This window comes from Convolutriloba macropyga, chromosome 11, assembly GCF_964194025.1.
Source record: "Convolutriloba macropyga chromosome 11, txConMacr16.3, whole genome shotgun sequence".
In the NCBI taxonomy this organism is placed as follows: Eukaryota; Metazoa; Xenacoelomorpha; order Acoela; family Convolutidae; genus Convolutriloba; species Convolutriloba macropyga.
In genome coordinates this window covers 40,570,602-40,631,549 of record NC_134478.1, presented here as the reverse complement: position 1 = coordinate 40,631,549, position 60,948 = coordinate 40,570,602, and the positions used below count along the sequence as shown (strand labels likewise).

Sequence of the window (60,948 nt, the reverse complement as noted above, 5' to 3'; positions counted from 1 at the left end):
GCTACTAGCTCGGAGTTTCCCAGCCAAACTGCAAAGGATCCAAAATTGTGGAAAACAGCGAAATTACGAATACCGTTTGTAAAATTGACTCTGAAGAGTTTCATAATAAAAGAGGTGACTTTATGCGCAAAAAAGTAGCAGGAATATTGTCTCTTTCAGAAAAATTGTGTCGTTAAATCAACGCTTAGCTTAACTTACATAATTTAAACGATTTCGCCATTGTTGCATAATTTCGATCTTTTTTGTGGGCGTGAAATTTACATGCCCCTTAAGCGGGTGATGGGGCAAAATAGATAGCATATTTTTGAAGTAAATGGCGGTAATTCCTCAGCCCGGAATAAATTATCCACGGTATACACCGTATCTAGAGGGCTCATTATCCCATCGTAAGCCTTGCCAGCAGGGCACTTTGGGCATACACGTGGGCACGTGTTCCTTCCCTTTTAAATACTCTTTAACACTGAGAGAACTTCTGAGGGCGCAATAATTTGAGTTTTTGAACAGTTTCGTCTTCTCTTTGTTGCCTCCAGGGCCATAGTTGCATGCCACCACCACTGCCTGTCCGCCTGAACAAGTTGCAAAGTCACAGCCCAAATCAGTTGTGTCATCCCACATCATCTGCAACAAAATTGCACCGTCACAAATGCTAAACATTGTCAAAAATTAACAGATATAAAAATAATAGATAAATATAAAGTAATAAATTTTAATTTGATTTTATAAAAAATAATAGTATTGTTCTTTTTTAAGAAAAACCTTCAAAAAATATCAAACCCGGGTCGAGGTTTGGCGGTGAATTTTCGTAAGAAATGCGGTGAAATGCGGTGAAAAAAAATACTTTTCGCCGCGTATTTCTTACATCTTTTTGCGGTGAATCGCGATGAATTATTTATTTTCACCGCGTTCTCAGTGTTCTTACAAAAAAGAATCGTCCCCACACAGGTTCCAACCTCTGACCTCTTGCATGCCGTCCACTGCTTAGTCCACTGCTCCAACTGTCACTGTTATCTTTGAAATTTCTTGTGAATTTAAATCAGATTGAGTAAACTTTGGAAATCATATGCGGTGAATTTTTGTAAGAAATGCGGTGAATTTCGCGGTGAATTTTTGTAAGAAATGCGGTGAAATGTGGTGAATTATTTTTTTTCACCACATTCACCGCTTTCACCGCATTTCTTACATTATTTTGCCGCAAGATTTGATGCGATGAATTTTTGTAAGAAATGCGGTGAATTTTACGGTGAATTTTTGTAAGAAATGCGGTGAAATGTGGTGAAATATTTATTTTCACCGCATTCACCGCAATCATCGCATTTGTTACAAAAATTCACAGCATTCACCGCATTTCTTATAACAATTTACCCAAAAACCTCGACCCGGGAAGCATTCTTTGCTATTTTTGCTCTCTTTAGAAGAACTTATTTTGATAAATGTAATACCACTGCAGTCTTTAAATATTCCATTACTTCTTTACTAAGAAAACTAGCCTATTTTCCTAATGAAACTTTAGAAGTCAAATTCTAACTATTTATAGGAACCATCCATCTAGCGCTCTTTAAAAAGCATTGTAGACATCAAATAAAACAACATTTTGATTTCAAATTTTTTCTCTAACATCACGTCATAATTCTGTTAGCCTTTGCAACGTCTACCAGACGATTTGCATAGTTTTTATACAAGTTTCTAACGACATCTGCGTCAATTTTGTTCCAAATTTTTGACACATTTTCTACGTTTTCCCAAAACACATTTTTTCATAGTCGCTGCTTCAAAATTGCCCAGAAAATTTCAATTGGATTTACATCTGGAGTAAATGCTGGCCATTTCAGTACCTTCCACTCCTTTTCTAGGGAAAAAATTCCAATAATTTTCTGATTTATGCACAGAAGCATTATCTTGCACAGAATAAAGTCCAGAAAAATGCATGTTTCCTTTGTAATTATTCAAAGTTTCCATATAAGTGACAGCGTTTAGCTTGTTTGAACAACTAAAAAACATTTTCCGCTCATCTGATCCTATTGCGCCCCAAAGCACGAAGAATGCTTCAAACGCAGAAATTATGCTGAACCTATCTTTTTGGTGCCATAGTGTATAGTCTGAAAATATCAAAAAAACATAGATTGCTTCTGAGCTTTTTGGTGCCATAGTGTATAGTCTGAAAATATCAAAAAAACATAGATTTTCTGAGCTGGACTAATACCTGGCATCCTCGACAAAGTAGACGCTACTGAACCTACCATCCCAGTTGCAATTGAAACAACATAAGAAAATTGAAAAAAATCATTGTATACCCAAAATGTCTACAACGTGCGGTACTTTGATTGCTATTTATAGGCCTACTTCTGGACAGTATCAATATAATTATTACATATAAGTCTTATAAATCAGATAAAATACAACAAAGCTCAAGGTGCGATCTATAGCTGTGCTTTATAGGTTTGTCTTGTTTCTATATTGATTTCGGTATTTGATATAGACTCCGTTCATTTTAGAAATTTTTTGCTGGGCAACTAATGTTTTAAACCAATTAAATTAGATTGATGAAAAAACGTTAGTGAAAATACTCTGATTCAACAAAACAAATAACACGCAAAAGTTGAAAGGGCGGCAAGGTTAGCTAAAGCGAAATAAATTTTTTTAGAAATACCAAAAGAAAACATTAGCCAAAAAACATCGCATCCGTGGCAAAGTAAGCATTATTTTAAAACGCTGCCAGCTGTTAAATCAAAAGCTTTGTCAAATATCATTATACGAGACACGTGGAATAGAAAAAACACAGAATTAGTGGAAAGGCAAAATTTGGAACCTGAGATCTTCTTGAAAGTTTTTCACAAGAAGTTACAACCCAAAAAATTGATCTCAAAATAACATACGCTTATAACTTGCTTCTGGGCTTATAACTTGCTTCCCGCATAAAGGATAAGAAATAAAAACAAAAGACATATAGAAAAAATTAAGAACATAATTGATCATAAAATTTCTTGTCTTGTCCTAGCAAATAAAAAAAGTAAAATACAATAAAAAATAATCATAAATTTTGTTGATCTGTTCTCCCGCGTCTCTCAAAACCTTCAATGAATAGAAGCGACTCTGTGTTTCTTCTTTTTTTCTCTTTGGATATGAATATGTTTAGCAGGTTGACCTCAATGCCATTAAATTTTGAATCCTTTTGTTTTTCACTTGATCAATGAAGAAGGTACCGCGAAAAAATTCAAGAAACTATTTGAAATCAAACGCTAACCAAAAAACCCATGACGTTTTTCACATTATATCAAGCTGCGCCAGCACTTGAACAATACAACGTTAAAATTTATAACAAAGGGTGTACCTTTATATCCGAAAATAGTCGAAACGGCTTTAAAGTTCAAAAGCTTATAATACAGTCTGTGGAAACCACTCAAGTTGAATGAAGATCAGTTGAAAAGCAAAAACCTGCTTGGATTTGGCCACAAGGGAACAAAAGTTTCTTAAGAGTCAATCGTTTTACACCAAGGTTTTTTCATAATCTTTCAAAAATGCCACATGAGCAGAAAATTACTCTCGCCTCTCTCTTCAATTTGTTCAACAGGTTGACTTGTATAGTTTGTTATCACGTTCGACATTTCCTGTTTCATACACTCCAACAAATTTATAGATAGAGCAGACGCTCCGCCAATAGTCTTCTTCGAGTCGTAAAAGAAAGAGAGCAGTAATGGCCGGCTGAGAGCACAAAATGAAGCGGCTATCAATCAATTGATCAGTATTTTGGTAATATTGAATTGACCAGATGTAAACCTACGTTGCTCTTTGCAGAACATTATCCGCACAATATAGTTGAATTGATTGTAGAATAATCTTTCAGAGACGATTGAAGTTGCCCATCGCATTTTCTTAAAAATTTTTTTTAATTGTTATTTTGTAGATAGTATATTGTGTACGTCACCCTCGAGATACTCTCACCTTTACTTTTCTTTATGTCGCTCAACCTGTATAATAAGGTAACTGTTTAACACGTAGTAGATCTGTTACATAACTCTTTGTCTGTCAATCTTGTGTAGTAAGCTAATGATCTTGAATGCTTTTTTGTCAACTCACTCCTCTTTTGTATAGGTATATACAACGGACGGCAATTTAAGCTGTCATTTTTTTCTCTTTGTTCTTAGTTCTTTTCTGATGCTAGATCGTTACGCGATGCTTCCTTTCAGTGGTACAGTGAACCATACCTGTGTTGATTCGTTGACCTAATCCTGGATTTGGAATATTCATTTCACCGCAGACAAAATTATGGCCTTTATTCATTTTACCAATCACCGATTTCAGCGGTACTATGCTAAAGAAATAAAGAACCTGTGTGAAGTGTCCAATTCTTCCGGTTGTGTTGCAGCCGTCATATGGCTTGTCCTCCCCGCTGAAGCTGAAGTTGGATATCTCCCTGAACCAAGCCTCAGCTGACCTCTTCCCCTGGATCGGCAGCTCACTCTCTGGCGCATTGTAGCTGTAGTCCATCATGTATAAGTTCTCTCCCACGTACCTACAGCAACAATTTAACAAAAATTTAAGTTAAAATATTATTTCGCTAGAAAACTGTGTATATAATCCATGATGCTTGTATTTGTAACACCAGAAACAATTTGTTACCCATTTAGAGGTGCCAGACGGAAGTGACCTCTGATCAGACCCAAGTCTAACGCACACGATGTGCTTCCAGACCAATATTACAGGGTCTGGGATTTGGCTTGAGCGCTTTAGTATAATCAAAGGTCACTTCCGGATGATAATGGTCAGATCAGAGGTCATTTCCGTCTGATCAGAGGTGGATTCAAGCGCACATTAGTCTGATCAAAGAAGATTTTGAGCACAGCTTTTTTCTTTTAATTTTTTGTATTTTTTAATGAGAGATGTTGGCTCTGCCAAAAGGCAACAAAAACGCAGCTTTCTGATCAGTGACACATCTAAAGTCTGCTGCCTCTAATCAGAATCAAAAGGGTCCAGCTGATAGAAAAAGCCGGTCCCCTTAAAAATGAAATTTTGATTAACTGAAGACCACGACATTTCTCATGGAAAGCTGTATAAGTTCATCCATTGAGTCTGAAATATGCACTAATGGTATGCTAATTATTTCTTTTTCTCAACAGTTGGGTTTCATTTCTGTTAGCAACACTTTTAGAATTGGTTTTTCCTCTGATGAATTTAATACTGCAAACATCAATTTTTATGAAACGAATATAATATAGCAAAATTGGAGAGAGTTTTTCATTGAAAACTATTCACTGATCCGACTATTTCGAACGCAATTGAGTCTGATCAGAGGCGATATCGTGCGTAAATATCTTGATCAGGGCATTCCGAGCGTGCACGGTGTTTCAAACGCACTTCAGTCTGATCAGTGGACACTTTGGTCTGGAATGGTCTGATCAGAAGTTACTTTAGTCTGGCACGGTCTGGTCTGAGGTCATTTCCGAATGGCACCTCAACCTGGGTGTTATTTAATATTTCGCTAAAAATGGATTCCCTGAAAGTAATTAAAGTAATCATAATGATTTTTTCCAAATACTTGTAGCAGTCAACTTAATTTTTGTAATTAGGTCATTTATAATTTTGTATTTTCTGTTTAGACGATCAAATTTGTGAAATGATTGTCTTCAGTCGTTTACAATTAGCTGATTTTGTTCACCAAATTCTACACTTCAATATGTTTAGCCGTTTGAACAAAATCATCTCAGTTTAGAATTCAAAAAGTTGAGTATTTTTGTTGTATGGAAGCAAGAAAAGAAATATTGATATTTTTGACCATGCGAAGAAAAACAAACAAATGATCAAAAGATTTTTTTCAATTTCTATAGAAGTCATTTGTCAGTAAACGACAAGTTGAAAAAAGTGGCCTAAATCAAAGTATTACTTTTTATAAACAAAATCGTTTATATACTAGAAGGTGCCGATACTGTATTGTCGCAACACAGATAAAATCCACAAAAAGTTTCTCTTCTTATGATTAAGAGTGACTTAATAAAAGCCCCTCAAAACCGATATCTATGTTTATTGCAATCGACAAAATTGACTAAAACATTATAAAGCTATACTTTTTTATCATTGCTGGAAGTTCATTATGACCCATTCGCGTGTGGCACACCGTTTACAGCTGGAATTGATACTGAGAGGTGTGATCTTGGCTTTATATATGATTGGAAGGAATTATATCATTAAGATAATGATCAGCTAAGTTGAGAAATTTCCTCGGAAGAAGATTGAAAGTTATGGAGAAAAAAAGTATTTTAAATGAAAAGTTCTTTTTGTTTTCTGAACAGTATGACTGTTTGAGACCGTTTTTTAACACAGAAATTGCTTGTTTTTATCAGTTCTTTAGGAAATCCTTTCTGATCGTTTTTAAACCCAGGAAATGATCGTTCTTGACCGGAATTCTTTAGGGGATGAATAAGACGGATAAATTTGAAATATTACCAGAAGCCATGAAGAGGCATTCGTTTTTTACTTTCACTGTGTACTAAATGTCTGCACCCTCTGGCCACCACCCCTTCAGCCACCTGATGTGCATAATGGGCCAGATCTGCATTCCACTTCAACGCATCCAATTTGGCACTGGCTCTGAAGGCGTTTTGGTAACACAGTGCATATCTGGCAAACAGGTCATCCCCCAACAACGACCCGTTCTGGCTAAGAGACCTAGAACAGACCATAAGCATCGGAGGAGTTTCTTCAGCTAACTGGACTTACTGTGAGATGATGGGATGGGGTGTTAAACAAAGCCATTGTTATTATTTTGATTATATCGTTAACGACGTATGTCAGTTCGAGACAAACTATTTTAACAGATGAAAAAGCTTTCAGCCAATTTCGTTTTATACACAAAATTACGTCAAGCCAATTTCTTTTTGGAGCTGATATGGACAAAAATATATTTCTATCGCCAAGTTGACCACAGACTTGTAAAGGCCGTATCAAGATTAATGACATGGCATACTAAAGGCAATATAATGATTATGGCGATACAGTACTAACGCCCTATAAAGTTTAACGACGTGAAGTAAACTCATAAAAAAAACTTCGACATTACTTTTAGGGCTCACAGTGGAGCAACAACTTTGGTGATACTTACAGAAGGGAACTATCAGCTAAATTTTAGTTTAATGTGATCAAAATCTATACGCAAACAACCTTTTGAAAAAAAATACCTGCGAGTTATGAAATGAAAACAGCCAAGCTAGCCTCAAAATTCTCACTTTAAAGTCCGCGCTGTCCTAGGAGATTTTTCAGTTCAGTTTAATTTATATCGTAAATTCCGTGAAGGAAAAATTTTGGAAAAGATTGGAAAAATATTAGACATCTTAGCAATCTATGAAAACAGAACTTCAAAACAGATAACTTTCACTTTCTTGGACAAGTTAGACTAAAAATTCCAGTTCTTTTGGAATCCGCTGCTTACAATAGGGCTTCTGTGTTATCTCCAAAAGCAGATTATGAAACAAAAAATTAGGGAAATGGTCAGCTAGCATGAAAATTTGTCTCTCAGTCTCTATTTACTTTTCGAAAACGTTTTGTTCCGGTTTTGGAAAAAGCCCCCACACAAAACTAGATAGGCAAAAAAAACCCAGGGGAAGAAGTCCCCAGGGAAATAAACCCCCACTTGACTGCCAAAGTGATGCATTTTCAATCAAATAAATTTAAATGATTAGTTAAATGAATTATACCTACACTTACACAGACTCTAACACAATTACACAGATAAAAAGCAAAAGATTGAAACAGTTTCTCAAAATGACATGTTTGAAGCAATTGCTAGCAAAATTTTTAATGGTTGATATTCGTGTGCAGAACAAACAATTTGGTTTATTCTGCCAAGATTCTCACTTTATTTCACAACCTGATTCCCCCTTTTTGTTGAGCCACGGTGAACTCTTGAAGCGCTTGTTGTTTGTGTCTCGCTTCCAAAAATTTCCAACATCGGGTTTGCTCAATTGAAGCATCAATTCAAAACGTCTATGAAAACCTTCTATAGCATTTTTAGTCCTCGGTAGGTGCTGAATCGTTCGATGATACACATTCCACATTCTGAGATGAAACCATGGTTTTCTTCTACTCCCATTCCTGTTTAGGCGGCCAAAATAAACTTCCTCAAAAAAATCATCAAAATCTTTCGCTTCCAATTCTGGCATCAGTAATTGGAGCATTTTGAACCAATATTCAGTATGTGTGGGGGCGAAAACGCAAGTGCTGTGAACGTACGGATACTTAAATTAAAATATTATCGGGGAAGGCTTCCTTTTGGGACATTTTTTGAGGCGCACACAAATTCCATCATTATTGTGTCGGTGTGTGATAAACTGTCTTCTAATTTTTCCCAAATTGCCACATATGTGACTTGTTTTTTGTCTGGCAACAGAGCATATATGCATGGGACAGTTATTCCATTGTCTAGGCAATGCACAGTAAAAAATCTGGTATATTATGTTGGGACAGCTTTTGAATGTTACATCAACAAACCATTCTTTTTTGTCGCTGAGCAATTGCAAACTGTATTGGGTTCCAAAGACGAGAAATCTTTTTTGCAACTGCTGAACGTTTCTATCTTCAAAAAGGAAGTCATCGCCTTTCGTCATAGTAAGGAATTTTTCGGGATTTTAAAGTCTTTGGTCTTTGGAATTGGCCAGATCCTCTCCGTTGTTGTTAATATAGCGGACACATCTTTTGAAGTGCAAACTTGTAGGCATTTTGCCTGCGTATTCAGCACTGTCAATTGGAACATTGTTTGATAGAATGCGTTGAGTTGAAGCACATTCTTGTACAATTGCGTCTTTTCTAATCCGGTTCCTAAATTCGTGAATTTCATTTAGCGTGGAGTCGGGTGCGTGCGAATGTTGGTACAACAATTACCGAATGTTTTGGTCAGTAAGTGTCCAAATTGGCTGCTTACCTTGTGCTTTGTTTCTTCTTAATTTGCAGTACCAATTAGTAGAACTTTTGAGTTCTCTGTTTTGAATGTCAGCGAAATCTTGATATATAAGCTTTGTTCCTCCTTTGTTTGTTTTAATGTAGCACAATTTGAAAAACTCAGAGGTTTCCATTTATTTGGAACTTTGGTTGTTGATTTGAGGTTTGATAAGTTAGAGATTGGGCATAGTTTCAAAATTTGTTTCAAAAATGTCACACTAATTGGATTAAGATAACAAAACGATTGCTGTTGATTGTATGTAGACGCATTTGATACAGGACGCGCTAAAAAGGTTGATTGAAAACCAGATATGTAGGCTGAAAAATTGGGTTTTTTTCAGTTTATCCACCACAAAAACTCTCCCTATTACCTTCAAGGTGTTTTTCCCCTCCCCCACCGTAGGGCAAGAGACAGCACCATGACTATAGTTAGGTACCATAGCACGGAGGATTGGATGTCAACCCTTTAAGCACTGTCCTTTATTGACTGCCCATAGGAAGCACAAATATGAAAGATTAAAAATGTGGTTTAGACGGTACTATTCGCAGTGATTTTTTAGTCAGGGGTAGGTTTCCAGGGGGCACTTGTTATACTCCACTCCTTCTGAGTTGGACCATCTTTTTTAGAGGCCTAAATATAAAATCTTTCGAAAAAAAATTTATAAAGTTAAAGAGCGAATACGTAAAGCGGAACATGAACAATCACTTGACATGTTTTAGGCGTGCGTGTTTAAGTTTTGTTTTGTTGATTTTTTTTCAATCTCATTGTTTTTCTTTCAATGATAAAACGGGAGTTTTTTTCTTGGGGGTTTAATTGCGTGGGGTTTTCTCCTTGGGGGTTTGTTTCCTATTAAAATGAGATGGGGGTTTTCCGTTGTGGTTTATTCCCTTGTTTTTGGACAGCAGTAAAACCGTGAAACAATTAAAAAATGCGCTTTTAAAATTTTACTTTCCAATATAACAAAACACAATTTTATGCAGTCTAGCCTGGAAAAAATGTCATTTTTCACTTATTACGTCATCAGTTGGTCAGTGAGAGCCAATTATGAAATTTTGTTAAGACATTTGGGCAACAATGTTTCTATATTGGGAGAATACTTTGAGACAGAAATTTGTATAGCAGGGCCCTTGGATCTCTGGTTCATGTATAAAATTTGACATGTTATTGAAGCAAAAAATCTTTCTAAAAATGGAAATGAAGGTCAAAAAATAAGAAAAAAGGTTTCATGGGACTATCCAGAAAGGATGACTGTCAGAAAAAATCTCATCGGGAGTAGTTGTTGCTAAGGTGAACATTTACTTCGATGTTGCAAATAAGCTAGTAACAGCGCCATGTGAGAATCAACAGCAATAGTTTCTGGCATAAAATACAAATGTCGATGTCTTTAAAAAGAATATAAAGATGTCTTGGAAAGCAAAAAAGAAACATAATTGAACTGAGAATCTCATATAAGGTGATAGATAATTCCAGTTGCAAAGCGTGCAATTAAAATTTGGAATGGCTCAGCACTAAACAGAATAATAAATTTCGTTGAGTGCTTGAAAATGTATCGAGAGTTTATCTCCGCAAGAGACCAACGGCTGTTTGTCGAGAATGCCGGTCGGGAACAAATATTTCTTACGTTTCCAGGGAAAAAAACTAAGCGTCCTCAAACTTAAACGAGTTCTAGAATGCACGTTGTAAATTATTGAAAAAAAAATTTTTCAGGTAACCAAATTTCTTGTTCTCTTTCTGCAGTTATTACTTTTGGAATCTGATGTGAACGGAATTTTTATGAAAATGAGTCAGCTGATCGAGTTTTTAGACACTCCAAAAAATCTTGAGGTGAATACTGCTTCAAAAAAGTGCTACCCTAGTCGAGACTTGGAATTATTAAAAGACCGTCCTCGGCAGATTTAAGGTATGGAAAGACTGCCTTCGACAGATATTGGGTATGAAAAGAAATTGTCTGGAACTAATGTGATGTCCTGGACTTTGGCTGGAACCAAAACAACCGTCCCAGAATTTGGCTGGAACTAAAACATGTCCTGGAATTACGCTCGCGGCCGTTTTAATGACTTGTTTTCAATTTCCTGCAAAGTTAAGGACATGAAGCGCAATTGGTTAAGCATTGGGAAAGTTAGGAGAAGGTCACGAGATCGAACCCAGGTGTTGTCGGAACTTTTTAGTTTACCTCATATTTGCATATGAAAAGAATTTAGCTGGACTTATGAAAAGAATTAGCCTCGAATTTAACTAGGGTCCTCGACCGTGTAATTTAATTCAATATTTACACCCCACCCCTCCACCTGGAATTAATAGGTCTGTTCATAAATTCCAGGTCTCGAATAGGGTAAATAATTGCTATCGGTTATGAGGGAAAGCGGCCTGAGTAACAATTTAATAGTTCTTCAGTCCCAATGTCTCTTTATTAGGGATGATGTTAGATTGATTTTAGATTGATGATGGATCACGCCTCCAGGTTACTTGATAACTTTTGCATGATAAAATTATACCTGGTAAACCTATACAAACTCTTTCAGATTCCATTTTGGTTTGCGCTGAACTTTATATTGAAGGGGTAATTTTAGCCAGTTTTTAACCATAAATGGACGGGTAGAAGTGTTGATAGTACTGAAGGCTCTTGAAGCTTTGAGTCGTTTATTTGAAAAATTTTTGATTTTGTTTCTTGGAAAATGTTTGCAAATCAAATTTTCATAACTTGTAACAATTTGGTCTCCCTGTAAAATACTTTGCTTTTTATCGGATCCTTAGCCTTTATCTTTTGAAAATTTCGATCTGTTTGAAATTTTTTCTTTCAAAAAAAATAAAACTGAGAACTAATTGAGCCTTAAAATGACAAGTTGTTGTTTGTTGTAACAATTAGATAACCCCAGACGTTTAATTCTTCTGATGTACTTTCTCTACTTAAATTAAGGAACCTTCATGCAACAACTACTTTTCTGGCTTGCTGTTGAGACCTTAAAATTTCTTCGTTAAAAACACGCATTAGAAATTAATCTACCCTAGCAACTTTGCCGCCACTTTCTTCTGATTTTTTCCGGATGAATTTACCGTTTGATACATAAGTATGCTGAGAAATGATGTTGTGATCATTGGAAAAACATCTATTTTAAGGCCATCAAAATTCTATATGTTTCTTGTTGCTTATCCACGATTCTGGAGACCATTTGCTCGTTTGCCTTTAGTCCCGCATAAAGTCAGAGAGCGAAAACTTTTCATTAGCGGATAAGTTCCCTAAAGTGATTTACAAGTGTAAACGGTCCGTAACCGTTTAGCCCCCCAATCCTTCCCCTTGTTATTTAGTTCAAATTTATTGAGTTCATATTCATAATCGCTGTAAAAGTCATATCTCTAACTTTGAATTTTCATGACTTTCAATGCCAAACCTTTTCATTCATTATCATACATGAGTTTCATCGTGCCACACTTAACTTTGATCGTAAATGCGGTATAAACCACACCTTTGTAGGCTATTATTTAACAAGCATACAAGCTTATAGAAGCACACACAGCAAAATGAACTCTTGAAAATCAGTCGTTGTCTCTGAAAGCGGATCAGACTAAAGAACAGATAACAAATTTTGGCGCATCCTAGGTTTTAAAACCGAACCACCGACTCACAATACAGAGACAACTTTCTGACTTGTCTAAAAATTCTGACTTGTAGTTTCTCACTAAAACTTTAATAAAAATCCCACCACCTAGCTGAATTATATGTGCTATAGATTTTTCCATCTGATATTTTTAGCACTTCAATTTTATCGACAGCCAGGCTTTCTAAGTAAGGTACAGTTCGATGACCTTCTCCCTGCATCGTTAATTGCACTCCGAACATTATGATGCAATCCACTCAATGCAGTTCTCTAGTCCATGCGGCTAGAGGTCCCACATTTGCTAATAAGATTGACTGGGGCCTGAGCGGGTGAAGCTGCGGGTTCTCTTTTGAACCAACGCATAGGCTTACGACGGGGATAGTCGAACATATACATAGGTAGCAAAGCCTGATCTTTCTTAGATTATAGCACGTTCTAGTTCAGCTAAAACTCTCTGACCCTAAGTCTAGCGAAAAAGCATTAAAAAATTCAGGGTCTGATTCAGCCCCTCTTACATTCATACAGATAATCTAGCTGATTCTGATTTACATTTTTGTACCTGCTGACACGCAAGTGCAAAAATTTTTGTTTCAACGCGCAAAATTTTCTAAAATGTAAAACAGTATCCTCCCCAGGTTAGGGTGTTTCTCTGCGACCGTGATCAAACAAAAACCTCCCCACAACGCAAACCGTACCTAAAATACTTCAAAAAACAGCAAGAATTCAAGCAAGATTTGGTAAAACATAAGACAACCAAACTATTGTTGGCTGTCCACAACAGCAACATAATTAACATTCAAGTTGTATAGATACAAAAAAAACGATTACTAAGCGTTCGAACAAATTTTTAAGTGCTAACTATAAGTTCAGTGACTCATAACACTCATAGTGACTCAAGTTTTTTTCTGAATGTCATCGTGCAACCATAAATTAAGTAACCATTAACCAATGAGACAAACCAAATCCATGTCAAGCAAAACCAAAACAAAGTCAACCTCCAAGGCTCAACTTTTGCAACTCTTGAAGTTCAAAGTCATTGAGTGGGAAGCAGCACAAGACCTACTCGACGAACAAATGCAACAAACAAAAGCAGCAGCAGACCTCCAAGAGCTCGTTGACGAACTTCGACTGCAAAAAGCGGAGCTTGATCGCATATGTAACGAACTCATAGAACAACAGTTGACACAAGAAGAGTTCGATACTGTTGCTGCATAGTCTGCACGGAAAAATTGCAAATGGCTGAGAATCAAACAAAAAATCAGATTGCTTCATGGGTCAAACCATCAAAAGTTCATCTCTTCCGACACCTCCCCGGAAGAACCCAACAAACTACGGGGCAAGGTTGTTGTTTCAGGAACCAGGCGTAAACAACCCAGCGGAATGAGACGTAAAACGCCAAGGCAAAATGCAGGTGAAAACGCTGAGAGCGGGAATGAGGTGTTCAGTTCTGATGACCATGATCGTGCACCTTCCAAAAACAGTCATCGTGATCTTCAAAAAGAGAGAGCAGGTGTAGCAAAATACAACACTCAGCAACAGAAACCAAAAGAAAACAGTGAGATACAGGAGCATCGCAGCCTCAGTGAAGATGCGAAACAGGTTCAGAGTTGCCCGATTTTTGATGTGAATGTCCCAAATCAAGGTTTTGCTACCCTCAATATTTCAAGCGATCAACCATCAGACACTTTGTACTGGAATTCCGGTACAACACCTGGATTTCAACCTCGAGAAATGCCTGACAATTTCCCTCAACCGTTTGCACACAATAACTATCCACGTGATCAGCAACAGGCACGTCCTTTTTTAGGTAGTCAAATGAATCACTCATTCCCAGAGACAAACAAAATGATGAACGCTCCCAACGGAGCGATTAATCGCCACTTAAATTTCATGCCACTGCAGTTTTCTGAGCAACAGTTCCCACAAGGACCCCACAATTCTGAGTGGACCAATCATCAAGTGGTGATGAATGCGTTCAGTCTACCAAAGTTTAGTCTTGACCATTTCTCAGGCGGTCCTTTGATTTGGTGACAATGGTACAGCTTTTTCAAGTCAACCATTCACGACAATCCAGCTCTTTCAACTGTTCAGAAAATGACATACTTGCAAAACTCGGTAACTCACAAAGCAAAAGACTTCATCTGTGGTTACTCTTACAACGGAGAGTTCTATGAGGAGGCACTTCAGGAACTTATCAGAAAATTTGGAAAGCCGCATCATGTTGTGATTGCGTACCTCACACAAATAGAACAATGGCCTTCTAAAACCAGAATGGATGATCCCAGCAGCTTTGTAAGTTTTGCATCCATCCTCAGACGTTTGTGTACAGACTTTTCGACTCCACCATTTTGAATCGGACCTAAAGGCTTCTGCGGTAGTTAAAGTTGCCAAGGGAAAGTTGACACCAATGACGATTCGCTGGAATCAACATGTACGGAGCATGGGAATAGAGCAACCCAATTTGGCTGATTTTGCAAATTGGATAAGCACATATGCAGAGGCTTGCGAGGATGTTTCTCCACAAAGACCACAAAGAACAGGCCGGGTTAAACGGTTTTCCTAAGGCCATAATTACTACAACATAATTCTTCAAGCCAGCTCAAATTGTCAACTATGCTCTGGGGATCACAACCTTGGTCGTTGCAAAGATTACCTGAGCAAGTTTGTAGCTGACAGTCAGCAATTGGTGAGGCATCACAACTTGTGTGTCAATTGCTTGAAGAGACATGAGAGTGGATTCTGTCAATCAAAAATTCGATGTCTTGTAGACAGATGCAATGGGCTTTATCATTGAACTCTTCATCGAGACGACTTCAGAACTTCGCAGAGAACTGATTTACAAGCAACGAGTAAAGGGGGATTTCAATCCAGGAACAACCCGGTGCATTCAAAGTACGGTATAAACTTCAGCCATACAACGTCTCAGCTTTCGTCAACAATCAGTAACACGCCAAATACCAACAACAGAAGGGGATACAATCAAAACAATTTCAACCCTCGTAATCCAAACTATGGAAACAACAGCTCGCATCAAACTGCCAAACAGCAGCACAGCAATCCTCAGCAATCTAATGACAGAAGTAACTATCACTTTCGATCAGTGACCAGCAACGAACTGATTGATGATTCATCAAAACTTCCACGCGTGCAAAACCACACATGCAGCAGAAATGGGGAACCCACGTGGATCAGAGCTTTTATTCATTTACAGGCAATACCAGTCACGCTCTTCTACAAAGACTTCAACATAGAGACTTCTGCACTTTTGGACAGTGGAAGTGATAATACACAGATCACACAAAACATTGCTCATGCTCTTCGAATTCGAGTCCCTAAAGATATAGAACTACCTTTAGGTTCGCTACATGGGGAGCACACAGTGACGACAGCTGATGTCATGAATGGGAATTGGTTCACTTGGCAGCTCAAAACCGGTGACATGTCTTCCTGTGTACGCAACCTCCATCGAGCAGTTTCAGACGCCATCTGTTCTCGCAAAAATGTTGAATAGACTTTGTAGAGACCATGATCTTCTGGCAGAAGTCAATTTCCTTCGTGACAACAAAATTGGAATACTCATAGGAGCTGATGCTTTTCTGGCTACTGTTCCAAGACACTTCACTACCGGCAAACCAGGAACACCCTACGGAGTCAACACAATGTTAGGATGGACTTTGACAGGCCCTGTGCCTCAAGAGTACTTTCAAACAAACAATAAAGGAAGCAGCAACCAAAACATCACTCTTTTCAACCATCTCAGGCGAGGTAGTGACGACCCGGATGAAAAACTTCTCCATCATTTTGGACCTTTGAAGGTGTCAACTTTAGTCAGGGTTCTACAAAGGGACACAATGAAGAGGACCAGAAGGCACTAAAGACTTTGGCAGAGACCACACATCACAACGGGGAAATATATGAGATTGGACTCCCGTGGCGAGAAAATGTCACACTGCCCAACAACTATTTCATGACAAGGGCTCAGTGGCACGCCTTGCAGAAGCGTTTAGAGAGAGACAACCAACTGAAAGAGAGATATATGACCACTATCTTTGATGATATGGATAAGGGATACATAGCAGCTGTCACTAACCAGGACGCAAAGAACATTTGTTATCTACCGCATCATCCAGTCATCAACAAGCGAAAACCAGACAGGATAAGACGAGTGACAAATGCAGCCTCACAATACAAAGGGGTTTCTTTGAACGAAGCACTGCTAACGGGACCGGACCTTTTGTGCAATATACATGGACTTCTTCTACGGTTTCGTCAGTTCGAGGTTGCAGTAACAGCAGACATAGAGGTTATGTTCATGCAAGTTGGAATCAGAGAAGAAGACCAAGATGCTCTCCGTTTTTTGTGGAGCGGCAATGATGAGGAGAGGACATCCAAATACCAACGAATCATTTTTGGAGCAACTTGTTCTCCCGCCTGCGCAATTTTTGTTCTGAAAAAATGCGCCAACGATAACAGACAAGAACATCCAAAAAATTTTGACTCAGTCACAAAACAGTTCTACATGGATGACTTCATTCAATCATTCTCAACAGAGGAAGAGGCAGCAAATACAGGCAGCAAAGACTTAGCTGAAACATGTTCTCAAAACAAGGGGATTCAACCTCAACAAGTTTCTCAGCAATAACCCTGCTGTGCTGGAAAAATTCCTAAGGCAGACAAAATTGGAGTGCTAAAGTTGCAAAGGATACTTGGTCAAACATGGAATCCTGAATTCGATCAAATTCTTTTTGCGAAACCCAAACATAGCTATGAAAAAGAGAATATCACACAGAGAAAGCTTCTCTCAATGGCTGCTTCTTTGTTTGATCCCATTGGGTTAATCTTGTCTTTTGCAATTCGACTGAGATGCATCTTACAAAAAATCATCAAACAAGGACACAATTGGGACCAGCTGCTATCAAAGAAACATTACCACAAATTTCAGCAATGAATGGAAGACTTCCAGAATATGCCTCCAATTCAAATCCCCAGATGTCTAGTTCCGAACGTCGATGGAACTCACGAGTTGCACACCTTCACAGACGCTTCACTTTCAGCAGTATCAGCAGTGGTGTCCTGAGGACAATCTCCGCTGACGGCTCAATAGCTACGCACTACGTCATCAGCAAATCCAAGGTGGCACCAATCAAACAGTTGAGCATTCCCAAGTTAGAGCTCGAAGCAGCTACATTGGGAGCAGAACTAGCAGGCTTCTGTGAGATCGAGATGACAATAGATGTGAACAGCAAAAAATTGTGGACCGACAGCACAGCAGTACTCAGCTGGATCAAATAAAAGAATCGACAGAAGATGTACATCGCCAATAGGCTCAACAAAAATGCTGAGAACTCAAACAGAGACGATTGGCGACACGTACCAGGAAAAATGAACCCAGCTGATCATGGTACCAAAGGTATAGCTCCATGCAATCTTCAGAACACACCTTCTTTCTTGATCAAACCTGAGAGCGAGTGGACATTCTCCGGTGACAATTCAGCTCAAATATACGCCACACAAGTTGATGACAAGACCAGTGAAAAACCGTTGGTGGATCCAAACAGATTTTCAAACTGGCCTAGATTCCTTAGCACAATTAGGACAGTGTTTAGAGCAGTACGCGTACTGAAGAGGTCGATCAAACGCGACATAACTTGCGACTTGGACGACTTCGCGGCTGACGAAAACAAGGCTCGAGCCCTTCTATTGAAGATATCTCAGTCCACGCACTTCAAGGACACAGTTTCTCGACTTCAAAGTGGACTACCCCTAGACAAGAAAGACAAATCTCTTCAGAGCAACCATCCGGTGATACTCCACAGAGAGTGCAGAGTTGCCAAACTGCTTATCGGAAAGCACATCACGACTGCGGGCATCATGGAATTGAACATGTTCGTGCACATATCCAAGCAACGTTCATGATAGTTAGAATCCGCAGAGCCCTAAGAACTCTAGGGAAGTACTGCTTCATCTGCAGACGCTGGCAAGCAGACAATGTCAGACCGAAGATGGCTCCTCTACCGAATTTTCGCTTTCCGGAGCACTCCAAACTCTACCCATTTGTGAATACTGGAATGGACATGTTCGGTCCTTTTCACATTGAAAAATCCAGAAACTAGACAGAACTCAATTAAGTCTGCATGTTTACATGCTTGGTCACACGAGCAGTACACTTGGAAGTTTGTGAGGACCTCTCCACTGACTGTCTACTAATGGCAATTCGACGTTTTGTATCCAGACGAGGATACCCTGATGTCATTGTTTCGGACAACGGAAAAAACTTTGTTGGAGCTAACCAGGCAATGAAACTCAATTTTAAGGAAAATTACAAACCAGACAACAACTACATGCGTCTTCAGCTGGCGCAACAGAACATGCAGTGGACGTTCAACCCACCTCTGGCACCGCACTTCGGAGGAGTTTGGGAACGACTTATCCAGTCGACTAAATTAAGCCTACTTGTTGTCCTTGGAAGCCGCCGACTAAACTTTTCAGTCTTCCATACAGTCGTAGCGGAGGCAGAAGGAATTCTTAATTAAAACCCACGGACGCATGTTGGGAGCACTTTGATCGACGAGGAACCATTAACACCGAATCATTTCCTGATGAGAAGACGCCACTTCTGCCTAAAACCTCTGGCAAACAACAGAACCAGGTTTTCAATTGAAGACTTTAGGTAGTCACAGACCCTGTTGGACCACTATTGGTCTCGTCTTTTCAAAGAGTTTGTACCGGAACTTAACAGGCGGACAAAATGGCAGCAAGCCAACGCTGAGCTCAAGGAAGGAAATGTTGTTTGGCTCTACAAAGATTTTACACCCCGAGGAATTTGGCCCATTGGTCGGATTGTCAAAGCACATGTGAGTAGAGATGGAGTGGCAAGAAGCTTCGACATCAAGACCAGTACTGGCATAGTGCACCGCCCCGCAGTGAGATTGGGTAAAGTGTTTTTGAAACTGACGATGATTCTTCTTCTTCGTTAGCCGCGGAGGGTGAGTGAATACTCCTTCAATCATGTCAAACTGATACATAAAACTCACTCAAGCGGAAACTTTTGAGGCAGTAAGTTTGAATTTCTGATGTCAACTATTTTGTTCTTTTCTGATACATTTATTTGCTAAGTTTTGTTGTTGTCTGTAACCGTTTAGCCCCCAATCCTTCCCCTTGTTATTTTGTTCAAATTTATTGAGTTCATATTCATAATCGCTGTAAAAGTCATATCTCTAACTTTGAATTTTCATGACTTTCAATGCCAAACCTTTTCATTCATTATCATACATGAGTTTCATCGTGCCACACTTAACTTTGATCGTAAATGCGGTATAAACCACACCTTTGTAGGCTATTATTTAACAAGCATACAAGCTTATAGAAGCACACACAGCAAAATAAACTCTTGAAAATCAGTCGTTGTCTCTGAAAGTGGATCAGACTAAAGAAAAGATAACAACAAGATTGCTGAAGAGAATACATAACGTTTCTCAATAGATAAAGTTACTGTCAAGAAAAATGAATAACTTTCAGGAAAATTTAGGTCTCTTAAAATCAATCGCTTCTCGGAAGTCTTCGATAAAACATGACAATTTTTGATAAATTATAATAAATGATCGTAATACAATGGGAGATGTTCTTGAATTTCATTTTCTTCAAAAGTGATTAGTCACCTAATTTGTCACATAATTTCTAATTTTTTGTTTTGTATATTTCTGTACTTTTGAGGGGAGGAAGCATGCATTATTTTTTAATTAAATTAACAAAAAATTACGTATAAAAGCGATCAAATGGTTAAGATAAGTCAATTATTTCTGCATACTATAACTTTTTAGACAGGAATGGTTTTTTTCCGTCTAAGCAAATTTTTCGACGAGCAAATAAGAACACAAATAGAAGTTTTGGAAAAATTGACGCTATGAGTCGCTATGCTTGCATTAAAACTCATTGGCAATATCACTTTCACTTTCGCAATGGTATTTTTACGGAGAAATTGTAAGATACTTGCAAAATAAAAGCTGGTACGTATAGTAATTATATTGTAAATGGGCCATCTATTTCTATTAACCTGTTGCGAATTGTTGTCAAGTATGAATTGTAAATTGTTGTTACAGTTAAGTATAACTTGATGCAATGATAAACAAAATGTGCAGAAAAATTTTGAACAAAATGTGCAGAATTTTAATTAATTTAACAACTCAGACATAATTTTGAGATACCGTGCTGACGAGAAACATGATAGCTGAGACGCGTATTTTTTCAGAAACCAGGAGACCAAGTGTAGTTAATTTTTTGAAAAATTCCAAACAAATTCTCTACACATTATTTGTTGCAGTTTTACATTAAATTTTTACTCCCTATAGAAACCCAAAAAAAATTGTCTGCTGTTATAATCCCCGGGTTGGTGGAAACCATCTGTGTTGTCAACAGCTTGTAAACTTGCTAGTTAACCCCTCCCCCTGGTATATCGTACCTCACTTCCCGTTTTTATTGAGAGGAAGTGTCGTAATAAACCTAAAATTGTGCTGATAACCTAAAATTCTCGTTGAAAATTCTGAACAAGCTTTATGACAATGAAGTTCTACTAAGTTAATGGGAGGGACAACTAGCTGTCTAGCAACTTGTAATTGGTGTCTGTCAGCTCTGGCGTTAAATTTAAAAGATTTGTAAGTATTCTTAATAAATATACGGTTACTTTCAAAACCATTTGGTTATGTTGTTGCAATCTTTTTATCCTTGAATAACTTCCGGTCGAGCAATTTTCGTAAAAATTTTTCTAAGAAATTTGTTGGATTGTGCTCAATTTTTTTAATCTTACAGCTGAAACCCCTAATAATTATGCGCTGAAACACGCTGAAATGATGTTAAAAAGGCGCTAAAATCAGCTAAATGTTTGAAAAAGTTCATCTCATTTCACATAATTTATCTTATGTTGAAAGTCTTTCCATTTCATTTACTCTTTTATTTAAAAAATGCTTTGTCACCAATGCCTTAAAAAAATCAACAAAAATTTCTAGAATACTTCAGCGCATTTTAGCGTAATTTTATAATGATTTTGAGCTGAATTTTGTAAAAAAAATTAGTACAATTAACACAATTCAGCGCCTTCAGTACATTTCAGTGCAAAAATTTCGGTGTTTGTGCTCAGGTCACCATAATGCAACTTTCTTTGATTTAATTCATGCGAAATCAAACATGATTTTATTGAGTTCCTGGTTGTCATATCTTGCTCAGTATAATTTTCCTCTAAATCATAATATTAAATAATAGGAATTATATATTAATTTTGAACACTAAATAATTTGTTTAATCTTTATTTGGAAGACGTAAAATTTACCTGAAAGTCATACAAGAGCATATATGTCCTCTAAAGCATTGATGGTGCTACAAATTCCCACAAATGAGCGTTTATAGGAAAAAAACAGTCTGCATAGGATGTCAAAACTTTTTTCATTTACATAGACATACTCGTTTAATTAGCACACAACTTTGCAACAGAGTTTGCACTTCATGGTTTTTTTGGTTGATCACAAAGTGATTTCGGGGAATCATATCAATGGTGCCTTAGCAATAAAAATGACTAATTTAATGAATATGGGGGAAATGTACGATTCCCGATCGTCAAATGTGATTTTTTTTTCGTTTCATATTAAAAAAATTCCATTAAGAAATCAATAATGAATGCTTTGAAATCGGTGGCGGTCAAGCAAGCCGATAGGCAAGCAAGCCGAATTTTGAAAATGAGGTCAAGTAAGCCGAAAAATTTTCGTATACCCGTATTTTAAGTTGCCCCCGGCGGGCCGGTGGGCGCCGCGATAACCGGCCCGCTATTTCCGGATTACACCCCACAGCGGATGAGAGGCATAGCCATGGACAGCGGTCCGCTGAGGCCCGTACCCACTACATGTCTAAAAATGGACGTATTTTTGTTTCTTTGGTGCATTGGAATACATTATGCAATATAATCCTACGCGCAGTATTGATTGTAACGGCTGACAATGTATTATTTCTGATAGATTACATAACTATTAAATAACTTTCGGCTTGCTTTTCTGTCGGCTTACTTTGAATTCGACTTTGAAATCATATACAATTCTTGTATGAAATCAAGGAAACTTAATCCGGGTGTGTGTATGTGTGTGTGCATGAGGGGGGAGAGGGATTTTTTTTAATTTATATTACGTAGTCGAGCTTTTTACTCAAAGTCAAGGAAAAGTCTTTTCGTGGGTTGAGAAGAAATCTTTTCGTGCGCCTTTTGCGAAAACTCCTTACCAACTGCAATTTGAAAATTACGAGAGCTCACCTTTTATACATTCCGGCATTCGCAGTTTCGAGATTTTTACATTCTGGAGTGGTCCAGTCAAACTTGGCATCCAAATGTGACGTCAGAAGGGATAAAGTGATTAAAATCAAAAAGGAAGGCAGGTTATGTATAAGAGTGAACGATGATGTTGCATGCATTGTGTAGATAATTCAGCGCGTCGTTCAGTTATAACTTTTATAGTAGTTGAGTTTGAGATTGATAGTGAAATTCTGTTTCTGTTTTTCAGCGTGACCCAGTCACCATTCTGTTGCAATTGGAATTGTTGTAATGGAGAGAGCACAGTCCAAAAAGGACTGGTGGCTATTTAAATTGAGCGCAGTTTAGAGTCAACCTGACCTATCAAGCTAGAACGGAAAACTGCATCGTTTTCCCGTCGATTCCTCATAGTATGAGCTAAAGCCATACATGTATAACCTCAAAAAATTGTGAGGCAAAAACAGTTGGTTATCTGCTTCAAAATTTTAAAGACTCGGGAAACGAAGCGCAGTTACCGAGGTGCAGATTTCGTCTTTAGATTTTTGCCCAAATCAGTGCAGGCTAAAATTACATAATCTGACATCTGTAATTCAGCGGTGAGTTTGTATACCAGCCCCGTCCAGGATGTAACAATTGCTATGAATTTCACCGCTAAACTCCAAACGTCACATACCTAGCCAACTCTGCCGCTAAAATGAAGGGGAATTTTGCTGCTATTGTTTCACTTTTTCCAATGTGAACCCATAATCGGTCTAAACGTGAGCTCAACTTCAGTTGTCATAAATCAAGTATGAATTTACATTTAAAAAAATATTTTGATCTTATGTCACATAAGAATTTCACACATTTGATCAAGTTTTTTAGTTAACTAAAGAACTTGATCTAATAGGTTGCTCGTGACGTATTTCCTAATTGATATTCAAAGCAAACCACAAAGTCTAAGCTAAATAGGAACTTCGCATTCCGTTAGCAGCCACGATAAAAACTTATTAAAATAAAATTTCTTTTTTTTTACCGAAGACTACTGCTGTCAAAATCATCAACACCTAATGAAAATGGTTTTTAAAAGTTTACACTAGGCGTCTTGAGAGAGCATATACTAACTTTTGAGAGAGCAAATGAGAAATTTTGGGGAAAATTTTTTCAACAAATGAAACTACTTGCAAATAATCGAAAACAAGAGTCGATATAGTCAATAAATCGCTTAGCTATAAATTAAGATCTTTAACTTGAAACTATTCAATTATGGGAAGCAAAAAATATTGATTAATGCTTCCACAAAAACTCTTAGTAACAAAAAGAACATATGCAGGCAGGGTTAAATCCAATCACCAAAAATTGTTTAAAAACAGATTGTTTTACCTGAATAACACTATCAGCTAAAATTTGAAACCTTTAATTGAATTATATTAAATGGTCTAGAAGGGCGATAAGATACATTATTACTAACTCCATGAGCGAAAAAATCATTAGAAACAAAAACGAAGAAACTCCAAGATCAACCAAACGTTCTTTTTTAAAAAAAAAACGTAGTGTCAATTTTTGGAAAAAAAAATTAAATATAAGACGATATCAACGCAAAAAATAGTAAGAAGAGCCAATTGTGCATTCATAGACATAAAGGCCAAAGTCGTCAACTTAAAACTGGACATGTTAATATGACTTCGCGATTACAATCTATACAGTAAAATAAACAGAGGCAAGACCCATTAATCCAAAAAGGCTTAAAGAAATAACATAGTGACTAAATAACAAAAACCCAAATATATAAATCAAAATAATGATTTGGATCAAAAATGTTTTATTAAAAATATTGAAGAGTCCTGTTCCTGTTGAGACCAAGCGATGAGGTGGCAGAGTCAGAAAAACAACAATTACGGGCAAATCATAATAAATCAGAACATTTTTAATAAAAACAAACAACAGTGTGGTACTCAAGTTTGGCAATCAAATTCGCTTGCGAAATACAATTCTATTTCTGATGTTTGTTTTTAAAACAAAAAAGAATTTGGCAACTCATCTCAAAATCGGAAAGATGAGATGCAATTGATTAGCTAACTCGCTAATTATGATAAGCAGACAGCCTTTCCATAATGCAGGAGTTTAAGTATGAACGAATACGACAAATTACAAAGATAAAAAATAAGTCTCAGAGATGAAAGGGTTAAACAAATTTGAACTAAGACATCCAAAAATATGTACGGCACAAACTATAGGTCACAAATGTTATTCCCCTCAGTTTTTGATTCAATTTGGACCGTTTTGAGAATTCTTAATAACACAATAATTAAACAGTTTACTACTTAATCAATTAGTAAAAATTTGTCAAAACATATGTACTTGTAATGACTAACCAGTACCGGTTAAAAATTAAAATGTTTATTGGTTACTGAACTTCAAATTTTTTTTTACCAGTCCTGTACTTTTTCGCCTATTTCTTCTTCGTAAACTATAAGAGAGAGCTGATCTTTGGATTACGATCTACTGAAACAGCCGAGTAATCGCATTTGATGGTCAATTAGGGAAACTGAACCAATGACTCCTAAAATTTTATTATATCTTTCCTCAAGAAATGACTTAGCGAATAATCGTTTTGGGATTCCTGTTCGAAGTAACTTCTTGTTTTTCTGTTGTTATTGTTGTTGGTGAAGTTAGAATTCGGTTCACGGTCTTTAAACTCTAGCAGAATGGCTTGGAAGTCCGCAATAGTCACACTGTTTTCCACGAGCAACGTGTTTTCTTTTAGGTACTGGTGACAACAAAAGACCAGAATTCTGACAATTAGAAGCTAATGAGCATGAAGCGGTTTTTCGAATGAAGTTTTTGAGAGCCAACTTGAAAGGCGGGAATTTATTTCTGAACTGATAACCCTAATGCTAAGGAAAATCAAAATATTGATCTGTTTTTGTATTTGCTGTTGTTGTCGGCCAGTTCAAAAATGCGTGTTTCTATTGTTTTTTCAGAAATCCTCTCTGTGTTTGGCGTCAACAATATCCTATGCAGACTTCTCGGTTGAAAGGTTCTTCTTTCACTACGAGTCGCATTTTTCGGCCAATTTTTGATTTTCTAAGGAAATGTTCAATAGATTCTCCTTTTCGCTGTTTGTGATCAGAATTAGATTTATATCGAAGGTGATATTGCTGGAGCTTCTTCCTCTAGGCTCCAAAATTTATCAGAGTTAAATTTAATAGAGTTAAAAAAACTAATTACGGGATTTGTGGGTTCTCACTACCAAAGAAGCGTCTTCCTTCAATTCCAATGAAAAGATATAGCAAGAAAGTCTAATTTTTGTTAGTCCAGTTGCCAAGGATTTTTTCCCCATAGGATTTCAACCTATATGATTCGTTGAAACTAGTTCATCATCTGATGACCGCTATTTGACGTTCTCTTGAGCGCTCCGTGCATTGTGTTTGTGTTCCGACTGATAGAACCTGAACCTCCTTGAATTACTTTTTCTTGATTAGGTTCCAATGGCACTTGGAAAATTTTTGGTTCGCTGCCAACCAATTTATCCAGTATAATATTCTAATCACTCAGCAGTGATGTCGTGAATTACAAGTTCCACTTCGCTCATTTAAATGGAGGAACCACCGTTGTCTGTTTGTCCCCAAAAACCAATTGGGAGGCAATTTATCGTTTGCTGGCTAGGCGATGACGTTCTTAGATAGGTCTGGGTAACATTTTTTTAAAGGAAAGTACACAAGAATGATTTGGGCAAATTATCTCGAAAAAATAAAGCCAAAAAAACTCACCAGCTTGCTAATTGGGATGATCAATCAAACTTTTCATAAAGCAGGCTGTGTTTACAAATTAGTGAAAAAGTGCACCAGTTTTTAGAACTGCATGAGTTAACCTCAAAAATTTGAGGGTACAATAGGAAGTAAATTAAGACGTCCAAATTGGATTAACTGCAACACATTTAGATTCTTAATTATCAGAAGAAAGAGTTTAACACTATAATCCGGAACCGTGTAAAAAAATTATCTTTGTAAACTTTTTGGGAACTGTCATTCTTTGTTTACAGTGCCTAGAAAGAAAACAACAAGAAACAAAAAATTTGATGAAAACAGAAGTCTCTAATACTTTTTGAAAAAAGTTAGGTATTGTTCATGTCGTCAAAACCACGGCCTATAAACAAACCAATAAATAGAGTCATCAATGGCTTTTTCCTGAACCATTGGGTTTTGCCGTTAATGAAACGAAGTGAACAGACCACAAAGGACATGAAATACAGCAAAACTAAAAAATACAATGATAATTTTTGCAACAGGTAGTGATCTAGATAAAAAGATTGTTGACGGACAGCATTGAGATTTCCTAAAAAATACAATAGTTAAAGAGTTTATTACTTAAACAATTTGTAAATGTGTGTCAAAATATACGTACTTGTTATGATTAACAAGTACCAGCCAAAATTTTAAATATTTATTGGTTATTCAGTTTCAACAAAATTCCCTAGTAGTCCTTCTTAGCCTGTTCTTTCCTAGAAAATTGTGAGAGACAGTTGGCCTTTGGGTGACGATCTGCCAATTACTCGTAATATTTATTATATCTTTCCTCATGAAATGACGTAGCGAATAATTGTTCTGGGTTTCCTGTTCGAAGTAATTTCTTGTTTTTCTGTTGTTATTGTTGTTGGTGAAGTTAGAATTCGGTTCAAGGTCTTTGGTGGAAACTCTAGCAGAATGGCTTGGAAGTCCGCAATAGTCACTTTGTTTTCCACGAGCAACGTGTTTTCTTTTAGGTACTGGTGACAACAAAAGACAGGAATTCTGACAATTAGAAGCTAATGAGCATGAAGCGGTTTTCCGAATGAAGTTTTTGAGAGCCAACTTGAAAGGCGGGAATTTATTTCTGAACTGATAACCTTAATGCTAAGGAAAATCTAAATATAGATCTGTTTTTGTATTTGCTGTTGATTTTTCTTTTGTAACTCCATATTGTCGGCCAGTTCAAAAATGCGCGTTTCCATTGTTTTTTTTTCAGAAATGCTCTCTGTGTTTGGCATCAACAATATCCTATGCAGGCTTCTCGGTTGAAAGGTTCTTCCTTCACTACGAGTCGCATTTTTTGGCCATTTTTTGATTTTCTAAGGAAATGTTCAATAGATTCTCCTTTTCGCTGTTTGTTGATCAGAATTAGGTTTATATCAAAGGTGATATTGCAGGAGCTTCTTCCTCTAAGTTCCAAAATTCAGAGTTAAAAAACTATTTACGGGGATGTGTGGGTTCTCATTACCAAAGAAGCGTCTTCCTTCAATTCCAATGAAAAGATATAGTAGCAAAGGCTGCTTTTTGATAGTCCAGTTGCCAAGGATTTTGTCCCCATAGGATTCAAACCTATATGATCTGTTGACACTAGTTCATCATATGTTGAGTGCTAGTTTACGCTCTGTTGAGCGTTCGTTGCATTGCGTTTGCGTTCCGACTGAGTGGAAACTCCTTGAATTACTTCTTCTTGATTGGGTTCCAATGGCATTTGGAATATTTCTGGTTTGCTGCCGAATAATAATCTAATCACCCAGCAGTGTTGTCGTGATTTACATTTTCCGCTTTGCTCATTTGAACGGAGGAACCACCGTTGTTTATTTGTCCCGAAAAATCGATTGGGTGGCAATTTAGCGCTTGCGGGCTAAGCAATGACGTTCTTAGTTAGGACTGAGTTAAATTTTTTTTAAAAGCGAATTACACATAAATGATTTGCGCAAATTATCCCCAAACACCAAGCGAAGAGAGCTACTAGCTAGCTTGCTAATTGAGATGAACAATCGAATTTTTCATAATGCAGGCAGTGTTTACAATTTGAATGAACGAAAATTTCATGAGTTTGAAAAAGTGCATGAGTTAACCTTAGAGATTTGAGGTTACAATAAGAAGTAAATTAAGACATCCAATTGGATTGACTGCAGGAAACTTAGATTCTATATGACCAGAAGAAAGACTTTAAAACTATAATCCGGAACTGTGTAAAAATTTTTTCCTTTTGGAAAATCTGTGGAAACTGTCATTTTTTCTTTATAGTACGCGAAAAGAAACAACAAGAAACAATAAATTCATTGAAAACAAGTCTCAAATACGTTTTGAAAATAGGTAAGTACTGTTCATGTCTTCAAAACCACGGCCTCAAAAGGAACCAATAAAAAGAGTCATCAATTGCTCTTTCCAGAACCATTTGGATTCACCATTAATGAAACCAAGTGGATAGACCACAAAAGACATGAAATACGGCAAAACTGAAAAACACACTGATAATTCTTGCAACAAGTAAGGATCAGGTAGATGAAAACTGTTGACGGACAAGATTGAGTATTCTTAAAAAACAATATGTAAAGAGTTTAGTACTTACACAACTGGTAAATATGTGTCAAAATATACGTACTCGTTGAGATTAACAAGCACCAGTTAAAAATTTAAATGTTCATTGGTTATTGAGTTTCAACAAAATTCCTTACGTATCCTGCAATTCTTTGCCCAATTTTTCTTAGTAAATTGTAAGAGACAGTTGATCTTTGGGTGACGATCTGCTGGAACCACCGATGTATCGCTTTTGATGGTCAGTTGGTGAAATTGAGCCAATGACTCGTAAAATTTTATTATGTTTTTCCTCATAAAATGGACTTAGCGAATAATCTGTCAGGGTTTCCTGTTCCATTTAATTTAGAATTTGGTTCCTAGTGTTTGTTGGAAACTCTAGCAGAATGGCTTGGAAGTCCGCAATGGTTTCACTGTTTTCCATGAGCAACGTGTTTTCCTTTATGTAAGGGTGACACGAGAAGACTATGATTCTGACAATTAGAATCTAGTGTGCATGAAGCGGTTTTCAGAATGAAATTTTCGAGAGCCAACTTGAAATGCGATTCGCTGTTGGGATTCGCCATTAATGAAACTAAGTGAAGTGACCACAAAGGACTTGAAATACGGCAACGCTGAAAATTGCATTGATATTTTTTGCAACAGGTTGTGATGAAGTAGATAAAAACTGTTAGCTTCCTGAAGAGGAAGTGAAACATATAAACGGAAACCATTTTTTGTAGCATTTAAAAGAAAATCAGTGGAAACTGTAGTCAAACTGCCGCACATGAAAAACTTGATCCTGAACTGAAAATCTGTTCAAACGCCGACTTCGCGCGCTACTTTTCAAACAACTTGAAAAAGTTTCTTGCTTTTAACTAATTTTTTTTTGCCTTTTGTAATATTGGAGTTCTTTAAAAACGAAAAATCGAAATAAAATTGGGAACAGATCTTAAAAACAGACAGCACTCCAGTGCATTCCAAATGAAAGTATAAAAAATTGAGCTCTTTTTCGAAGAAATTTGACTTCCCCGAGGCAGCAATATTGACTTGCATCTGATATTTTTGTTAGTCTGTAAAGTTTATAAACATCAATTACATCTTTAGAGTCATTTTTGTGGTTTTCATCTTTTCAATGCTGAACAAACCGAGAGAGTTTGACTGAACCTGATTGAACTGCTAACGTTGACTGCAATTTTTAGGGGCTGATATGCTCATTTCGTTGAGGGGGTTAAATAATTCGGTTCATTGCCGAAATTTAACGTTATGCTATTCGGATTTGGCTGTTGTTTCATCGTTTCGTACGGATATCAAGAAAGTTTCTACCTTTGCGGTCTGGTTTCCATGATCAACCCAGACAAAATTTTATAAACTCTGAACTTGTGTTTAGTTTAGTCAAATTTCCCAGAGAAGAAGCAGTGACTTATAGTATGAATCTGTTCTTTAATTTTCAAAATTGTTCATATATTGGTTGCTGAGAGCTATGACTGTTTTAAAACGTTAATTCTTGTGAATGAAACTCAAATTGGCTGTAAAAACAAAATTGGCTCAAAATTCATTGTAAAAAACATCAATTGATGGGCCTGCTTTCTTCATCTTTGTCTTCAAGAATTGCTCATGTTGAAGAAATCATGTTAATACACCCAACAAATATTTATAATTGCTCCCCAGAAATCAGAACAATATACCAAATAATAAGAAAAAATTGATTGAAAATGATTTTAGATACGGTTTACCCTGAAGGCGAAAAAAGTGTCAAAAATCACTTATCGACTGTTTCAACAATGACAAAGCAGTTTTGTCAAATCTGCTGCAACTGAATCAGCTAGTGAACACGTGCACGCAGCTTCAGCAGAGAAAAGCTTTGATTGCAGAGGAATATCGGTGAGCGTTCAGAGTTTGAAATTTTATTTGCTGATCTGGCTTTTTTGACCATTTTCCAACTATTTTTGGACGATTTTCCGACTTTTTTCGGACAAATTGCCGGCTGTTTTTGACCATTTTCCAACTACTTTTGGACAATTTCCCGTTTTTTTACCATTTTCCGACAATTTTTCGGTCAATTTTACGATTTTCGGATCCATTTGCGACTTGCCAAGACTTGGATTTAGACTTGCCATGTCTTGAATTAGACTTGGATTAGACTTGCCAAGCCTTAAATCATAATTGGATAAAGATTTGGCAGGTCTTAAATCAGACTTGAATTAAACTTGCTATTTCTTGCACCAGACTTGGATTTTGACTGCCAAGTGTAAAAAGTGACATGATCATGGTTCTGTAATGAAATGAGACTAGTAAAAATACTTGCCCAGTACTGAAATTGACTTATACTTAGGTCCGGGGACGAATATCAGTGCGTTTGCAGAGTTAAAATGTTTTAGAATTTTCAGGGTCTTTGGGCGCTCGATTTATCAGTTTTCAAGCGATATATTATGCGACAGACGATAATCAAAGAATAACATAACTTCACGACAAATTTTATTACAAAAAATGACATGTTGAGAGTACCGTTAACAGTAAGAAGGCAGAATTGAAAACTGCTATTTTCTATTGAGAACTGTTATATTCTGGGAATCAAATCCGGAAAAATATTTTGTTAACTTTTTTTAAAATACCTAATATTATGCTCCATATTTCTTGCAATTTGATAGTACTACTTTTGAGAAAATTGTGAAAAATAACGACTATTAGTTTTTGTTAGAACTCAAAGGAGATCACTGAAATTCATTTTAATTTAAAATGTGAAACCAAAGTTTTAAATTAGTTTCTGATAAGTAGAAACAACAGTACTGAAATCTCATCTTCTTAGTCCACTTTTCTGGCTCCGCCTCTCAAATAATTTTATCGGCCAATCAAAATGTACGAAATTTTTCCGGAAGACTCTGCATTATTATCCGTTAAATTTCCGATACAAAACTACTAGATACCCTATCTGTCACACTGTTATTTGCATATTTAATCATTGTAGATATAATTTCATTTCACTCAAAGAACTGTCTCTTAACCATCTTTGAGGGAAATGTCTTAAGAAATTTCTTAAGATTTCATTTACCTCAAGGAACGGTCTCTTAACGATCTTTGGGGGAAAAATCTTAGGATTTTAAAGGTCCCATGTATTAATAAAAATGTTTTTCAAACTGGATTTAATCCGCCTAGTTTTCATAAGATTTTAAATCAATGGCAAGAACTGCTATAGTAGGGGCAAACCTCTGTCGTAGGGGGTTTCTATTTAAAAAATTCGTCAATTACTTGTTATTAAAAAAACTTTTTTCTAGACTTGGGTAAACTATGTTAGTGCCTGTTTTTGTGATATTTGGGTTTCCGCTTAATTTTTGCTTTGATACGACAACAAAATTTAACAACTTATTTCACCCAGGTTACATTTCAAAAACAAGTACTCTGCCGTTACCAGGCATCAGTAAATCTTGACAGTACTGCTCGAACCCTAGTCGAGAACACCGAACATAAACGACGTAAGAAAGATTGATGTATTCAGTTTTAAACTTAAAAACGCTTCAGTGTCCTCTCTGCATAGGGGTTTTCGCAAACAAGGAAGATTCGGAATTGTCGTTTCGGAGATTTTCGGTATATTCGGTTTCAGAAGATTTTTCGGAATGATTGGGCATCGTCGTCTTTGGATGAACAAATATTCGTTTTTTTTAGTTTTGAACGCAACTGATATTCGGTATGTTGAGTTTCAGACGATTTGGTATGTTTGGTCTTTAAATGTAAAAGACTGTCGGTATATTCGGTTTTAGACATAAATTATTGTCGTGTGCTTGGTTCCACGTTAAAGATCACAAAAAATGCGAGCTACAACAATGAACCCTCACAAGAGCTGCATAGGCGCTTGATTTTAATAATAACTAAAATTTCAACGTCATTTTCAACCAAAAACGATCAATTATACACATTCGGTATCTTCTAGACTCTTCAAAAATACCATAGTCGACCAGATTGTTCCAAAAAATTGATATCGTCGTTTTTGAACGCACGGGAGATTCCTCAGTGAATGAAACGAAACTTGATATACTTTGCGATGTCATGCAAGATCTTGATAAGTCTTGCGAAACTAGAAACATCTTGCCGAGATCATGGGGTAAAAAATCTTGGAACACCGTGGTAAGATCTTGACAAGCTGTTTTCAACTGTGTCACAATTTGTTTTATTTTAAATCAATCTCCAATTATCGTTTATTTAAGAAAAAAGTTTGAGGTGATCAAAAAACGTCGATACTGAATCTCTCTATTGTATAAAAACGACGATGCCGACGTAAAAGCCATACGGGCCAATGTCGTTTTTTGGCTTAAAAAACAAAGATACCAACGATATCTTATGTTTAGAAACCGACGAATTCTCGACCAGGGAAGAGTTGAAATGAAGCAACGCCGAGTAAAAACGGAGCCCAGTCAGTCCAATCAGTGAGTCCGGTAATGTAGTTCTCTAAACTAAGACTTGTTGTTGAAACAATCTATAAAAAAGGCTTCGCACGCAACCACTTTTTCTCTCAGTCGGAAGAAACGACTGCACAAAGTGGACGAAAGTCTCATTGAGCAGGTCTGGTCAATAACATGGCGAACACTCAGCCAAGAAAAATCAAAAATGATAAGTGAGGAAACATTAACGGAATTTCAAGGCAATTCAATTCACCAATTTTTAATTTGAGCTTGGAAAAAATTAGAGATCCTAAATTTGTTAGCTACCAGAAAAATTAACACGTGAAATCCTAACTAACGCGTCTTGTCCAACGCACATCGGGAGCCCAGTAAGACTAGTGACAATGACCTATCAATTAAGTTTGCATATTTGAACAATGATGATCGATATGATATATCAATCATCACCGAGTGTAATGATCAACTTCTCTACTAGCTTTCGCTTGTCCGGAGCACAATCTTAGCTCATTAAAGTTGGTTGAACATGGACGAAAGTAAGCTAAGCTTTGGCTAATTTTTTTCATAATCTCAAAAAAAACTTCCGGATACTTGTACTCCCGTTAGAGCCCTCTTTGTAGAGGAGAAAAAATTCATTGAAATGGCAATTGAATTGAGTGAGGGGGAATATTATTTCAACCAAAGGGGAATAGAATTATTGACAGAATTTACCTCCATCAATGGGCTTGAATTATTAAATAAAAATACTCCAACATGGACAAATGGAAATCAGGAAACACTGATTGATCACTGTTTAACCACAAGACAACAAATTTTTGATACAACCGTTATTGAGCAGTTGTTTGGAAGTGATCATTTTACAAGTTTTCCTATCGTCACTAGACATTGATTATGAAAACAACAAAACGAAGTTTTTTATAGGGATACTAGAAAATTTACTAGAGCTAATCTTAACAAAAAAATTGCATTAGAGGATTGGAGTCCCATGTATCAACAACAAGTTGTTTGAAAATATTCTGAATAAAATAGCTCCGATTAAAATAAGAGAGCCATTGTGAAAATCAACAAAACAGAAAAGGCTATCTACAGAAATTTTGAATCTTATTAACGAAAAGCACAGGCTTTTCTATATTTTGAAGGAAAAAGTAGACGTTGACACATAAAACTCACACAAAAGAATAAGAAACCATACAAACAGACTACTTAGAAGAGCGAATAAGATTTGTTCACAGAATTTGTTAGAAAGTCTTCACAAATTCAAAGCAACAGTGGAAATTCAATGAAACAAAAAAAAATAAAAGACGAGGTTAAAAATGGCAAAATTTCTAGAATTCGGTTTAACCATAAATTTTCAAAAAATAAAAAATTCGCTAACACAAAGAATAATTGTTTTTCTAAATTAGGCTTAGACGAAAGCGAAACAAAAAAAGGTTGAGTTACCGGACTATGCTTTGACAAATCGGTGTTTTCCTTCAGACATATAACAAGAAAAGAACTGTTTACTGTAATTGATCGATTATCTGAAAACAAAGCAGCGAGCCCTGAATTTTTACTAATCTACAACTCATCTGCAGTTTGCTTTAAACGATTGCATATCAAAATATATTTTTCCGAAGTACCTAAAAAAGCATATGTAACACTAATTTACAAAACATGTGATCCGCTGGAAGCAGAAAACTACAGACCAACTTCAGTCACACCGACTCCTGCAAAAATTATTGAAAAAATTTTGCTCCAACAAAAGCTAGAGCATGTTGAAAACTATGAAATAATCAACAAAAATCAATATGGGTTTACAAAAAGAAAGTTTTCGATTGACACAGTTATATAATTGACGGAATCAGTGGAAATTTTGTTAGAAGAAAATAAAACTGTTGTTATTGTAGTCTTAGATTTCGTCAAAGCTTTTAACTGAATATCTCACAAAATGTTTCTCCAACAAAGTTAGAAAATGTGGACTTTGTACGGATTCAATTGTAAATTTAGAATCGTTTTTGTCTAACAGTGTCTACAGTAAGAAAACATTGCGTAAAAAACGGCATTGAATATTCTAACTGGGTGACAATCTATCACGGAATACCTCAAGGAACAGTTCCAGGACCTTCAATTTTTAAAATGTTTATCAACGAATTCCCAGAAAAAATGAAAAAAAAAGAGATGACGTTACACAGTTTGCACATGATACTCCGATGAACAACTCTTATGCGAATTTAACAGTGTATTTGAAAATACTGTCAGTTATATGAGACAGAATATGCTAACTTTAAACCGAGATAAAACAGAATTTGTGGTTTTTTCACAAAAAAGTTGAACCAACAATTGAACAGTTGCATTGTAATGGAACTTTCACAGGGCCAAAAACAAGTTGTCGTTATTTAGATATAATGATTGATTACATTCTAAATTTTGGACAAACAGCTAAACCAAAATGTTAGCAGAAATGGCAAACTTTATTAGGTCAATTTATTTAGTAAGACATCTTCTTCCAACAAAAGCAAGAATCGGTTTTTTAAATCACTTGTTTTGTCCCATCTCTATTTAAGTGCAATTTTTTTCCAATCGTTGTCAGTTATGTCACTTTAGAGAGTTAATAGACAAATAAACTAGGGAATAAAGGTTTGCCATCTGTGCAAAAAGTTTGACAGTGCAAGAGATCTTTTGTTGAAAGACAAAGTTTTACCAGCAGAGCTTTTCATTAAAAAAGTTTGTTTTCTTGAATTTTTTAATCTCCTCTCACGATATCAAGAAAGCAGTCGAGATACCAAAAATTCCTCATTCGGACTTTTTGAAAAATACGAATTGACCAAAAACTCCAGAGCTGTCCTGTTTTTTCCAAAGAATAACAGCCAATCCGAATGGAGTGACAAGTCACTGATCAGAAATTTTTCTATGAAGTGGAATAATTTACCAATTGAGATCCGAAAAGAAAAAAATAAATTTAAGGAAATCTAAGCAGCGAAATGGTCATGTGCATGATTTTATTCCAAAAGATGGACAAGTACGAGGCTTTAGGAAATTTTGCTACAGAAGTGTAAAGACCAAACTATTCATATATTTACGAGGCGATTTTGAAGAAGTATATATTTAACCAAACGTTTTTGTAGTGGTTATAACTTTAAATTTACATTTTTTAAGATTAAAAAAAAGTTTCAAGATAGACCAATTTTTCATGTACGCATTGATTAGTAAAGCAGGCATATTTGATAGGGTCATGTAAGTGGGGCAAAGCCGAAGGTTTCAATTGGTCTTCAGCTTGATTTCAGTTACTTAATAATTTAATGGGTTGAAAGCAGTAGTCCAATATACACCTTATAGTTTACACATGTACATGAAAATTGTGTCCATTTTGAAACAATACGAACAAAACAGTCCGATAACGGATCGGAAATAAAAACCAAGAGTAAAAGAACGTAAGCTCGAAAATTAGGCCCATTAGGCTACTGCTTTTCGATGCTCGCTATTAATCGTTTGATTCGGTTTGGTCGGTTTGTGGAGTTGTATCAGTCTTTTAATTGCTCAATACTAGAGAAAAAAAAGGAGGAAACAAAGCACAAGAATGATTGCAAAAATTTTTATTCCATCAACCAGATGAACTGCAAAGTAAAACCAATTACTTAACCAATTACAACCAAAAGAGAATATTTTCTTGAATATAAAACTTTTTTTAGTCTGTATTAATCACAAAATTCTCAATTTATTGCAAAAAAAAGTTCTTCGTGCGAAAATTGTTGAACGAGAATTGATTTAACAACTAGAATTTGTCTAGCACACTCATTTTGACTTCAGACGCAGAATAGATATCAATTTTTATATTTATTATTTCAAAAAACTGAATCAAAAAATTTCCTGTACATTTAAGGTTTTCGTAATTTTTGCTTCATAATTTGTATTTCGAGAACACTAATGAAAATAATTATTCCATGCGGAATTATAGACATCTCAGCTTCGAATGATTTGTCTCCGAGAGGAAGAACTAGGGATCAAAAAAAATGTTAACAGCACAAGTTGATAACTTAATTGTTTAATCTAAATCAAAGTATCAAAATCTTAATGAAAAACGTTTTTTTAGTTTTAACATAGGATGCTCCTTTCAGAGGACGACAATGTTATTAGAGTAGCATTGGAGCTTATTACTGCCCCATTAGAGCACTAAGAAACTTTGAGACGAGGACGCTTGCGCCCGAGTGCTGGGCACGGTGCCCGAGGGGACTAAGATTTTGTTTTAATGTATTCAGAGAACCAAAGGGCATGAATGAAAGCGTTTGACTTGCGTTTGAAGTTGAAGTTAAGAGTATAGTTTTGCAGATTAGTGAAAGAAAAGTTTTCTCCTTAATAATAGGAGTTGAAATAAACCAAAGCTCTCCGATAGCTTTATAGTGGTTTGATTCAAGTTTAAACAGTTAGATTTTTTAGTCGGAAAGATTGAACTGAGACTTAAAAAAGTAAAATTCCAATTTTCTTGTCCTAACCTTAATGTCCTATAGGACACCAAGTTTCGGACAAAAAAGCATTTTACTTTCACATTCAGTCTTTCACACAAAGTTCTCTGCCTCGAAGTTTTAGAGAACCCACGGTATAAATTTTTTGGCTGAAACTGGAGGCACGTGGAATGCTAAGTTTTGCGGCCCTAACTTAGCGGCCCACTCGCACTAAGGAAACATAATTTTTGGCGGTGAGGCCAAACCCACTAATACTTTTGACATTTCCCATCAAAACCTGAAACGAAAGCACTTGGAGACAATTGGAGCAGAAAATGATTGAAATAGCTGAAAAACAGGAAAAATTAGAAAAATTGACAAAAACTTCTCTTTTAATAATTTGGAAAACTGTACTCTTAATTTCAATTATAATTAAAGTTTAACCCCCTTCGTACCCTTTGGTTCTCTTAATAAGTTAGCACACAAATCTTAGCCCCCTCGGGCCTTGTGCCCAGCACTCGGGAGCAAGCGCCCTCGTGTAAGGGCACTAAGTCCTTCGGCCACTAAGATTCATGTGCTAACATATACTAAGTGACCGATGAAACCGTACCCTGGGGTCTCTAAATATACTACGCATCAAATTTAGGTTCTAATATTCTACTGATCACGGATGCACGTAAAAACGATAGGAAAAATCCAATTCTCTGCTGAAAATGATTCTTGAAGAGTTGATGTTTGATGCAAAATTCTTTTATACTTACCCCTTTGAATACGTTGAAGATTTGCCCCTATTGAGATGGGAATTGCTAGGTGTTGTCCTTGTCATATACCTGGGGATTATGATTCAAGATAATTTCCGCCATTCAACAAAAATAAGGTAAACTTCACAATCGTTATTATTTGGTTTTAAAACATTATGACAACGAGATCGTACGTTCTTGAAACTAGTTCACAATAAATCTTTCACGTGGAAAGTGACTGAACATACACAAAAGGACAAAGCTCACATTGAAAAATTCAGAAGAGAAGAAATTCATTTTTTTGCTGATTCGAATGTTACAAAGCTGATATTATTTCGTGGTCATTTTTGCCTCTCTCATATATTTCTCGTTTTCTTAAAAACAAATAGTTTTTGCAACAATGAATTTGCTAGCTGCAATTGCTTTTCCAATATTCCATTGGCAAAAGTTTGCCCAGTTTCTCTCATTTGGAATCGAACCTATCCCGGACTGAACTGCAAGTCAATATCAGTACTAGGCACGTCAAATTGCAAGTCTTATATCAGTACTGATTCAGAGGTATGATAATGTCACTTTTTACACTTTTCAGCGTAAATGCAAGTCTTGGCTAAGACGTGCATTTCTAAATGCAAGTCTTGGCCAAGACGTGCACGTATAAATGCAAGTCTTGGCCAAGATTTGGCACGTCTAAAGAACGTCAACAATAGCCGAAAAAAACGTCACAAATGGCCGAAACAACGTCAAAAATAGGTCCAAAAAAGAAGATTTAAGAGAAAGAAAGAAGGAATTAATTTCTCCAAATACTCAATATAAACAAACTTTTAAAAACGTCAGTCAATAAAGAGACTAGGAGGGGACAGACAACGGAACAAATTGTACTCAACACTCTGCCCTTCAAATTTTATGATAGAACAATAGTAATTTGATTGTTGTGATTTGATCTAAACCGAGATCACAAAATTATATCAATATTAATTCGAGGTAACTCATGCTTTATAATAACAAATTAAAACTGCTTGCCTGGGAACTTACGAATTGTTTTCTCTAACAATTCAGTAATCAAAACAAATGAAGTCAAAAACTATACAAAATAAACAACGAAAAAGGATAACATATTGAAGAAATGAATTTTTCTTACAAGAATATTCTATTTTACTGTAACAAAAAATGTTCTGTAATATTCTATATACTTCTAAAATATTCTAACCACAAATACATCAAATCAAAAAAGAACTATTCTTCTTGAAAATAAACTCAACGGTCCAATGAGAGAACCAATTAATTTATTCACATTTCTTTAGTGGTAAAGAACTGAGAGCCTTTTTCAAAAGAAACTAATATACAACGCGAAAAAAAACCATACTAATGTTTCAAACTTTTCTCATGTTTATTGAAACAATGCTTGAACAACATCAGCTATCAAAAAATTCAGAACTTACATTTGGTTCTCCTTAGAAAACTAATGTCACTCATCAAAATTTAGCAAAAGTAAGCAAAAGTATTATTAAATATCAAAAATTTCAGAACTTCAGGTATTGATATAGCACCAATCAGATGACAACATTGTAACACGTGAAAACTTATATTATATATTGGAAGCTTATTTTGATCAAGGGCTATCGGATTTTAATTAATGAAAATAAAAGTCAAGACAACAAAACAAATATAGTGATAAGATAGGTAAGAACAAAAAATATATTTAGTTTTCTAGGAAAACAAAAATACAATCACAAGAATATTTAACTTTGAACTTAAACAATTGAAAAGGTTCCTCTATGAAACTATCTTTTCCAATGAGATATTTCACTGCCCGTAAGATGACAATGTGGCAAAAAACAAAAATTAATAACTCAAAATCAAAAAGTGTTTTAAATTTCAACAAAATATCCAGATTGCAAGTGATTAATATTCAAAACTATTGACTGAGCAACGGATATAGTTTTATTTAGAAGTTATTTGATTTTCATTGAGAGAGTGTTAGGCTTGAATGTCAGTAAAACCCAGCATAAGCAAACCAAAATTGGCAAATGGGGTAAACTTTCAAAAATTGAATAAGGACACATAGTGTCAAAGTGAAAGACTATTCACATCTGTCTACGATAAATATATCGGTCGGTAAAACTGACAGAACCAAATTCCAGTAAAGCAGTTAGTTCCCTCCCCATCATTTAAACAGGGATCGGAACAATAGTGGTTTGATCGTTGATTAAAGGTTTCATCGATGTTAATTTAAATTGATTTTATGAAATGATATTACCCCAAAAAGAGTCTCACATCACCTTGAAGCAACATCAACAACGAGATTTAAAGAGTTAACCCCTGTTGTTATAGTTAACTTAACATTCAAAATTTTGCAACACGGGAAGTATCTCGAATTTGGTCATATTTAAGTTTTGAAAAACAGTATCAAAACCTATCTATGGTAAATGAAATCTTGAATTGTTTTAATATTAGGAATTTGGTGCAAGTCAGACATGTTTTTGCTAATGATGCTTGGACAATTGGAGAGACGTATGACAGGGTAAAACCTGGTTATTAATTTGGTGCTAGCTATGGTCATTCAATTTATGTAAAAGAAAGAAAGAAAGAATTAATTTCTCTAAGTACTCAATATAAACAATTTTAACACACGTCAGTCAAAGGGGAGACTCGAAGGAGACAGAAAACGAAACAAATTATTCTCATCACTCTGCCCCTCAAAATTTTAATTTTGAATTTTTTTAAGATTAAATGAATGCATGTTAATAATCAAATTTCGCACCATTTCCAAAATCATTAAGGAAAACTTGTGCTAGAAAAATCGATTATGGTACTCAAAGTTTTTTTTTCTTTCGTAAAAAGCCAAGTTATTTCCGATAGTGTTGTAGCATGCACGTATATGCTATTATAGATTTAACAATTACAAAGCAATCATGTGTTTTACAAGCTCTCTGTTGTTAATTATGTAAGAGTCTTTCAATTTGTGATAAAAAATACTTATGTCATTAACAGTGCAGTTATCAAAAGTAGTGCTGAAAATCATTTTGTTAACAAATCATAATATTTTGCGGCGCAAAATTGCACTGACATTCTTCCATCATTTTTTCTACAAAGAGGTTTTATGCGAAACTTTATAAGAATCATTTCTTATACATCTCTTGTTCTCAAACGTAATAGATCAATAAAGTGTTTTTCAATGCATTTTATATATAGAACTCAGGACAAACGTGAGCATTTCGTGGATATGTTGCTCGAATACTGACAATATTTTGTGTCTGAATTATATCTTCAAAATGATCACGGCTGTTACGAAATTAAATAAACCTTTCATATGTTTTCTGCGGTAGATGAATTTTCCAAATTTGAAAATTTTTTGCAACCATATACTGGAATACCCGGTTGTTTTTTGGATTTATATTGCTTTTGTTTTAGCGAATTAGCAACTTCCTTGCAACGTATTTTCTTAACTTACAAATAACACTACACCGTTTACCGAGTCTTTTGTTAACAATATCAAAATGAAACTTGAACGTCAGTTTAGAATCTAAATATGGACCAAGCTAATTAGATCTTTGTTTAATAGTATTTTTCATACAATATTGATGATTGGAAGCACTAGCACTTAGATTTAATTGAACTGTTTTATCTAAACTAAAAGAAAATTTGTTTGCTAATAGCCAACTGCCGATTTCATTGAGATTCAAATCAATGTCCTCAAGTTTACATCCAAAAGATGATAAATTAGTGTCATTGGCAAAGAGAATTTTGTTTTCGAGTTTGAACCACGGGGTAATATCATTAAAACGAACAATGAATAAAAGAAGTCCTAAGACTGATCCTTGGGGTACGCCACAATTTAATTTTCTCGAGCTTCATAAGAATCCATTTGACTTGCACTCTTTGGTACCTATTCGACAATTTTGATGCAAACCACTTGCGACAGTTGCTGCGTATACCATAGTATTTTAACTTATGCAGCAAAATTTGATGATTTATCGTATCAAACGCCTTCTTTAGATCAAGAGAAAATTTACTATTAACTTAAATATGCAAGTTCAAATCCTTCTAATGAAGTCATCCATGGCAATAACAGTAATGTGTTTCAGGCGGAAACCAAATTGTTTATTCGCAAACAACAGGTTATGCTCGAAAAAATTATACAATCGGTTTCACATAATTCTTTCAAAAACTTTACTACAAGTAATAAAGCAACTTGTGTATAGAACTCAGGACAAACGTGAGCATTTTGTGGATATGTTGCTCGAATACTGACAATATTTTGTGTCTGTGAAATATATCTTCAAAACGATCACGGCTGTTACGAAATTAAATAAACCTTTCATATATTTTCTGCGGTAGATGAATTTTTTTCCAAATTTGAAAATTTTCTGCAACCATATACTGGAATACCCGGTTGTTTTTTTGGATTTATATTGCTTTTGTTTTAGCGAATTAGCAACTTCCTTGCAACGTAATTTCTTAACTTACAAATAACACTACACCATTTACCGAGTCTTTTGTTAACAATATCAAAATGAAACTTGAACGTCAGTTTAGAATCTAAATATGGACCAAGCTAATTAGATCTTTGTTTAATAGTATTTTTCATACAACGCTGATGATTGGAAGCACTAGCACTTAGATTTAATTGAACTGTTTTATCTAAATTAAAAGAAAATTTGTTTGCTAATAGCCAACTGCCGATTTCATTGAGATTCAAACCAATGTCCTCAAGTTTACATCCAAAAGATGATAAATAAGTGTCATTGGCAAAGAGAATTATGTTTTCGAATTTGAACCACGGGTTAATATCATTAGAACGAACAATGAATAAAAGAAGTCCTAAGACTGATCCTTCGGCTACGCCACAATTTAATTTTCTCGAGCTTCATAAGAATACATTTCACTTGCACTCTTTGGTACCTATTCGACAATTTTGAAGCAAACCACTTGCGACAGTTGCTGCGTATACCATAGTATTTTAACTTATGCAGCAAAATTTGATGATCTATCGCATCAAACGCCTTCTTTAGATCAAGAGCAAATTTACTATTAACTTAAATATGCAAGTTCAAATCCTTTTAATGAAGTCAACCATGGCAATAACAGTAATGTGTTTCAGGCGGAAACCAAATTGTTTATTCGCAAACAACAGGTTATGCTCGAAAAAATTATACAATCGGTTTCACATAATTCTTTCAAAAACTTTACTACAAGTAATAATGCAACTTGTGTATAGAACTCAGGACAAACGTGAGCATTTTGTGGATATGTTGCTCGAATACTGACAATATTTTGTGTCTGTGAAATATATCTTCAAAATGATCACGGCTGTTACGAAATTAAATAAACCTTTCATATATTTTCGGCATTTGCTAAAGCTCTTGGGAAATTTCCTCTAATGAATGGTAGATTAATGAGATATGCTAAGTATGGAGCAGTAACATCTGATCTGATTTTCACCAGGACGTTGCTTATATTGTCAAGCCCGGAAGAAGACTTATTGCCTAATCCATCTAAAGTTTTTTGTACTTCCTTATCTGATGTTGGATAGAGGAGCTTTAACTTGTCATTAAAAGGTAAAGTTTGGAAGGGAACATAAGGCAACTTACTTGAAATATTTATCTCAGCATCAGCAAAAAAATCATTGAATGCGTTTGCAATCTCACTGTCATTAAGACATTCAACCCCACACTTACGTAAAAAGTCTACGTTTTTTTTCCTATGCTTTTACCAATTAGATCATCGAAAAACGTTTATAGAATTTTCTTAATAATAATATTTAACTTTTAACTTAAACGATTGAAAAGGCTAATCTATGATACTATTGATTCCAGTGAGATTTTCCAATGGCTGTTTGATGATAATATGGCAGAAAGAATGACATTAGTAATTCAAAATTTAAAAGTTCTATCAAAATTTAAAACAATCAGTTTGCAAGTGGTCAACATGATAAACTGTTGACTGAGGAGATAAAATAGTTTAATTTTGGCCTTGTTTATTTTTAGCGAGACGCTGTCAGGCTTTAGAGTTAGCAAAAAAGCAAAATAACCAACCAAATGTTGGCAAATTCTAGAAAAATTTTAAGAAATTGAATATGAATACATAGTGTCAAAGTCAATAGACTGCTCGCAACTATCTACCATAAATATATCGATCTGTAAAAAGGACAAAAATCCAGTTGAGCATATAGTTCCTCCCCTCGCTAAAACCGGGATCTGAACAAAAGTGGGTTGATTGTTGATTAAAAATTATATCGATGTTAAATTAACCTGATTTTTTGATTTGATATCACCCCAAAAAGTGTCTCATGTCGCCCTGTAGCTACATCAACGAAGAAATTTAAAAACTTTTAATTCATTTAGATAATGTAGCATTCCAAATTTTGCAACACGGGACTCAAATTTTGTTATAGTTACGTTTTGAAAAACAGTATCAAAACCTATGGTAAGTGTAGAAATTTGGTGCAAGTCGGTCTCGTTTTTGCTAATGATGCTGACAATTGGCGAGACGTATGACAGGGTAACACGTGGTTGTTAATTTGGTGCTAGCCAGTGTCATTCAAATTATTTCAGTGCATTAAATTAAACTGAAACTTCTTTATTAGTACGGCTCTTGTCACAGTTTTTACGCTAATTTCAGAGCTGCATAGCATATTTCATTCTCTTCTTTTGCATGGAGCTATACTTTTTATGATTTCAAAACTTTCAGAAAATTTTTCGACCCAAGTAGGTCAAAGCACTAATTTAGAATTGAAACGACTGAAAAACGCCACAGAGAATAATACCAATGGGTGATGACTATTACCGTCAACCATTTTAGTCAGTCAATTGATGTGGCAATATAGCCAGTTACGTCAACTCATTTATCCTAGGATTTCATTATTTCGGCACTCATCTAATGATCTTTTTTATTGGATTGCGCTTGTGCAATCCATGTTGTTTAGCGTAGTTGTTTCTGCATCTGAGGCAGCCAGGAATTACTACACTAAACATATGGTTCCGTTTAAGATTAGTTCTCAACAGACCGAAATAACATTTGATTGAAGTAACTATATTTTCGAGCTGAAGTTTCTCTGTTGTACGCCCAAATGAGCGGGAAGCATTGTACGCACTTGAGGAGGAACCGCAACCAAAAATTTAGCTTAAGGTTAAATGGAGAAAATATAGTTGAGAGATTACTTTTACCTCAATTGCATCAATAGTTTTCTTTAAAAAATTCAGTAAATTCCAAGCAGAGGTGCTCATATCACATGGGAGGGTGTACCTAGGCTGAGGGCTCCTCAACCCCTGACCACCCTGATTAAATCAATTTGGGTTATATCAGTAACATGGGAGGGGTGGCGCCCAGGTTGAGATTCTTGACCGAAGACCGCTCTGATCTGACCAAGTTCGGGAGGGGGAGGGGGAGGGGGGATCGTAACATGCCATGCATATTGTGCCAACAGGAACTATTATAATCAGCTGGCTTAAGTGACGCGAGCGCTAGTGTTTCATATACATGTTTCCTTTGGTATGCGTCGGATACCATTTGAGCACGGTTGTTCGTCGGCAACAGTTCAGAACTTTCGTGAGACTTGCTTCACAAATCTTCTTTTGCTACCATGAAAAAATCGAATTTTTTCTTAACCATAATTTGTACATAGATATCAACATTATATTTGGTTTCAACAATCTGACAGTTTTGAACATTGCACATGTCTCTGGAACAACAGTAGGGCTGATGGAAGCCATTTTTGGCAGACATGATCGCGACATGAGCTCTCAGCGCGTGTGCCACCCCCTCTCCCCTGTGATATGGCCCAAATTGGTCTAATCAATGTGGCCTGGTGTTGAGTAGTTCTCAGTCTGGGTACCCCCTCCCTCATTTGACATGGCTCAAGTGGGTCCGATCAGAGCTCGCTTGTGTTGAGCTCCACAGCTTGGTATGTATTGAATCTTTTTTAAAAAATATTGATGCAACTGAATTAAAAAAAATCATTGAAATATATGTTGCTCTCCATTTGACCTTCAATAAAAGTTTTGGTTGTGTCAGACTGACGTTGGCTCGTTTGAGCGCACAACAGGAAACGTGCTCAAAAATACAGTTTTTCATTCTAATATTACTTGACTAACAAACTTGACTAACTTTCAAACGAATCGCTCTAAATCGAACGAGACCATATATTTAGTCTCGTAATTTTTGGCTGCTTAAATGACGTCCGATCACAGCACCACCATCCCAAACGGTCAAAATTAACGGAAGACGGAACACCCGCACAGGTGAAAATTATCTAGAATTTCACCTTCAAAGATGTTGTAGGGAAAGCTATCTGCAACTTTTTTTATGCAATTGCGAGTAGAATTAACTAGAATTTTTGCAGTTAAAATTCTAAGAGGGTGTAACCGCAAATTCTGGGTAACTTATTTAAAAATTGCAGGTATTATCGAGTGCTTGCAGGTATATTCTAGAATTACATTGTACAACAATTTCCATTCACAATCCAGGTAAATTTACCTGCTTTTTATAATCAATTTCCTGCAATTTTTTACAGTATTGGTCGCACTTAACCTTGAGTAACACACAGACTGCGGTATTTAATTTTATAGTTCATAATTCATGCGATTGTTCAGATCTTGGTTCTGTTTGGCCATCAGTAATGACTGCAGACTTGTGTTCTGCCTTCACCTCATACACACAACACTCAGTTTGGCTCTAACTGTTTTGGCTATCATTTCATATGTGTCTGTTGTCATCTTCTCATCTTCTCACAATTGGAATTTCTGTCAGCACTCTAGAGTAGAACTGCAACCTTGGAAAGAGGAGTTCAGATTTGACACCAACTTGGCTCTCTATTGGGCTAGGGCTATGATCAATTAATACTTTAATTTGAAAATTTTGAATTTTCAGCTTTCTGGATTATTTTGAAGTTGCAGAATTCAACTTATGAAAAGCTTTAAAACTCCAGTGAGCGCTAATATTGACTTTACGTACACCGTTCAGCAATCCAGATAAAATGGATTTAAAATCTTAGGACCAATTATTGCTGATGCAAGTTTTTTATAAGTCGAAGTGTGGTGAACCTTGAGTTTCAGGTTGTAGTACGGGAAGGCTTAACATCCTTACATATAAAAGTTTATTTAACGGCCGCAGTCAGCCTCTCAAAGGCTATTGGCCGTTGGCTAAAACAATTATTTGAGGTATTAGAATTTGTGCACTCGATTCCGATACTTTTTGATAGAAACTACAGAATGCTGTAAATCCACCGAAAACTGCGGGAATGGAAGGAGAGGAGAGAAGCGTTCCATTGCAACCCCATGTCATTGTAATATACGCTTGATAGGCCCCCACATTATCATATCCTAGATTTTTAAATTGCATTTCAGTGACAGTTTTTCTATCATTTTTCACCCCTGTCCACACCCCAGCCGGTCAACAACGACGTTCAAATTAGTGTGGGAAATGACCATTTTTGATCTTTAATTTTAGGAAATGATTGTTTTTGATTGTTTTCGATCGTTTTTGATCGGTAATGTTAGGAAAAGATTGTTTTTTATTGTTTTCAATCGTTTTTGATCGGTAATTTTAGGAAAAGATTGTTTTTTTATTGTTTTCGATCGTTTTTGATCGGCAAGTCTAGGAAATGATTTTGAACGTTTCTAGGAGATTTTGTTTCTGAGAGTTTGTTTAAGAAAATATCGTTTCTGAACGTATGACAGTTTTTATGACAGTTTTGAACATTGCACATGTCTCTGGAACAACAGTAGGGCTGATGGAAGCCATTTTTGGCAGACATGATCGCGACATGAGCTCTCAGCGCGTGTGCCACCCCCTCTCCCCTGTGATATGGCCCAAATTGGTCTAATCAATGTGGCCTGGTGTTGAGTAGTTCTCAGTCTGGGTACCCCCTCCCTCATTTGACATGGCTCAAGTGGGTCCGATCAGAGCTCGCTTGTGTTGAGCTCCACAGCTTGGTATGTATTGAATCTTTTTTAAAAAATATTGATGCAACTGAATTAAAAAAAATCATTGAAATATATGTTGCTCTCCATTTGACCTTCAATAAAAGTTTTGGTTGTGTCAGACTGACGTTGGCTCGTTTGAGCGCACAACAGGAAACGTGCTCAAAAATACAGTTTTTCATTCTAATATTACTTGACTAACAAACTTGACTAACTTTCAAACGAATCGCTCTAAATCGAACGAGACCATATATTTAGTCTCGTAATTTTTGGCTGCTTAAATGACGTCCGATCACAGCACCACCATCCCAAACGGTCAAAATTAACGGAAGACGGAACACCCGCACAGGTGAAAATTATCTAGAATTTCACCTTCAAAGATGTTGTAGGGAAAGCTATCTGCAACTTTTTTTATGCAATTGCGAGTAGAATTAACTAGAATTTTTGCAGTTAAAATTCTAAGAGGGTGTAACCGCAAATTCTGGGTAACTTATTTAAAAATTGCAGGTATTATCGAGTGCTTGCAGGTATATTCTAGAATTACATTGTACAACAATTTCCATTCACAATCCAGGTAAATTTACCTGCTTTTTATAATCAATTTCCTGCAATTTTTTACAGTATTGGTCGCACTTAACCTTGAGTAACACACAGACTGCGGTATTTAATTTTATAGTTCATAATTCATGCGATTGTTCAGATCTTGGTTCTGTTTGGCCATCAGTAATGACTGCAGACTTGTGTTCTGCCTTCACCTCATACACACAACACTCAGTTTGGCTCTAACTGTTTTGGCTATCATTTCATATGTGTCTGTTGTCATCTTCTCATCTTCTCACAATTGGAATTTCTGTCAGCACTCTAGAGTAGAACTGCAACCTTGGAAAGAGGAGTTCAGATTTGACACCAACTTGGCTCTCTATTGGGCTAGGGCTATGATCAATTAATACTTTAATTTGAAAATTTTGAATTTTCAGCTTTCTGGATTATTTTGAAGTTGCAGAATTCAACTTATGAAAAGCTTTAAAACTCCAGTGAGCGCTAATATTGACTTTACGTACACCGTTCAGCAATCCAGATAAAATGGATTTAAAATCTTAGGACCAATTATTGCTGATGCAAGTTTTTTATAAGTCGAAGTGTGGTGAACCTTGAGTTTCAGGTTGTAGTACGGGAAGGCTTAACATCCTTACATATAAAAGTTTATTTAACGGCCGCAGTCAGCCTCTCAAAGGCTATTGGCCGTTGGCTAAAACAATTATTTGAGGTATTAGAATTTGTGCACTCGATTCCGATACTTTTTGATAGAAACTACAGAATGCTGTAAATCCACCGAAAACTGCGGGAATGGAAGGAGAGGAGAGAAGCGTTCCATTGCAACCCCATGTCATTGTAATATACGCTTGATAGGCCCCCACATTATCATATCCTAGATTTTTAAATTGCATTTCAGTGACAGTTTTTCTATCATTTTTCACCCCTGTCCACACCCCAGCCGGTCAACAACGACGTTCAAATTAGTGTGGGAAATGACCATTTTTGATCTTTAATTTTAGGAAATGATTGTTTTTGATTGTTTTCGATCGTTTTTGATCGGTAATGTTAGGAAAAGATTGTTTTTTATTGTTTTCAATCGTTTTTGATCGGTAATTTTAGGAAAAGATTGTTTTTTTATTGTTTTCGATCGTTTTTGATCGGCAAGTCTAGGAAATGATTTTGAACGTTTCTAGGAGATTTTGTTTCTGAGAGTTTGTTTAAGAAAATATCGTTTCTGAACGTTTTGACAGTTTTTATGTTTGATATCAACGCACGCAAAAGTCCGCGCACAAATTCATCACAAGGTATTATGTAACCATAGTTCAGATGGTTCAATCAAGGCTAACCCTTTTTAACTAATTTTTTGTCTAATTGATGCGAAACGAAGTATGTAATATACGTAGCAATTATATAAGTCCTGTGGTCTTTTCCTTTTAAGCGATTTTTCGCTTGACTAATTTTGCGTCCGACAAGTTTGACTTTTCGTCCTGAAAAACGGGATAAACTGGTAACGCCCGAAGGACATTAAAGGCTATTAGAGCCTTTCAGCTTACTAGACTCTAATTATACACTTAAACGAAACTGTTTTGGAGTACGGAGTAGGTTCGGGTGCTGCCCTTAGAAGCCTTTTAGCGAAATTGTTCTGAGGATGATAAATTTGGTGAAGGAAAAATATACATTCTTAGTTGTCCAATTTTGCGCTCAAATATTCCTTTTATGGTTTTGTTTCTAAATAGGCAAGCTTCTCATAGCTGGTATTAGAAAAAAAAAACAATTGCGCTCAAATATTCTCCTAAAAAATAACGGTTCAAAAACGGTTATACCGTTAAAATTAACGGTCAAAAACGGTCGTCTCTTTATAAAATAATGGTTAAAAACGATTATTTTCCTAAAATAATAACGGTTAAAAACTCATTTCTTACGTTTAAAAAGCGATCAAAAAACTGTCATTTCCTAAATAAACAACCGTCAAAAACGGTCTTGTCCTAAAATTAACGGTCAGAAGCGGTGACTTTCTACTATTTAAAAACGGTCCTCTCCTTAATATACTGCTTAAAAACGAACACTTCCTATGTCGATAAAACGATCAAAACCGTTCAAGACGAACAACATAAACATAAGGGCTTTGACCGTTTTTCCCTAAAAAAACGATCAAAAACTATTAATTCTGATGTTTTTTGGCAAAATTTCAACAAAGGCAATGAAAAGCAAAAGAAGTAATCATTTTCCACCGGAGAAATACGCTCAAGGTTCTCCTATTTTTTTCGATATAATTTTATGCTGTTTTTTAGAGGTAGGATAAATCATGTTTCATATTTTTTTTGCAAATGATCGTTCAATAAACATTTGACCTTGGTCTTAATAGTTTCGAAATGCATTTGTGTGAAATGTCACCTGTGAAAACATTCAGCATTGTGCTTCCATTTCATTCCATTTTAGCTCCAGAGTAGAACTATGTGGGTGCATTACATGAGCTGTATCTACTCTCTCTTAGCGACAGCACTGTTTGTGTCTATGGGCAGACGACACTTTAATGTTCCATCTGTTCACATACATCACATTGTCACTCTTGTTCTGGTATGGACCAGTGTCAAATACCACCCATTAGGGTTTGCTCTCATACAGGTAGATAGTTTTAAAACAGTTGAGTTGCCTCAGATGAAAAAAATGCCGGTTCTCGATTTAAAAAAAGTAGCAGGACAAGTCCAGCAATACAACCAAGAGAATTGACAGAAAACCTTCGAACTACTCTACCTGACCAATTGATCAAATTGTTTACAAACAAAATGCTTTGTTTTCATTTACTTTTCTCAGTTTTTGTCAATTCGGTTCCTTTTCAGGTGCTTCTGAGTGCCCCAGTCCACTTCCTAATGCATCTCTACTCCTTACTCCACATCCACCACAAAATCCGTCCTTTCCTCAGGTGGAAAGTGATCATTCCTCCTCTACAGCTTTCCTGCTTCCTAGTGGGATGGTTGAATTGTGTCTACTGCAGTGTGAACAAGGTGTACCGCGAAGACAAAGAGATCGCTCCAATTGGATTTATGGCTGTTTACATTGTTTATTTGCCGCTCTTGTTTTACCTGTTTGGGGGATACTACTGGAGGAAAAGACAGCAAAGTTTCAACCAGAAGAATAACTGAAAAAAGATGAAACACAACAGAATCAGATGATAACGTCAAAAAACTAGATCAAAAATGCTTCAAAATAGTTCAAGAACAGTGATTATGTAGACTGATAGTGTAGCTCGGTCTAAATTTACTTTTAATTGCAACGCAAATTAATTAGCAATTAGTTAATTGGCAATGATTCATGTTTTAGAGCCACAAAACGAAGGGGAGCAACGCTTTTATTAGGGACATTGTCGTTTTTTCTTTGTCGCGTCAATTTTATTTTTTAGATCTTTCCCCTTATAGCCCCCCATGAAATCATAACCCCCCATTATGGCATATTTACCACGATGGGGGGGGGGGCTATAGGTTATCTGTCCACTAAGGTGGGGGGGGGGCTATAATGGGAAAGACCCCAAAAAGTAATGGATAAAAAGAAAATGACAGCTGTCGGAGTCACCCACTTTTTCCAGCCTTGTGTTCAGTTCTCTTAACATTATCTCAAACTCAAATAACCCGGGAACAGGAATGACACTTAAAACACTCACGTGCACATTTCAAAATGCCAAAAGTCTGCAGTGCCAGACGTTACTACTTAGCCAGAAGTTGACTTCCGCTGACTTTCGTCATTTAAAAACGTGCGCGCTTCGTGTTTTAAGCATGGTTACGTGACTCTACTGGAGAAGTCACTTGGAAATTCTGACTTAATATCTCGAACCGTTTCGCGGTTCTCGATAACGCCAGAAGTTCTCAGTGACTTCAAGCTAAGTCGCGTAACCATTACTTCGATAACACACGGATTGTCACCGTAACTGGCACAAAAACGCAAGTTACCCCCCCCCCCCAGCTTAGTGGTCAGATAACCTATGGCCTCCAAAATCATGGAAATTTTAACATATAGGGGTTCTATAATTTCATGGGGGGCATAATGGGAAAGACCCCATTTTTCTGCAGAGAGTAGGCTAGCTAACCACACCAACATACAATTCAATTTACTCAGGACCCACAAAGAGTTCATACTTAGAATAGATCAGCTTTTTGACAATTTTTTGTCCAAATTTAATATCCAAAGTTTGACGGAGCCAACAATCCTAGAGCCATAATATCAAAACCAGAATAACTGGAGCTTATATTCCCTAGGAGGTGGAAAGAAAATTATCTTGAAAAATAATCGTATGGGTGAGAAGGCAATTCCTTTGCAACTTAGTTGCTTCCCAAAAACGGCAATTGGAGCACACATTCCTGTTTAATCTTATGAAAAAATTGTCAAAGGTACACAAGAAACGAGAAATGAACGAATCAGCATCAAAACACAAACTATGCTAAATCGTACAAACCTCAGCAAAATTGGATAAGTACAAAAAAGAAGGCGCATATTATTTCAGACATAACAGACAACACTAATTCCGTTTAATTCGAATGAAGCACGAGAAGAAAATAGACGAGTTCTTTAAGGAAGTTAACGCAATTTCTAAAAAAAATTACAAACTAATCGAAAATTCAGATGAAAAGTACAAACAAAAATAGATCTATCAAAAGACTGTTCGTATTATTATTGATGCAATTCCCTAACGATTGCACAAACGTGCTCAAGTAAAACAAACAACTATGTAAGGGAGATGTCAGTCATTAATTGGCCTGCGTGTTTAAACCAAGCCGATAGTATAGATCGGACCTACAGAATTCAAACTAACGAAATCAAGGCTAACGATAACCAGCCATTAAAATATTTTGCTACAAAGAGAGGTTAATAATGGTACAGAATGTATTTCTGAAAATTCTTCATGCAAACAAAAAAAATGAAGGAAAAATGAAATCAATGTGGAGTTCGAGAGAGAACGAGCGAGAAGAAATTGATGCAGAATAGTTGCTTGGAGGAGCCCAGACGAATAAAATGAAAACGCAGCCTGGAATATAATCCGTGTTTTCAGTTTGGATAAAAGTGTGTTTTCAGTTTTGAATGCTATTTGATTTTTAATGTGTTGGAAATGAGATTCTTGATTTTCAGTCCAAATAAATTTTGTTGATTTTTTAAGTAAAAGCCGAAGAGGATCACATCCTTGTGCAATATTCGGGTCAAATTTTCCAAGACAATGTACTGAGCCAAAGAATGATCATAGATAGTTAGGATTTTCAGGTGGTGATAGATTTAAGATGGCTGATGTTACCGTCTCAAGTGGTGATATACCTGTTTTACCAAAAAAAACTAATCATACAATTTTAGATGCAGCATGCATCTCAGTCTGACTAAAAAAACCGTTTTGAATATGTAACTGCCAGCGGTTTAACAAATTTATATATTTGAAAAAACAAGGCTCCGACGTTTCAGTATCTAAATTGAGTTGACTGTATGCATATCTCCAATACATTGCTAAATAGAAAGTTGTTTGATTTGGTGAGTTAAATCGTTTAAATTCTACTGAATTGCGTCTATGAGTTTGTCAATGTTTGGCTTCATGTTTACAGTAATACCTTCCGGAGATTTAAAACTTTTACCTGTAAACTATCTAATTTGAGAATGTGTACTTCAAGGATAAGTTTGCTGAGTTCTGAATTAACTTGTTGTTGTAAACTAATAGGAGTTTTTCGTAGTTTTGGTGTGTTTTATTATCTAGAAAATCATGAGAAACTTATTCTTTAGATGAACCTTGATGAAGAGGAATACAATTGATCACATTTACTTGATTATTTGCGTTGTTTGAGAGACATTTCTTCCAGAAAGGTCTCTACCAACCAGCGGTTGACGACCGTCTTATTACACGACTAATCGACGTTTTTTGCTGTCTAATCACTACATACAACTGCATTGCTGATGGATTCGATTGTCTCCATTTTATCATTGAAAAATTTTCAAGTGATTCACCATCGGTTCATTTGTCCAATAGCATTGCTTATCCGTTTTCGTTTTTTCTTTGGCAAGACTCTGGTGAATAATTGAACACAACTTCCCTGAATTCATCAACCCTCCCCGAGTACATTTTCCTGTTTTATTTAATGAAATGAATGCCAAAGGTTTATAAAAAGCAAGAAAAGAACGAATCAGCATCGAAACACCAACTTTGCTAAAACGGACAAATGTCAGCCAAATTAGATAAGTCCAAAAAAGAAGGTGCTCATAAGATCAGATATAGTCAGCCAAGTCTATTCCTATTTGTTTCGAATTATACACGCGAACAAAAAACGAGTTGTTTAAAGAAGTTAACGCAAATATTAAAAAGAATACCAACTAAACGAAAATTCAGATGAAAAGAACAATTAAAAATTGATCTATCAAAAGACAGCTCTCATTATTATTGACGCATTTCCCTAATGATTGCACAAACGTGCTCCAGCCTTGTACACAAAAATAATATAGAAGATCACTTAAAACAAACAAATATGTTAAAGGAAACGTCATTAATTAATTAATTAATTAATTGGCCTGCGTGTTTAAACCAAGGCGCCTAACCAGCCGATAGTATCGATCAGGGTTGAAAATAAACGGCACTAAAAACTTGTTTTCGGCGCCTAAAACGGCATAAAAAATCAGTTTTCGGCTGAAAAATTTATTTTTCGGCAACGTAAGTTTTTACAAGTTTAGGTATTTATTATACCGAATAAACATGAGCTTTTCCAAGTTTTCGGGCGTCAAATTTGGCCGATCTTCAACGAAAGACTTCAGAACCGAGAAAAACCTCTCCACATCGACAGAGGTACATGGTGCAAAATATTAATTCGCTCGATATTCAGCAAATAAGGTAAATGTGTTTTATCGTTGTCAAGTTTCCCAATCAAAACAACATAATATTTGTTTCCAAGATATGTGTTATTTATTTATGTGTTTATCTGAAGCACAGTGATCGGCAATATGGTTACTTTTTGATACATGGAACGATTTGCCACATAAATCGCAAAAAACTAGAAGCTTTTTCTCTTCGGTGGATAAGATTTTGAGGCAAGGATGTTGTTTTACAGCCTCTTTAGTTGACGTGAAAGGCGCGATTTTAGGCATAGTTAAATAAAGCTGTTAATTACCAGTTCAACAAAGCGCGAATGATAGATTTGCGATGACTAATTGCGCGGTAGAAAGTTGGATTAATCCGCTTTTACTTTTGTTCAATTAACCTAACTTCAAATTACCAGTATAGATCTCCGGCATATAAATTTTAAAATCGGCGCGCAATTAGCCTAAATCGGCAAATTCGGCGTTTCGGCATATGCCGTTTATTTATAACCCTGGTATCGATCGGATTTATAGAATTCAAAATCACTAAAACAAGGCTAACGTGAACCAGCCATACAAACGTTCAACTACAAAGAGAAGTTAATAATCGTACAAGATGTATCTCTGAAACTTTTTGATGCAAACGAAAAAATGAATGAAGGAAAAATGATTTTGATATTGAGTTCCATAGAAAATTGCATCAAGAACGAGAAGAAATTGGTCCAGAACAGCTTGCTTGGAGAAGGCAAAACGAATAAAATGCAAAGGCAGCCAGGATTAAAATTCTGTGTTTTCAGTTGGATTAATATGTGTGTTTTCAGTTTCGAATGCTATTTGATTTTTTTTTGATGAGTTGGAAATGTCATTCATGATATTCTGTCCAAACAAATTTAGTTATTTTTTTAAGTAAAGGCCAAAGAAGTGATTCTAGCTCAATTGAATGTTACAATACTGAGAGGTTTGTGCCTTGGACTCAGTGGTTTGAATGAGCTTAGACTCGATCACCTCTATGATTGCAGCTTAAAATTAAAGTACGCTTAGCAAAACTCTCAAACAAAAATCTCGCATTTGATTTTGCAATTAAACTGGCCACTGTTATGAAAACACGGCACGATTCATTCAAAATTTTAATATTCATTCTGAAAAAGACAGGTATTGGGAGACAACTGAATTGAGATATTACCGAAAGAAGAGTGCAAAGAACAATTGCCTAAAGGTGGTAAGGTGTGAATACAAGTCTCCCTCTGAGACAGAGGTAATATAACAACAATTGAACAATCCAAGTCATTTTTAAGCTGCGCGTAAATGAATTTGCAACAAAAGGTTTCCTTGTGTACCATAAAAGCATCAGAATAAATTTCAGCCAATCCATTGCACCTCAGTCTGTAGTATTGTCGGGGCGATCGGTTAGAAAATACAAAACATCAAATTCTGTTGCTGGAGAATCTTTCAAGTGCATAGGAAATTTGTTCAGAAAACATAAAATTGCTTGAGCAGTTGTTAAATGCAAGATTAATGAAACCATTCAAATGTCATGTTGACCAGTTGGAGTTCATTACTCCAAAACACATCACAATTGGCATAAAAAACTTTGTCTACTCAAACTATTCTTACCAAGCGCAGAAGAACTTATTGATCATCAAAAGCTCTTACGGGACATACAAGCTAACTAAAATGAAATCCATGACAGAATCCAGAATGAGTGTTTGCCACTTCGAAAATTTGGCTAATTAGGACCTGCGGCTTGACTCTAATTTTTTTTATAATAAAAATTGGTTGGATTAATGAAAGGTAGTAGCAAAAAAGTTTATATCAACACAGGCCGAGTAAAAAATCAATAGCGAATTCTGTCGGAGTGAACCAAGCAGCAAAGATTTTTACAATGTATGGAGGCAAGAAGAAACCAATAGTGAAGCTCGCTACAGTGCCAACAATTGACGAAGACGTTTTAGTTGAAGGAAAGAGTGCCAAAAGTTTTTGCTAACGAGCTTGTGTAAGATGGACAACTTCCACTTGCAAAAAAGGTGAAAAGGTAACATTTTTTCAATATTCTTGCTCATTAAATGCATGTTCTGTTTCATGGAAACTATTTGCGTGATAAGTACTACTTTCTGTCGGCGCAGCTCTTATAAACATCAGTTTTTTAATTGGATGTTTCTAACTACAGACAAATTACTTGCCAAAGAAAATAAATCAACAAAACAAACAAAAAGAACACGGCAGCAACAACAGAAGCAAAAACAACAACAACAACCGCAGACGAATAGGGCATCTGTTGAATTTAGTTTTCAGCAGCGAATAGTATGTTGTGGTGTCTTTTTCTCTGAAAATCTTCAATTGTAATTAAACTGTTTCAATGATTTCCCTTGAAGAAATTTTTGAGAGTTGATAATTGCTTCAAATTAAAATGTTTACGTGAAATTCAAAGAAAAACATTTGTTTGTAAATGCTTGCTAATTCTACGATTTTAACAGAAGAATTCTCAAACAAAAATAGCACTAATATTAAGTTGTTCTTTTGTTGATTTTTTTGCACAAAACGTGTTATCGGCATTTAACTTTATGTTCAAATTTATTCTCTATCAACTTAAACTGGCATTCATAAAAGCAATCACGTTCCAAGTTACTTGCGTTAAATCTAATCAAATTTGATATTAACATAGCATGGTTTAAGAAATGTTTATTAAAAAACTAGAAACAAATTCTTTGAAAGTTATCACAAAAATTTCTATATCTTTATCAAATCACTGAGCAACGCTATGTCAAAGGAAAAGCAGAAAATTCTAAAAATTCTAATTTGTTTGATTGTTTGATTAATTTAAGGAAAACTTTTTGTTTTCGTCAATTAATAACTGACTTCAACTAAATTTCTTCCTCATATCCTATCTATAGGTCTTCAGAAAAATTTTTGCATATCCTACCTATATGTTTTCAAAAACCTTGTTGCGCATAGCACAAAAACGAATTATCACCGTTTAGAAGGTAGGAAATGGAAAAAATAAAATTTTTCCAGTTTTTGCAGAAAAAAATCTTAATGTAAAATTGTTCTGAGAAGAGACTCACTTTGAAGGGTATGAATTAAAACCTTACATAAATTAAGTTAACAGGTATCTGTAATATATAAATCTTTTGAAGATTCTTCACTATCATTTTTTTACATATAACTTTTACCAACTAAACAATTATTCATATCCTGTCTACCTATTGTGGTTACTGATCATGTCACTGTGCCATAACTGGTTATCACCAGTTCGAAATTGACAAAAGCAACAAATTTGTTTCTTCTGAAGTTTTGCCGGAAATCTTCAGTTTTTTCCAACTGTTAGAAAACTGATTCTGTAATCAAACTCATGAAAATTCCATTGTATTATAAGGGTTAAAATATCTCAATACAAAAAAAGTTAAAAGTTTTAAAATAACCATCCATGGTCTAGTTCTTGATTAATCCTTCGGTAATGGTTTTCTGCTGTGCAGCAGTGTTGAAACTTAACTCTGATATTTTTTATTGTTTTCTCCCCGCTCGTTATTTCCCGAGTCGAATTTTTCCGCTCCCCCCAGACCAAATTTCCCCCTCACTCTTACATCAATTTACCCCCTCCCCCATAGACAAATTATCCCCCCTCTTACAACAGAATGGGAGAATTTCAGGGAGGAGATTTGACCCGGGATAGGAAAGGCTCCATGAGAGTGGCGAAGTAAGTAGCTAATCAACTGCAGAGTTGCGTAAGTTATTATACAACTTTTGTAACGGCAACGAGTGTTGATTGAACCATTACAAGACGGATCAGTCGCTGTTCTCAAAGATATTTGTTATATCAACAGTACAAACGGTAAACAAGATGGCTTGCGTGAGTCTCTGCGTAGCATGCATCGCAAACTGCTCCAACATGCATTGTAAGCTTGTCAAAACGACCATTAGGTTCTCTTAGAGAACCCGCTGAGAGTTTATGAAATTAAAGTTTATGCATTGGAGAAAATTACTGGCACTGTTTAATCAAAAAGTATGCCGTCTTTTTGTGACAGACAAAAACAAAAACGCATGACCATTCTAGAAAGATAAGTGTAGCTAATCTCAAAAAAACAGACAGAGATAAAACCTGCAAACACAAACACCATGCCCATTTCAATTGCAACATTTTTCTCTTTTTCTTCTTTGGCAACTGATTGTCACTCAAGGTTCGTCACCGTTCGCTAAGGTCTTTTTTGTTTTTATGCAAATAACTTTGTGTGCACCTTATGAGGATAATGTATCAGTAATTGTAATTTGGCACAAAATTTTGAAATGAAACTTTTAAAGTTAATTGGAAAACTTTTTCATTTCTGATGTTTCATGAGCATATTAAAAGAACTAGTTTTTCATTTCAAAAATAAGTTACCAGAGCAATTTGAAAATTATAATTTTGGTTTTGGACATATTTAAAGGTGCAATTTATTTAAAATTGGAAGTAAGTTTCTGATTTTTTAATGATTTCTTATAGTTTCTTCGCGCTACTAATATTTGTGTCTAATATTTGAAGGAACTAGCTCGCTCACTCCAACGTTTCCTGTCTCTCATTTGCAAACAAAAATCACACTGTTCACACATACGCCACGTATGCAAACGCCCAATCGGGTTCACAAACACAAACTGACACAAACACACGAAAACACAAATACGAATCCCGTAAACAAATTATTTTTGGCAACCGTTTTTAACCCATCCCATGGCTCTTCACAGTTTATTGATTTCTTGTCTATTTTATTTAAACTATACGTGGACTTCTTAGGGCGGCTTTATCCTTAATTGTGAAGAAGACACCAAAATTTGAAATGAACTACTAGAGAATTTTCCAAAAAAAGGTCATTTTTATAGTTAAATGAGCATAATAGGCCGATTCAGATAAAAAAATCTCCGCGATAATATACTATCAAAAAATTCGCTAGCACAATTTGGGTTGAAAACATTTTTACAAACACAATTTTCTGATAAACACAATTTTTGACTTCTTTAAAACAGCAATTTGCAGCAAATTTTAGGTATTTTACTTATT

General features: G+C 35.8%; 2 protein-coding genes across 3 annotated transcripts; one reads left to right on the top strand and one right to left on the bottom strand.

The window, feature by feature from the left end:
* Positions 1-250: 250 nt before the first annotated feature.
* LOC142349511 (uncharacterized) lies at positions 251-23,067 on the bottom strand. The gene is made up of 4 exons (XM_075401116.1): positions 22,811-23,067; positions 6,439-6,660; positions 4,327-4,510; positions 251-618 (listed from the first exon to the last, which is right to left on the bottom strand). The coding sequence occupies exons 1-4, from the start codon at positions 22,966-22,968 to the stop codon at positions 343-345; spliced, it is 840 nt and encodes a 279-aa protein (XP_075257231.1). The 5' UTR covers positions 22,969-23,067; the 3' UTR covers positions 251-342.
* Positions 23,068-48,857: 25,790 nt separating this feature from the next.
* On the top strand, positions 48,858-52,401 carry LOC142349546 (very long chain fatty acid elongase 5-like). Of its 2 annotated transcripts, XM_075401178.1 has the most exons (4): positions 48,858-48,918; positions 49,270-49,495; positions 51,546-51,731; positions 51,947-52,401. In XM_075401178.1, exons 3-4 carry the CDS (start codon positions 51,561-51,563, stop codon positions 52,247-52,249), a joined length of 474 nt encoding a protein of 157 aa, XP_075257293.1. In that variant the 5' UTR covers positions 48,858-48,918; positions 49,270-49,495; positions 51,546-51,560; the 3' UTR covers positions 52,250-52,401. The 2 variants fall into 2 exon arrangements, with proteins under 2 accessions (XP_075257293.1, XP_075257294.1); XM_075401179.1 differs by lacking the exons at positions 48,858-48,918; positions 49,270-49,495 and having other exon boundaries at positions 51,510-51,731.
* Positions 52,402-60,948: the final 8,547 nt, after the last annotated feature.

Coding starts and splice junctions, on each gene's coding strand:
- LOC142349511 (XM_075401116.1), bottom strand. CDS start 22,968: ATGCATGCAACATCATCGTTCACTCTTATACATAACCTGCCTTCCTTT. Junction 4,511..6,438: donor ATGCCTCTTCATGGCTTCTG/GTAATATTTCAA, acceptor TTGTTGCTGTAG/GTACGTGGGAGAGAACTTAT. Junction 619..4,326: donor GAATTGGACACTTCACACAG/GTTCTTTATTTC, acceptor ATTTTGTTGCAG/ATGATGTGGGATGACACAAC.
- LOC142349546 (XM_075401178.1), top strand. CDS start 51,561: ATGTGGGTGCATTACATGAGCTGTATCTACTCTCTCTTAGCGACAGCA. Junction 51,732..51,946: donor TAGGGTTTGCTCTCATACAG/GTAGATAGTTTT, acceptor GTTCCTTTTCAG/GTGCTTCTGAGTGCCCCAGT.